Source organism: Notolabrus celidotus, chromosome 20 (assembly GCF_009762535.1).
Source record: "Notolabrus celidotus isolate fNotCel1 chromosome 20, fNotCel1.pri, whole genome shotgun sequence".
NCBI lineage: Eukaryota > Metazoa > Chordata > Actinopteri > Labriformes > Labridae > Notolabrus > Notolabrus celidotus.
Window position 1 is genome coordinate 6,447,793 of NC_048291.1, and position 60,948 is coordinate 6,508,740.

Sequence of the window (60,948 nt, forward strand, 5' to 3'; positions counted from 1 at the left end):
CAAATGCAGCTTGGTTTCTGCAGAATCATTAGTTTCATTGCATGTCATGATTGAATAACAACATTTACAAAAAAAGTATTACATTGGGACAGATATGTCAATATATTCAATTCATGCATACATCTTCCCTGAAGCAATGTTAGCCAGTTTAGTTTTAATGATTAAGCTGGAAAGTGTTTTGGTGCAGAGTGGGTGTGGCTGTGTGGTATTCTGCTGCAGGCCTGTTCCCATGATGAGCAACAAACTGACAGATCTGTACAACACCCATACTTTCTCTATATCATTGTTCATTACAGGTGAAAATTTAATTTTACTTGAATTCAGACAATGCCCAACATGTTTGTTTAAAAGGTGAGTTCACCTGAGTCTCTCAGAGGTAAAGATGAGAGGAGGTTCACCACTCTGTAAAAGGCTTAGTGAGCAAATACTTCAACAAATTGAGAATAATGTTCAACATAAAATTGCAAATAATTTGAAGGTTTCATCATCTATGGTAAATAATATCATTAAAAGATTCAGAGGATCTGGAGAAATCTCAAATCACAAAAGGGATAAGGCTGAAAACCAATACTTGATGGCTGTTATCTTGGTGGCACTACATCAAAAACAGACGTGCATCTTTAGTGGAGATCACTGCATGGACTCAAGAAATCTCTGTCTGTGCAAACAGTTTGTCACTGCATCCACAAATGCATGTTAAAACTGTACCTTACATGACATATAAAGATGATCCAGAAATGCCAGCGATTTCTCTGGGCCTGAACCTGTTTAAAGGCACTATGAGGAGTTTTTAACTGGCTGAGAAACAGACTGAAACTGATACTGATGCCTCTTTATGACCCTCAAAAGCAAACAAGACCATCCACAACAACCCTGAAACCTTCTCTGTTGTCATTTTTATTGCCTGAAACTGTTCTGAGGGGGTAGGTGTCAGAACAGATGATTGACATCTCGCTCTAGAAACACCCTTTTTTGGCTGTTTTCATGGCAAATAATCACATAATGTGATACATCTAAATGTTAAAAGAGAACAGGATGAGGTTATTGTCTGAAGACACTAATTTTGCAATTACAGCACAAGAGATAAGATGTAACACTTTGTCCACAAGGGGGCGCCATAATCGATACAAACCAGAAGTTCCTCACAGCAGCTTTCAGACGGACTGAGGCGAAGTGGAAAGCTGTCCCGTGACATGAATCAAATTTTGTCACTCTCTTTGGAAATCATGGACGCCATATTCTCTGCTCTATAGAGGTGAGGGACTACTCGGCACATAGTTCAAATGCCAAAATCCCTGATGGTATGGGGATGCATAAGTGCTCATGGCATGGGTAGATTAAGCATCTGGGAAGGAACCATTAATGCTGAATGATATATAGAGGTCTTGGAGTAACATATGCTGCCATCCAGACAATGCCTTTTTCAAGAAGACCTAGCAAATTTTAGGAAAACAAGTCAAACCACATTCTGCATGTTGTGCCACAGCATGGCTCTGTATTGCAGTACATGGACTGCAGGCAGGCAAACTGGCCTACCGGCAGTCTTGTACTTGTCACCAATTGAAAACGTTGGGGGTGTCGTGAAACAAAATGGCAAGAAACAATATATTTTTTTTCAGTTTCATCATTTGATATGTTGTCTTTGCACTATTTTCAAAAAGGTATAGAGCTTAAAGCTGCTGTTGGTAGTCACAGAGTTAACATCTGTTCAGGGAGAGGGACCTCGAATGTCAACACTATCCCTCCCAACCAGATTTCCTTTTAGCCCCCCAACACAGATCGGCGTGTGCAGTCATGATAGTGCCGGACTCATAACTAATCGGAGGACACAGTAGGGGCCGGAAAACGCAGAGATTTCGCAATAGTCTCCAATTACTCCACTTACTGATCAGTACCGGTGGGTATTATGACCTTTTCTCCAAACCCAGCAGAAAAAAAGTAACATTTTTTACACCATTCCTGCCAACAGCAGCTTTAAAGGAATTGCAAACTATTAAATTTTATCTATCAACATTTTATGCAACCACCCAACTGTTTTGGAGCTGGAATTATACAATAACATCATTCAACAACACCCAATTAACTTAATGGTTGGAGTGAAAATAAATGAACTAAACCCTAATTTTCCTGTGCTATTATTCTACACTGAGGCCCAACCATAACCCAGCTGTCATTTTAGAAATAACAGTTTAAGTTGTGGGCAGAGTGGGAGAGCTGAAACAACTGGGAGTTGGTAATTGTGCAGGTATATTTGAGAATGCTAATTTAAAAAAAAAAAAGGTTTGCTTAAACCTTGTAGCTTTGACATTTCAACGCTCTTTTACTAAAACTAACACATCAACCCTCCAGTTTTTAAAGCTAACACAACAACTCTCCTGCTACTATAGCTAACATTACAGCTCTCCTGTTACAATAGCTAATGTCATAACGTTCTTGTTACTATAGCGAGCATTATAACCCTTCTTCTATTATTGCTAACATTATAATCCCCCTGCTATTATAGCAAACAGAACAACCCTCCTGCAGCAACAGCTAACGTTACAACCTTCCTGTTAGCTAACATCACAGCCCTTCTGTTACTATAGCTAACATCACAGCCCTACTGCAGCAACAGGTAGTAGCATAACTCTAGTGCTGCGAAGGCTAACATCCTAACCTTTCTGCTGCTACAGGTAAATCTAAAGCATCAAGAACAATTTGGTCTGTGGTCTTTTAATAGAAATAAAATGTGCTGGTACGGTATTGTTCTTATTCCCTTCGTAGGTCCTGAAAATTTAGATAAATGTAGTGAAAGTTTAACATTTTCTTCTTAGATGTAGAGGGATAGAAAATATCTGTCTCAGGTTTGTACTGATGCAGTACTGGGTTTTGCAGAAAAGTTCAGCATGAAGTATGTGTTTAGTGTTGGAACCTTTAGAAGAGACTGGCGGATCAACAAACAGAAAAAGTTCAGAACCACAAATCATCATCAGCAATCGAGACAAAACAGGGACATGAGGTTGGCATGGGCTCTGCTCACTGACTGACATCTATTGTCTGATAACACATACACACTTCAATAACTTTACCCTCCCCTGCCGTAGGAAACCTGCCCGACCCTCTGAACCTGCTCCGACTCGCCCCCCCATAAAGCCCACACCCCAATCCTTTGCCTGCAGCTCCAAACTTACATAACAGATGTAACCTGAGAGGGAGGGGCTTACAAAGTCTGCTGTCAAACCAGTACATGCAGGTGAGTCTCTCTGACCCAACTTAATCTACAGTCAAAACGAAGGTTGTCAAAATGTTCTTCTCTTTTCAACCATGTCATTTGAAACCATGCATTCAACATTATTCTTAAGTTCAACAATATTGAAAAAGAACCTGCAAGCCAAAGAAAAGCAAATTCACATTAATTTTCAACTCAAAGTAAGAGAGAGAGAGAGAGAGAGAGAGAGAGAGAGAGAGAGAGAGAGAGAGGACCGTTTTCATTAACATGTAGGCAAATACCAATGTTTGGTTAAGTCACTTTGGCGTCTCTTAAAGATGCTCAAGTTAAATATATGTTTATGTAAAGTCACTGAAACAGAACAGCGATGACACTTGGTCCCATATATGTTTTCACCAGGTCCCAACCTGAGAACTGGTGACAGGGAGTTTCACACTACTGCACAGTGACTGACACTTTTAAAAGAAAGAAGAAAACTGAAAAGCAGAGAAACAAACAGAAAGCAGACTCTTTGCAGGTTCAGACACCATCATGCATTTATTCTGAATTATGAATGTAAATTGAGAAGGAAGATTCATCAAACTTTTAGGATTGTGACAACTCCAGTCACAACTATAGGTCAATTTATCAAATGTGGATGAACATGACATTACATGAAAAGGTGTGTTCAGGTTCAGGTTATCTTATATGTACCCGTAGGTAACTTTGATTTGCAGCCATGTAGTTACAAAACAGATGTAACATGACAGACACATAGAGGTGAAAGCAAACTACTCTTAAGTGCTAAACATACCAAAATATCCTAAAACTAATATAACAATAAAAAAGTTAAAATCAATAAGCACAACAAAATGATAAAAGTGCTCAAGGATCCCTTTTAAAGGCAGGTCAGAAAACAATGAACCAATAAAAGCGATAAAAATTACCTGAAAAAATAAGAAGATCTGGACTTTAGTCTTAAAATTAGAGTTTTGTGTCTGCATGTACAAAGAAAACGCTATGGCTTGCTCAGTTCAGTGATAGCAGCAAGAACAAAGCTTTTTTTGTACCACTTTGTTCTGCACAAAAGAACTAAGAACTGTCTTCTGGAGTGAAGAAGCTGAAAATCACTGTGAAAAGGGTGTGAGGCATTATTTAAAATAGAGTTTGCTATCCGCTGTAACTTTCTAGTGTACAGGGATGCTGAGTAATGCCTGTGGCTCACCAATCAACCGGCTAGACCATATAACATTCTGGTTTAAGGAATTTCTTTCCTTTAAAGATATATGACCAAACCATGTTACTAGATAAAAAGACAAAACGTATTCAATAAAGGAAGAGAAAACATGGTCATAATGCTTTGATCAATGTGAAAGGGGTGACCCTTTTTGACACAGTGCTGCACAGTTGGCCTCAAAGTTCAATTTCATGTTGATAACAGTCCCAAGGTATTTATTAGTTTGCACAAACTCGATAGTGTATCGTTTCTAAAACCTCTAAAAACAACATCCAATTTTCTAATTCCACCAAACTCATCAACAGACTGCAAATCATTCAGAACTTGGCCACCCGGATCATCACCCGCACCAAATCATCTGACCACATCACTACTGTTCTCATCCAACTTCACTGGCTCCCTGTCCAACACCGCATCCACTACAAAAACCTTCTCCTCACCTACAAAGCTCTTCACAACCTGGCCCCCACTTACCTCCGCGACCTCCTTCATGAATACACTCCCTCCCGCTCCCTCCGCTCAACCTCTGCTGGACTATTAACCATCCCACCGTCACGCCTCAGTACCATGGGTGCCCGAGCCTTCAGCTGCTCAGCACCCAGACTCTGGAACTCCCTCCCCCCACATATAAGACAGTCGGACTCCACAACATCATTCAAATCCCAACTCAAAACTCACCTTTTCAAACTGGCTTACTCCCTCTAACTGGACTCTCTGCACTTCCCTAGTTTTTAGTTTTTATTTATGACTCTTTCCATTTGTTTGTTTGTTTGTTTGTTTTTATGATGTTTTAATGATGACTGTTTTTATTATCTGTAAGGTGACCTTGGGTGATTTGAAAGGCGCCCAAAATAAAATGTATTATTATTATTATTATTAATAATTCTGGTACAGCTGACTTTCAAGGGATCAAAGTAGAGATGACTTAAGGTTGACAAAGCTAGCTGGGTTGAATAAAGCAAGCTAGAGAGGTAAGATTTTTTGTGTTTGAAAGTTAGATTTTAAAAATGAATAATCATTGAGCAACTGAGTGTCACCACACAGTTTACACTTCCGTGTTGCCCCTACGCAGCAGGGGCTTACGCGGACATGAGCACCACATACTTCTGCGTCGATGTGTCCATGATGCGCAGCAATACTCCGAAACGCTTGAGGGTAGTGTGATCTCTCTGATAGTCGGTCGCCTGTTTCCGGCCCCGCTACAATCTCTGTTTACTTTGCCACAGCGATTCAGAGCATGTTATGTTAATCTACAACAAATACATGAGCAGGGATCCCGGATAAATACTGGAAATACAATGTCACCAAGTGGACCAATCACAGGGCTTGCGGTCCGGGAGCTCTCACGGGAGCTACGTGGACCACCGGCATAGGCTACGCCGTTGATTCGACACAGAAGTATAAATCAGGCATAAGTCCTCAGCAGTCAGCAACATAATACAATGGCAAATGAGAACAGAGTTTATATGACCAGTAATCTTTTTTTTTTCATTAAAATTGTGCAAATTTTGTCAACACCGTCAACCATCAGGTAGCAGCAGGTGTGTGCCTGCAGGTGGATGAGAAGGTCAAACAGAGTGAGGATGTGGTATTTATACAGATTATGTTCAGATCAGTTTTACTCGTTCAAACCAGCTTGTAAAATCTAACAGTAGCGTCATGTTCTCATGTTACAGCCTGCGGATGATAAATCAGTCTTACTTGAGGGTAACCTTTTCATAACTGTTGTGTTCATCTCTGCAGACTGTTTCAGCCCAGATACAAAATAAAACCACTACAAAGTTGTACTTGTTGAAAGAATTGGAAGCTGCAGACATAAACCTGCAGATCCAATGACAGACTTTTCATCTACATTCCATTTTGCAGGTGTGTGTGTGCTAAACATACTGGTGCATGCTGGTATACACAAAGAGCTGGGTGTGTCTACATCTGTCAGAGCACTACTGCAGCTACTCTGAGCTCATAACAAAGCAGAGGCAGACATACTTTTTATTAATGAGTAAAAGAGAATATTTCTTATTCATACTCATTTAGCATCAGTACCTGAGGATGCCAAACTGACTCACGTTGGTACAGTATGTGTTTTATGTTTTTTTACAGTGTTGAGATTACAGAAATATATAACTGTATTTATTTAATAACTGCATATAATCCCCCCAAAAAAGAGAGGTACTTCATTTGTTCACCTGATAAATATATATTCTCTTATCTACACACTGCACCTTTAATGTATCCCATCATTGTATTGGTAACAAAGCGTTAGTATTTCAAATATGGAACTTACTCTTAGATAGTTTGTGGAAGGGCCCTGAGTATTTTGTTGGTGTTTGGTGTTTGAAATGACTGGCCCATACTAGTTTGCACCATAGACTGTATAATAAATGGACGTATCCGTGACGTTGCTCATCTGTTTCTGAAGCAAGGTTTTGAAGCTGATCGTAGGCGGGAGCCATATTGGAAATGCTGAAGTCAATCTCACTGCTGTTGAGCTAGTGTGAGGTAAAGAGGCAGGCTTTGAGACTCCTCATGGAAACATGAAACAACATGGAAATCTTAATATATTTCGAACCTGCCAGGTTAAGAAAAACCTCACCCCTCTTACAGCGTGTGTCGATAGAGAAATGAGCTATCCAGACTACAATCAATTTTTGTTCCAGGCTGTAAACATGTTTATTTCTGCTGTAAAGATCGTCTTTTTGAACTGATGTCTATGTGGTATCTGGTACTTCCAGAGTCAGCCTTAAGTGGACACTGAGGGAACTGCAGTTTTTGACACTTTCACATTGACTTCATTTTTCGTAGCTGGAGGTTGCAGCTTGGTTTGCATACAAAGCTATCAAGTCCACTGAGGTGTTGTTGGAACTCACACAGCGCTGAGCCACCTGGAACAGCAGGAGAGCTATATGAGGATGCTCTTCCTTTACTTTGGCTCAGCCTTCAGTACGATAGTCCTGGACATTTTATTCAGTAAGCTGCTTGATTTAAACCTCTCAAGGTTTTCCTTGCAAATCACCCACAGAGCGTTGAACTTGGCCCTCACACACTTACACTTGAAGAAACTGGTTTTAATGACACTTTGACATTGATACTTTAACGCTAAAGAGTATCTTGTGTCTGTATCACAAAGCTCCAACGTGTTGAAATTGACTTGAGGATTACATGCTGAGTCGGTGGCTTGGTTCTCTTAAAAAAAAAAACATGCCCATCATGATTACAGACGTCTTTACTTTGGATCTCTGAACAAAATAACTCCATGCTATGGTATTTTTAATTGTACAACAAATCAGAGTGCTTCTGTCACCACTAAATACCTCATCATAGTCACCCTATTCCAGGATAATCTCACAGTAAATCTTGACATTTCAGTGTTTGCTTGATCATCGTCCTCAGAACATGTCATGAAACATGAAATAAATCAAATATCACCTGACTGAGATGGAAACCTCCACCCTCCCCCTCCTACTCCACCTCCTCAGGGTGTGACAACACCTGGAATTCTGTGGAACTTTCCTTAGACAACTTCTTGGCTTTCTCTCCTCTCATAAATCCTCCTCTTCTGTCTGTTTTTCTCCCATTATCAGACCATCAATCATTCAGTCAGTTGTCATTGCTCATTCCTCGTCAAACTGCTCTGCACGGAAACCAAACCTGTGCATGCAATCCTGCAGAAACCTGACTTCACTCCAACACAAACCTCAGTGGTTAAAGTTAAGAACTAATCCCCACTATCTTTTAGTGTCAGTTTTTAATGCATGTGTGATCCTGCAGAGAACTTTCACTGTGAGATTAGCTTTGTTGAATCTATAAGATAAACTGTGCTCTGTTGCAGCCTGCCCACTCCTGTTTTCTTTTTTTTTTTACCTACATTCTTCCCATAAAAGGAAATGTTAAAGTGCTTCTTACCCGAGGCAGGTGTGTAGCCTCAAGTAAAGCTGAAGCTGATTCCCAGCACTTAGAAGACCTTTTAGAAATGACAGAAGATTATTGAAAGCAGAATAAGACTAAAACTTGTGTTCTTTCTGATACTTTAAAACAGTTTGCATATTTGAAAAACACTTTCTTCAGCTGTAAAAGCTGAAGGTGAGAGCCTGCAAGAGCCTAAGACATGATGTTAAAATCATTTCTTATGCTCAGAGGAAATGTAAACCTGCGTTTGTGTGTGTGTGTGTGTGTGTGTGTGTGTGTGTGTGTGTGTGTTCTCTCTGGGTAATGTATCCATATGTGTGAGTGTGTGCGTGAAATTAATTTTCAAATGATTTTTTCTGACAATTCAAACTTGCAAAAGGATTCTGATAGTGGGAGCTGAGTTACTGAGTCTCAGCTTCCCTGGTTTCCAAGACCGTGTATTGGGGAGATGTAAAGATGGCATTAATGTTGCAAATTTCGGCAGGACTGAAGCTAGTGATACGTGCAAATGGTGTGAATATATAACGCATCCAAGGCTTCACTCACTTCATCCACAAGAGTTGAAAAATCTGACAAATTGATTGTATCTCTGTACGGCTTCCCCGAATTTTGTGACCCTTCCTGTTTTTATTGGGAACAGTTATAAAGTGAGGAGGTTAGATTGTTAGCACTGCCTCTTTTAGCATAACCGACTAAAGGGGGCACCCCTTACCTCTGGCAAAAATGTGTGTCTTGGGCGTACACACGCTTTGAAGCACAAATTGAACAGAAAGAGGGTAATGGCATCTGTTAAGAATTCCTGGAACATCAAAAAGCCCCAGTAGGCCAAGGGGCTCAATGAAGGAGTGGCAGTGCTGCATACTGGAGCATACCAACCCACTGAATACTCTGGGTACACCCCCCAGGTAACACTATAAACACATCTGTTTAGTGATGGAGCAACAACAACAAGCTTGAGCAGGTTCCTGTTTGGCATTTAATGACATTGATACTTCCATTGCATTCTACAAAGCCCCATGGGTGCCAGGTCAAGAAAAAAAGGAGCCAGGTGCAAATCTGAATGCATAGTTTGCAAATCCATGCACAGTTCATAATCAGTGCGTACTGATTTGTAACCATTGGGGATGGATTTGTAATTTGTGCTCATGGATTACAAATCCGTGAGTATGGACGGGAACCTTCTTAACCTGTGTGCACAGATTCTAAATTCAACCTGTGCACAGTTCACAGATCTGTACGCAGCGTCCTGCTTATAATCTTAAATTGTTCTTGAAATAACTCAGCCCAACCGTTCAACCACATTCTTATGGTGGCAATTTTCCTCTGAAATTACAGCTGGTAGTTCATTGTTTGGGTTTTCAGGGACTATTGGGAGATTCAATATTATTATGAGGTTTGGTATCAGATCTGTATAAGGCCATAAGCTGGGGCATTCAGGCATTGTGCAGCTGTTACCATTGTGTAAATGTATGAGGTTATGAGAGTTAGAAATGTTAGAACTTCCCAGAAGTTCTGAAGTAGTGTTGGGTCACTGTGACCTGGAACATAACATGTGTTGGGGGTAGAAAAACATCTTTTTTGGCATGAAACAACTTCTTACAGAAAACTTGAGTGTGTGTGTGTGTGTGTGTGTGTGTGTGTGTGTGTGTGTGTGTGTGTGTGTGTGTGTGTGTGTGTGTGTGTGTTGTGCAGAACTGAGAAGGGAGCCACGGGGTACTCTTGAGGAATATTATCAATGTTGTCAATGGACCAGGACATTGCCTAAAATGGAAAGGATGTTGCCAAATATTGACCTGGTGTTCAGGGAGACCATCACATAGCCGAGATTGGCCACAGTAACATGATGTTTTTTTAATTCGGAATTAATTATTCAGAACTAAATAATTCGGAATTTAAGTTTTCTCCCTCACGTTTACATGGAAATAGTCATTCCGAATTGAGGTTTACATGGAAAACACGTTTGATCGTCTTTATTCAATTCCGCTTCAGGTCCGGGGGTTGGGAAGGGTTCTGATTGGACAGGGGCGGGCGTGACGTATTTACGTTTACTGGAAGAAAACAGACTCCAGTTCCTGCTTCTTTTATTTTTGGTTACAACATAGAAGACCACACAATAAGTACAACTTTCGCTTTGATTTTGATTATAGTTTTGAATAAGCAGCTCGACACAAACATACTGCTTCACTTTCGTCAGCTGAGGAGGAGAAGAGAGATAGAGGACTGGAGAAGGGAGGCGGAAGACCGGACTTTGGCGAATCAAAGCCGGTTAGTGCAACAGCTGCTCTACCTCAGCCTGGAATATGTGCCTGCCAGCGAGGAATATGTGCGTCGTCGCGACAGGACAAGGGACCGAGCATGTGCAGAACGACCGGAATTAATTTAAAGCGGAATGAACATATACATGATAGAGGAATTATTCAATTCGGATTTAAAATCAGAATAAACCAGATACTTACATTGGATTTAAAGGTGACATATCATGCAAAATTGACTTTTTAATGGTTCTCTACCTGAAATATGTTTCCCTGGCATGTCTACAAACCCCCCGAGAATGAAAAAAATCCATTCTGCCCCTGTTTTGATTTCTGCACCTTTCTGTAAATGTGTGTAAAACGAGCCGTTTCAGACTTCCGTGGTTTTGTTACGTAACAACAATACCCGGTCTGTCACGGAGTCAGAGCTCGGAGCTTGTTTAGCCCATAGACTGTATAAAATAATACTGAATCCCCCCTCCGTTTTTCATTACCTGCACAAATGTGTGCTAACAAGGAGCTTAGGAGGGAGGCATGCTGTTGTAGCCTGTCTTAATAAACACAAAGGTCAGTTTTACTCCCCACGTCTGCAGATTTGAAGATCTAGTGGATGATTTTTATTTATCATGGATAAGTGCTAGCGCTAGTTAGCATAGCTACATGTCGTAGCTGTAGCTGTGTACCAAGACACACGTCGACATACTGACAAATAAAACAACAAGAAACACAGAATCTGACCAATCCTTCATAAAAGGTCCCGCTGCCTCTCTGGCAGAGGTCGGTTTTACTCCCCACGTCTACAGATTTGAAGATCTAGTGGATGATTTTTATTTGTCATGGATAAGTGCTAGCACTAATTAGCATAGCCACATAGCTACATGTTCATAGCTGTAGCTGTAGCTGTGTACCAAGACACACGTCGACATACTGACAAATAAAACAACAAGAAACACTAAATCTGTGACCAATCCTTCATAAAAGGTCCTGCTGCCTTTCTGGCAGAGATCGGTTTTACTTCCCACGTCTGCAGATTTGAAGATCTAGTGGATGATTTTTATTTATCATGGATAAGTGCTAGCGCTAGTTAGCATAGCCACATAGCTACATGTTCGTAGCTGTGTACCAAGACACATGTCGACATACTGATAAATAAAACAACAAGAAACACTAAATCTGTGACCAATCCTTCAGAAAGGTCCTGCTACAGGCGCCTCTCCGTCAGGATCAGATTCTGGATCAGATTCAGAGGGTTGAAGTAACGTGATCTCTGAGCAGCCGTGTATATTCAGCCAACATGTAAACATTAGATCAACGTGCCGGAGAGCCGAGGCACATCCACTTCCTGAGGGGGCGTGGTCAGAAAGAAAACAGAGTGTTCTGAGGAGGGCTGAAGAAGAGGGTTTTTCAGTCAGACCAAAATCTGATTTCAAAGTGTTTTTTTGAGCATAAACTTTAAAGACATGTTTTGGGGACCTCTTAGACCAATATATATTGATGAAAAAAGTGTGATATGTCACCTTTAAGTTTAATTTGGAATGGTCATTTTCATTCGGAATTAGGTGTTTACAAGGTCATTTTTAATCTTTTTAAAGATGATTTAATTTTAATTCTGAATTAAAGAGGAATTAAAAGTCTCATGTAAACGTAGCCACTGTGTGTCCCCCATGTGAAGTATATAAAAGCTGAGTGGCTACGTTTACATGAGACTTTTAATTCCTCTTTAATTCAGAATTAAAATTAAATCATCTTTAAAAAGATTAAAAAATGACCTTGTAAACACCTAATTCCGAATGAAAATGACCATTCCAAATTAAACTTAAATCCGAAGTAAGTGGCTGGTTTATTCTGATTTTAAATCTGAATTGAATAATTCCTGGATCATGTATACGTTTATTCCGCTTTAAATTAATTCTGGTCGTTCTGCGCATGCTCGTTCCCTTGTCCTGTCGCAATGACCCACATATTCCACGCTGGCGGGCACATATTCCAGGATGGCCACCCGAAGCAAGCGTTAGATTCGAGCCGAGACTATTTGTTTCTTAGGAGCCTTAGAAGAAATGGAGCGCCGCCTGCAAGCTAGTTCAGGCAGACAACTTGAGCCGCGCTCATCATACTGACACGTCACCACCTCTCCATCAGCTGATCTCAACATCCTCATTCGGCGGTCTATTTAAACGGCAAGCCTCGCTGTCTCTGCCTCTGCTTGCAGTGCTCCTGCTGTTCTGCTCAGTGCTGTGTGAAGTTTGTCCCCACCTCCTCCCCGGCTTCCACCTGCGGGCTCCGAGGGGGTTAGTCCTATCTCATTGCTCCTAATGTCTGCATTTAAATAATCTACGAGGAGTAATGAAATTCGGAGCCCACACGCCAAACACAATACTGTATGCTGCAATAAACTTATTAAGTAAACGTGAGTTGTCTGACTGAAATGGATATCATGAAAAGAGATGATGGACGGAAGCATAAAAATGTGGACCTTTTTAAAGCTGTAGCATCCAAATTAATCGAGGGAGGTTTCCCTGACAGAGTCGCCACCCAGGTGCAAATCAAGTGGAAATTGTTGAAGCAGGGGTACGACAAAGTTGTTTTCTTCAGGTATACGTAAATACGTCACTTCCGCCCCTGTCCAATCAGAACCCTTCCCAACCCCCAGACCTTAAGCGGAATTGAATAAAGACGATTAAATGTGTTTTCCATGTAAACTTCAATTCGGAATTATTATTTCCATGTAAACGCGAAGGAGAATACTTTAATTCCGAATTTTTTAATTCTGAATAATTCATTTAGCATTAAAAAACATCATGTAACCGTGGCCAGTGTGATCTATCATTAAACGAGCCTTAGGCCATCAGGCCAGACTCTGTCGTTTTTGTTCGAGAATATGCCACAACAGGACTATGTACAACTAACATTAACCTCAATGAGAGGAGATGCATCGTACAAGATTAAGCGGATTAGCTTAGTGGGAAAAACAGATATTTATTAACGATATTTTACAATTTGATTGTTGTTTCATTTTAGGGTGTCAGACTAATCATCAATGTTCACTGAAAAACCAGAGGGACATCAGGCCGAGTCAAAGTAAAAGATCTTTTTTAGAATATATGCTTCCTTCTGCGAGCGTTAATGTTAGCATGCATCCAAACATATATTATATGCAGGGACGGAAGGCTAGTACTGCAATGTGATGTTGTAGAAGTAATACTTCCCATCCAGTCATGTCAGCTATGAAGTTACACCTTTGCTGTTGTATCAGAAACACTTTTATTTGGTTATTTTAGCTTTCAACAACATCTTTGCTAACGGCAACCGATCAGTGTGGAATGCTAATTTTTTGCTCAGATTTTTTGGGGTTCTGCTGTGATTGTATTGCATGTAACAGGTTTAAAGGATGCTGAAATATATACACCATGCAGAAGATTTATAAAAGTCTAAATAAATGTTTGTAAGGTTTGTCTCAGAGACAACAGTGCTTTAAATGCCTGTTGTTTAAATGGAGTTTGGTTGCAAGCAAGTAAAAGATGTCTGGAAAACAGGCTCGCACTAAACAGTTTCACACAAACTTCTTGCAAAAAAAAATATATATCTGGCATTGATTCTGAGTGTCAGTTAACGACACAAAAATAACTGTTGGTTTTGGTCTGACACACCTGTGAAGTTCCCTTGTTTGAAACCGTTAAATTTAGTTATCTAATTAAAAGTGATTCAGGCAGTGACTCAGTAAACTGCTGTTACCAGTGAAATTCAGTGCTCATAATCCTGACAGGTTTACCTCTTGGTTTGACACTCGGCAGAGGACAAACCTGAGGAGAGTCACAATAAAAGATATAATGACATCTTAAGCTCACAGTCAAACACTCAGCACACACACCTCTGCACACCAAAGACTGACAGCAGATCCGTTTTTATTCATCTGCTGCCAAGTTTCTGCTCTTACTCTGATGAAACCTTTTTGTTCCAGCTGGGTCCAGTTCTTCCACTTGCAGCCTCTTTGTGAGTTTTAACTCCAAAGATTAATGAAACACAAACATCACAAGTCTATTCTACTCCTCTTAAGTATGATGAACATTTTCTGCAGAGAAGCCTGCAAACATTTACTGGAATAACCAAACAGTTTAGTGACACTTATCTTATACCAAACTCAATTCAATTTGTATCTAATTTAGTTGATAACTGTAAAAACTGACAGGTTTTTACCCTCTGCTGATCACAATGTTCTAGTATGGTCAAACACTCTATCATTTAAGTCTTAATCTTGATCCTTTTGACACAGATGTTTAAGACCATGTTTTATCAGTTGTTTTTTTCAGTTTCAAGCCCTCCAAATCTGCACATTACTCCAAAAGTTTGGTCTTGATGGTTTTAGAACACATAGTAATAATATAACTGAGTGATGATCATTCATGATGCATGTGGCAGATTATTTTCAACCAAGTAAAATACTTTGTTCATGGAAAAACTGAACACATCTTCTACCTGTGGAAGTTGATTTACAGCAGCTTCACCAAACTCCATTCGAATTTTAACTACTTCACGACAAATCTGACTCTGCAGCAATTTTTTCCACCCTGTTTTATTGAATTTCACAGATAAACATGATGAAATCTTGGATTCTACATTGTTAAAAGTGTGTGAAACACCCTCTTAATACTTGATGTTCTGGGTCTCATTTTCTTTGTGGTAATTCAGAATAAGTTATGTTTTAGAGAACTCTGTACCAAAAGTTTCTTCTGTTTTAAGCACTAGAAATGCCCAATTTACTTTTCATTCATGCATTCATTTTCAATGCTTGTCCAAAATTGCGGGGGCAGCAGTCTAAGCAAATCGACCCAGACATCCCTCTCCCCAGCAACGTTTTCCAGCTCATTCTGGGGAATACTCAGTCATTCCTAGTCCAGATGGGGTATGTAGTCCCTCAACTGAGTGCTGGGTCTACCCCTCGGCCTCCTTCCAGGCAGACACGCCCAGAATGCCTCCAAAGGGAGGCGTCCAGGAGGCATTCTTATACACCTCTTAATGTTTAATCTGTGCACAAATCTGTTATAGAATCAACAAGTGGAAAATTTGTCTTTTGTTGCGAGTGGTAGGCATTTTTTTAAAGAAGGGATTATGCAGAAAAAGCAGTGATAGTGCCATGTAGTTCAGTTGATTTGATGTTGAAATAAAGATTATTTTCAGTAGAAAAACTAGCAGGACCCTGATAATGATTAGCGTCTCTTTGTTTGCCAAAGGTAGATCTTTTGAAGTTTAACTGGATCTGTTCTTTCATGTCGTCTGTCTGATCTGAAAACACTTTACAGATCAGATGAGATTTGGAGTCGTGTCAACTTTAAAGAGGCTTGAGCTGGGTTTGATCAACATCCAGGTTTTGATGCACCAGAACCTGTTGCAGACAGACTTAGACAGTGACAGGAGTGTCGCCACCACGGCAACCGCCCTGCGAGCTGATTGGCAGATTGCCTATGAGAAAGAAAATATGAAGATTAAAAGAACAACAAACACGACAATTAACAGATCACTGCACAGATAAACGAAAGGTTAAGCATTCATTAAAATCTGTGTGTGTGTGTAGGTGTGTGTGTGTAGGTGTGTGAAATACTTTCACTTGTTCTTCTTGTCTTCTGCTTCATGCTTCACTTATTAAAGGTGCTCCAACAGGCCTCAGGGAAATAACTAACAGACAGGTTTATACATGAACTAACACACACACACACACACACACACACACACACACACACACACACACACACACACACACACACACACACACACACACATGCACCCTCTCCAGAATGTGGTTGGAAAAGAGCGTGCAGGACCCAGTAATCTACACACTCTTTTATTGAATCAGGCTGCAGCATACATTTGAATCAAAAGGTCTAAATCAAGACAGAAAACATATATGAAGGATAAGAAATGGCGATCATTGATCAGTGGAAGTTTGAAACTCTTGTTTTTATTTTGTTCTCTTGTATATTCTAAATCTAGAAGTGATATTGTGCATGTTTTCTGAAAAGAGAGAAGTCTAATACTATTCTAATCCAGCTCATTTTTACACTTTTTTGTCTCTGTTTTCAAAAGAATCCTGTCCTCACCAGAGGTGTTTTTGAATATTTATCTGTCCCCAAGGCAGAAACTGTTGAAATTAAGCACTTCAGCATTCCAGGCCAGTAAGTAGTGATGATGTGTAATCAGTATGTCACATCAAACACCATAGAAGAACATGGTGCCCATGCATGTTGAGCATCTTCTTTAGGGAGCCTCAATTGTACACCACGTTCTTTGAACTTTGCACAGAGTTTTGAAATGAAAAAGATTGAGTGTTATACATATATTCGCCTTTTTCAAATAATAAGTGAATGCTATAGTAGCAGTTTCGCTTTCAGTTTGGCCGTTGTCTACTTCCGCTTTCTGAAACCGGAAATTCAGCGACGCCTGACCAAGCATACTGCAAAACAGATCGATCAGAACAGTCATACTACATATCACCATCAAACACACAATGCAGCACTTACTGCATACTACATTTGTAGGTATGTAGCAAGTGGTTACAACAGCAACAGCCTCTGTTGCCCCTGTCCTGTTTTGGTGATTATGTCTCCTTGTCTTCTCCGTGCATTTCTTTCTCCCAGTTTCATTGTGTTTCCTGTATATTTAGTAAGTCTTGTTTTATCTCCTGTTGTGTTCTGTAATCTTATCCTGCACATGGGTCCTCCTCCATTATTTTCCCTAATGTGACAAAAACATAATTACGTCAGTCCATATACATGTGTATGGGGCCTCAATTTATCCTTCAATATCATTTATGTATAAGTGACTACTATGACTAGTCTAAGCTTATGTGCATAAGTATTTATATCTTCAAATATAATTACTACTACTGCACTGAACAAACCTTTGTGATAGACAGAATTCCTTTGTTGAAAATGTGACAGGTTCAAAAAAACATTCAAGTATTAAAAGTATTCAATTCAGAGAAATTCTTTGCTCCATACCTGTCAGTGAGACCACGCCCACCTGTCACCTCGATCCTTCAGCCACACATTAAAAGAACTCCATGCTGCACTAAGTCAACATCAGAGGAGGGAAAAGGTCTGCACACAAACCTGCAGAGATGGGGCAAGGGCACACACACACACACACACATACACACACACAGAGAGAGAGAGAGAGAGAGAGAGAGAGAGAGAGAGAGAGAAATATGCATGCACACTCATTGTTACTTTAGGTCAATGGTCAAAACGAGAAACTCATGTGAGCAGCTTTATATAAAAATGAATGAAGGTAGGGGCTGCAAATTGAAAAGATTTGATTGAAAATGACAAATAGTTAATTGCAAATGTTTGAGAAAATAAAGTTTCTTGAATTTAAATATCATCAGTTCAGGTTATACATTTAAACCTTAGCTTAATTTAATCTCACTTTACATTCTTAGACTAATTTAGAGTTAAAATGTGCTCCACTGAACATACTAAATTATTTACATCGTGAGTGAGTGAGTGAGTTAATTACTTAATTAGGTAATTAGGTAATTTGTTCGTTAACCTTAATTATAGCCAGCTGTAGAGACAGAGGTTTTTTTTTTACTGGTGTGGCCAAACTAGTGCAGACTTTTGCTGGAGTAGCAGGAAGCAGACACACAGATGAGCAGCATTGTGGACCGTCCACACAGATTCTCTTGTGGACAATCAACCCTTTTGTTTCCATTTATTTTGATCTTTTAACCCTCGTGGACTTTGCTCTGCATGGGAAGTACTTTGTGGTGAAATAGGGAAGGCTTTTGGCCTGAATGATTTGATAAGTAGACACTGTAGTTTGTTGCCCCCCTTTTTTTAGAAGTAAAACTTTGAAGCATATTTATTTATTCCTGTAAAGGGAGCTTTAATTCAGAGCAATGAATGTCAGAAACTTTACTGTAGAGGTTAAGTAGTGCTGCTGCCTCATGAAGGAAATGGCAGAACGTACATTACAGCAAATTTCAGAAGATAATATTCAGAAAACGGTCAAATCTGAATGCATAAAGTTTTCATTGTGGAATCCTCTCCACAACTCCACTAACCATTTCTACTTTGACAACTGACATAGAAGTATCCAAAAGATGATTTAATAATGTGTCCCTATTTTTCTGCAACAAGTAACAACAGAGTGGATTCATAAATAACGGACCCTATTGTACACCCTGTGCCCTGCCAGATGTTATTGTCGTTTCCATTTGCCACAGCTGATATTTTCACGTCTGTAAAAATATTTTAATAATCTTTATAATAATAATCTTTATTTCAATAGCACTTTTCTAAACAAAGTTACAAAGTGATCACAGAAAAACACAAAAATAAACAAAGAAAATGAAAAATATAATAATAATAATACGTTATTTAATAAATATAAAATGATAATAAATAATAATAAAAACAAAAGGAACTCTTAAGTTCTAGAATGCAAAATAAGAAATCAAGAGCAGAATAACTATGTTTCCATGGAGGTCTTTTATAAAAAAATATGTTTTAAGAAGCTATTTAAAATTACAGACAGAAGTAGCGCGTCTTATTTCAGCTGGTAGGCCACAGTTTAGGAGCCCAGATTGAAAAAGCCTGAAAGCCCTTGGACTTCAAACGAGCTCTGGGAACAACCAACAAGCCCATGTCGGCTGATCAATTACAACGTTGTGTAAATAGGAGATGAGCTTGCACGCATGGAGTAATGTGCAGCCTTCGGTGTGGATGGATGTCACTGTTTTGTATCCTTTTTAAATTTGATTGAACTGTTTAAAACAGAAGTAATATTAAAAAACGTTGTTGCTTCCAAACTTACAGATTTCCAGCAGTTTCTCCTGTTTTCTGAGTTAGAAATCACCAGACTTAGGAAGCCTCCAAGATTCTACACATCTGCCTCTTTTATTGTTATGAACTGTCAGGTAGGTTAGTGGTGTAATGGATATGACTGTCACCTTACAACTCAAGGTCCAGGGTTTAAATACCAAACAGGGGGTTTCAATGATCAAGGCAAGGATCTATTTATCACACTGAAGCCATGCAGCTTGGGCTGTGTGTTTGATTAACATAATGAACTTGTAAAATGAAAAGAAATGAAAAGGCAAGGAGAGCGAGGCAAGCCTGGGGTGTGGTGGTTAGGGATGTGACCTTCCTGTGAAACGATTCAAATCCTTGTTTGAGACTTTACATGAGAGGCAGGGATTGAAATGCTTTCTTCACATTATACTTTAAGTTGTGCTTTTGAACTATCATAATGAAATGATGGAATGACTGTAGAGGTAGAGTCCTCAGTGGCATCAAGGGGCCAACAAGGCAGGACAACAAGTACTTTCTGTGAAAAACTGAAACAAAGTCCCTTTACTTCCACAAAAACAGGAACTTTATGTTACCAGAGAAATAGTATGCCATTTAAATGAATAACCATTTAGCACTCTCACAAAATCTCTGCACAGCATGTGGAGTGTTCCTTGCTGCCATTTCTGTTGTTGTAGACATCTTTTTTTTAAAACCTAGTGTTTTTGTTTAACTATTTTTCTAAGTAACCTACTAGTAAATATAAAACACTTCATTTTCAAAAAATCCTGTGCCTTTTTCAAGACTGGAGAGAGGTTCATTTGATCCTAAGAGCAGAATCGGATGAACAGCAGGATATTTGTGGAGTCTACTGCCTCCTGCTGACCATCTGTAGATGTTCAAGGGTGTTTATTTTTAAAGCCTGATCAGCAATTCTCCTAACAAACAGTACCAGTCAAAAGTTTGGACACACCTTCTCATGCAATGGTTTATATTTATTTTCATAATTTTCAACATTGTAGATTAATACTTAAGACATTAAAAGGGTAGAAAACCGGGAGAGAAGGGGGGAGGGGGCAGCAGGCTGGAATCGAACATGCGACACCTGCTATATGGGCGTGCGATTTAACAATTAGGCTAAATCTGCACCCCTGTCCTTGTTTTTAACTTATAAATAATAGAACTGTAGAAAAATCCTCAATATGAACAACGTGTGTGTGTGTGTATGTGTGTATGTGTGTGTGTGTGTGTGTGTGTGTGTGTGTGTGTGTGTGTGTGTGTGTGTGTGTGTGTGTGTGTGTGTGTGTCTTTTTAAAGGCTGATGAAAGTGAAGTGAGAGAGAGACAGGTGATACAGGGAGGGAGCGTGTCTGAATACTTTGTTTATATGTGTTTGTGTCAGAAAAGTATCACACTACATTCAGCGTAGGCAGAGACAGAGAGTCTGAGTCTGGGTTTTTTTCAAAGTCAATTTAAGGCTTTACTTCTTAATCTGGATTTTAATTTGGAGCTTTTATTTTTTGCCCTGGACTGCATTGTTACAATCATTGTTTCAACAACATTTATCAATCTTATTTATTTATTCATCTATTTATTTCTAGTATTTATCTGCTCTCTTTAATTGTAACTGATTTTTTATTTTGTTTTCTCCTTTCACTTAATTCAATATTTTTACTGTATTGATTTTATCTTATTTTTATGTATTTTATTTATGATTGTCTTTTATTATTTTAGCCCTTACTGTTGTTTTCCGTCTCTGTTCTTTTGTGAAGCACTTTGGGCTGTATATCATTTGTAAGTCTCTTTTTAAAACTTTTTTTGGTTACAGAATTTAATGTGTCCATGTTTGTAGTATTTATGACATTTAAAGTCTGTTTACAGACAGTGAAGCTCACAGGGAGATACTGACTTGTTACAGCACACATCACGAATCTATCCGTCATCAGGTCTTTATTCCGTCTGTCTGAGCTGCTGGTTTATCCTGACACTCTGCTGCCCCCGAGAGGTCAGAGTGAGAATTACAACACAGGGCAAAAATGAAATCCCCAGAGAAGAGACAGGATTATTGTAAAGTATACTTCCTCCTACTGACCACCTCTAAAGAATCTTATTTTTTTTAAGCATAATTAGCAATTATTTGTTAATATATTACTGTATGTTTCTTTTTTTTTATATAGATATGTTTATTGATTTTTCTTTTCCTTTCAAAAACAAACATGACAAACAAAATATAAAACAAAACAAAACAAAACACTTGGCTCACAAATCCAGCAAACAATTGACATTTGAGAGGAGACCCGGGCAAGACATCATCCTACAAATATATACATATATATAGTCCTACACAAACCCCCTTGCAAGAACAGAAGAAACGTTCACTCCAATATACAATGTTACAATGTTACAATGTCATTTAGCAGACGCTTTTATCCAAAGCGACGTACATACGAGAACAACACAAGCAAAGATCTAGACAAGAGGAAACAAGATCAGTAAGAGTAACAAAGTGCTTCAAGTCAATTTGGGTGCAGGTACTGCCAAGCAGTGTAAAGGCAATGCACAAAAATAAGTAAGGTAATATAAGACATAAAGGGCTCCCAAGTATTATGAAATACATCGTCTTTAGAATGCAACACACACGTTAGGTAGTCAAGAGAGACATATTCAAGGATTAACTTATGCCACTGTGTTTTATTAGGGACTTTGTCTGTTATCCAGTTCAAGAGTATGCACTTCCTTTCACAAAATGTTGAAATATTATAAATATTTTTTTTACATTTGTTAGTAATGTTTCGATTTCGTGTTCCAAGGAGCATACATAATGGGTCATTTTCTAGATTGGTGGCTAAGATATTATTAATTTCTTGACCTATGAGGTGCCAGAGTCTTTGTATTTTCCAGCAAGACCACAGGCAGTGAGTTAGAGTAGCCACTTCTGTTCTTCTGGGAACAAGCAGCATTGAATTTAAGACGAAGTGAAGGGGACACATGAGCCCTGTGTAGTATCTTAAACTGGATAGATTTAACTCTATTGCACACACTCAAAGTTCTCGCGCTTTGCCAGACATCATCCCGTTGGTTGTCTGTAATATCCACACTACTAAGTTCTCTCTCCCACGTCTGTCTCAAGTGAGTTGTACCTCCAGCACCACACTCTCTCAGTACATTGTAGAATGACTTTATCGAGTTGCTCTGCCGTGATAAGAAAAGCTGTTTCTCTACACATAAAAAACTCTGATTAGAAAGAAGTGTAGTGTCCCTTTTAATGAAGCCCCTAACCTGTAAATAACGGAAGAAATCCTTATTCTGTATTTTATATTTTTGAAACAATTGATTATAGGACATTAGCGTGGGCCCGTCAAAAAAATCAACAAGACTAGAAAGTCCTTTAGACGCCCATCTTCGAAAACCATCATCATTTACTCCCGGCAGAAAATCCAGGTTATCACATATTGGAGTGAAGATGGAAGTGATCTGTGATCTGTCCTCCAGTCTTCGTATAGAGTGCCATGCTTTAATTGTACAGATTGTAATTGGGTTGTTACAAGCCAGTTTCAAGGATTTAATTTTTTTCAAAAACAGTAGGTTCATTAACGGAACTTTAGACATAGAGCCTTCAGCATCCAACCAAAGGGATGCAGAATCTTTACTCATCCAGTCAGATATGGTGCATAGATGAGCACTCAACTGGTACTTCCAAATGTCTGGCAAATCCAGCTCACCCTTTGAGGATGAGAGACGTAGTGTTGCTATCTTGTATGTATGTTTCTGATAGGGCAAGAGTGACCACGAAGAACAGGAAGCTTTCTCCTGGGATAATGAAGCCCATATTTGGCCAATCTGGGAATACATTCCTTACCAAAATTTTTCTTCACCAATCTGTTCATAAAGGTCTTTATTGACCCCGCGGTTGGCTCATATTGACCTTGCGATATATAGTCTGTACCTCCATAGTACCTCCATAGTACCTCCATAGTACCTCCATAGTACCTCCATAGTACCTCCATAGTACCCCCTTCTGCTTTTTGTGGTGATTCCATCCTGCACCTCCCTTCCTCTTGTCCTGCTCCTCCCTGCCTTCTCCTCCTTTCCCTTCCACAATCCTTGCCTCATCCTTGTACAGTCCCTGCCTCAACCTTGTACAGTCCCTGCCTCAACCTTGTACTGTCCCTGCCTCAACCTTGTACAGTCCCTGCATCAACCTTGCACAGTCCCTGCCTCAACCTTGTATGTTCCCTACACTGGACTTGAATCCTGAACCTTCTGACTGTGGCAGCAGCCATACCTCCAACACCACCGAGCTAACTGGCAGTGATTTCCCTTTTGAGTCTACTCATACTACTAGTTGTTTATGATCACAGCTCAAACACATTGTGAGGACACTGTTTTAGTTTCATCTCACATTAGAAGCCCTGTGTGGGAACCCACAACCATCAGACTAAAAGGTAGCAGCCCTTTCCATCACACCACACGACATCTTTTTTAAAAGTTAGATCATCCAAGTAGCTCTATTGTGCGATGGAGAAAGCTCCTGCCTTTCACTCTGATGGTTGTCTGTTCAAATCCCAGCATGGGCTTCCAATGAGAGGTGAAAATTAAACATTTTCCTCACAATGTGGTTGAGCTATGCTTTTGAAAAACTACAAAAAAAATGGTTGAATGAAAAGACCTAAAAAGGCCATCAATGCCTGGCATCTCTGTGGTGTTGTGGATATGACCGCTGCCTTTCCATGCAAGGATCCTGGGCTCATATCCCTGACATGGACTGCCCAATGGACATGGAATTAGGACACTTTACTCTTACTGTTATAAAATAATTGAGCTTTGAAGTACGATATACAAATGGTAGAATGAAAATGAGCTGCAAAAGTGAGCTTATCTGAACAGCCCTGTAGTGTGATGGACAGTGGTCCTGCCTTTCACTCTGATGGTTGTGGGTTCAAATCCCAGTATGGGCTTCCAATGTGAGGTGAAAATGAAACCGATTCCTCACTATGTGGTTGAGCTGTGCTTTTGTACAACTACAACAAAGGGGGTGAAACGAAAAGACAGAAAAAAGCAGTTGCTGTCAGGTAGCTTGGTGAGGTGATGGATAAGAACTCTGCTTTGCAGCAGATTGTTTGGGGTTTGAATCCCAGTGACAGTTTCCAGGTAATACCCAAAGACTTTGTCATGTTTTTACCTTTATGGTCAGTAAGTTGTCCATGTACGGACAAAACGTGTGTTTCTTCAATTATAATAAAAGCAAATCACCTCAGTGATATGAAAAAAAAAAAAAGACTAAGGCTGTTTTTATACTGCTTTTATACTAGCAGTACGTTCTGATTTGGCCAAAATTCAGTATGTAGCATGTGAAAGAGAGCAAAAACTTATGCCAAAACTACCCAGATGTCTTACTGATTTGGGAACATTTCTCAGTATGCATTGGACCAGTCTGCCTTGTGTACTGTTTCCCACAATGCACAGCGCTAACGTTATGCTTCTTTTTATTCTTCTTTGACAGTAGCACTCAGTTTTTAGTCTCTGTGAATATTATTAAATTCCATATAAACTACCTCTTCACTTTTTGAATTGTAAATGAATGCTGAAGAAGCAGTTTTGCGATCAGCTTGGTCATTGTTTACTTCTGGTTTCAAAAAACAGAAATCCAGTGACGTCTGGACCAGCATACTGTATAAAGATCGAACAGAACAGCCATACTACATACTAAATCCAAACGCAGTGTGTAGAAGGTAGTACCTATTGCCTACTACATTCGTAGGTTGTATGTAGCAGGCTGTTTTAAGAACAGCCAAAGGCTACTATACAAGCAGTCTGTACAAATACAAACTTCATTATGTAGTATGTGAAGAGCAAAATCTGCAGTATGCCAAAACTACCCAGGTGTTGAACCACTTTGGGAAAATTTCTCAAAAAGCAATAGAGCAGTCTCCCTTGCGTACTGTTCCAACAATGCACCGCGCTAATGTTTCCTTTTTCCAGCTATGACAGGTGGCGTTTTTAGATGCATTAGCCACCTACTGTGTTTCCATATAAACCACTTCCTATCTTTTAAAATCACAAATTGAATCTAAAGCACTTTTACTCTCAGCTTTGCCGTTGTTTGCACCCGCTTCCAAAACTGAAAAAACAAGCGATGCCTTGCCCAGCATACTACAAAACAGAACAGAACACTCAAACGTCATACTACCTTCAAAAGCAGTATGCAGCACATACTGCACACTACATTCTTAGGTAGTATGTAGCAGGCAGTTTTGAAAACAGCCACAGTTCATCAACTTGATTGGGTTATATAAACAATGAAATAAAAACACTCTGCAGGCTGTTGTTAGTTATCCCAACCATTTATTTTGGACAGATTTTTCAACCGAAGTGAGGTCTTACATAAAACATCTGAAAAACAAAAACAAGCTCAGGAACATAAAAATATTGGATTTGAGGCCTGTTAACCTCAGATGTTATTATTTTCCTTTAATATTTTCCGATGATTGGAATGGCCTCGCAGCTCATTCAAGAGTTCCCGTTGTGGAAACCCCCCTCCGGATGGGAGAAAGGGAGGGAGAAAAAATACAGGTGGGAGAGAAGGTGAGTGAGGGGAGGTGTGGGTGTGCGTATGTCCAAGTTTACATGGCGAACAGGATGAGGAACGCCACCATCAGACAGAAGAGACCCATAGCCTCAGACAGGGCGAAACCCAGGATGGCGTAGGAGAAGAGCTGCTGCTTCAGAGAGGGGTTCCTGTGGGAGGAGGAGGAGAGAGGTTAAAAATACAGAAACTTTAAATAAAGAACAAAAAAGATAAAACTCTGCAGAAACAGCTCGGCTCGGCTCTCCTATATGATACATGTGGTGTGTTCAATATTCTGCTAACTGTAAAAAATTCCAAGCTCACATACAGAATAAAGCAAGTGATGATTTTGGCTTAAGCATCAGACAACACCCAGGATCTCATGTGATATAAGGCATTAGGACTTGGAGTCCTGAAATCAAGACTACACCTGCTAAATCCATTTCTAATGTCAAAACACAGGCAGTAAACAAAGTCTCTTATTTAAAATATGTTGTTATTTATAAGAACTTTAGTGCATGTATTTTTCTGAAACCTTTTACTTTCCCGTACATTTTAACGCAACGATCTGAATTTTCTACTCCTTAAATATTCTAAAACAGGATTGTCACTCCATCTTTAAGACATTGTTAAGGTCCGCTCTAAAATTATTGCAGTACAGCAGGAAGATCTTAGCTTCCTTTGGAGGAAGCCAAAGGAATATTAGGTAGGGATGGGCAATAGTTTTCAAATATTTGAATAGTGAAAATCACTTAGTAAAAATTGAAGAGTTACTAAGAAGATTTTCTCATTTTAAAAAGTACAATATTTCATTGTTTTTACCAATGCCTGGTTGTAATACAGTAGTCCCGCCAGACGGTGGCTATAGAGCTTCTTAAAGCTGTTTATTAACCACATTAAACAGAAGAATGCTAACCACATTAAATAGCAAAAGAAGAAGAAGAAAACATTAGGGGCCGTTGCAGTGATTCTCCATTTCTGAATCTCACTACTACACATGTATTTCCAGAGACTGAGTATAGCTGTAAAATGGTAATGGTAAATGGACTTGTACTTATATAGCGCTTTTCTAGTCTTTCTGACCACTCAAAGCACTTTTACATGCTACTTGTCATGTTCACCCATTCATACCCATTCACTCACTGATGGTAGAGGCTGCTATGTAGTGACCATCAGTGTTGGCTAATCTCATTCACACACCTCTGAACAACAGAGGGAGCAATTCGGGGTTCAGGGTCTTGCTCAAGGACACTTCGGCACGGGACTGCCGGAGCTGGGATCGAACCGCCAACCTTCCAATTGACACTTTTTAACTGTATTTTAGATATTAAGTCATGGATGGCAGAGAACTTTTTACAGCTCAACCAGGACAAAACTCAGGTTTTAGTCATTGGTACTGGACCTCAGAGAGAGAAACTGAACACCAAACTCCAAGCACTGGCTCTAAAACCATGTGAGCAGGTAAAGAACCTGGGTGTGATCTTTGACTCACACCTCAATTTTGAGCCATACATTAGAGAAATAACAAAAAAGGCTTTTTAATCACCTAAAAAACATTTCCAAAGTGCATCAGTTTCTCTCTCAAGCCAATGCAGAGACACTAGTTCATGCTTTTATAACCTGTGGAATTGATTATTGTAATGCTCTTCTTTCTGGTCTCCCCAAAAAGAACATTTCTCAGCTTCAGCTGCTCCATAACTCAGCAGCTAGAATGCTGACAAAGACCAGAAAGAGGGCCCACATCACACCAATTTTAAAGTCTCTGCATTGGCTTCCAGTATCTTTTAGAATAGATTTTAAGCTCTTAATGGTCTTGGCCCTTCTTATTTATCAGATTTGCTTTTATCATATGAGCCAGTGAGAGCTCTCAGGTCTTCAGGTAGCGGACTTTTAATAGTACCAAACGTAAAAACTAAGACCTACGGTGATGCAGCTTTTTATTCATCACGGCCCACGCCTGTGGAACACCCTGCCTGAGGATCTGAGGGCTGCACAGAGCATACATATTTTTAAAGGCAAACTCAAGACCTACCTTTTTAGTCTTGCTTTTAACTAAGTTTTATTTTTCTTCTTAACAGTTTTATCCATCTATTTATTTATTTATTTATTTATCTATTTATTTATTTATTTATTATCTATTTCAAATTTAGTCACTTTTATTCTACTTTATTGATTTTAAGTCTCACATCTTATTTTCTTTTAAGGGTTTAATATTTTAGTCTTTTATTATCTTAGAAATGTATTTTACTTTGGTGATTTTAATTTCCTGTTTTGAGTTTTAACATCTTATTTTACCTCCAGTGTTTCCTCATTAAGATAACATGAGAGCGTTTCCTCAGTTCGTTCAGCAACTTAGTTAGATTTTTTTATTTATTTATTTTATTGTTTTTATTACTATTGTTGCATATTGTGTTGTTAACCTTAGGATTGTGGGGTGGGTTTGGGGTCGGGGCTGGGATCTTTTTCTTAATTTATTCTATTTTAAGTTGTTTTTCTTGTGCAGCACTTTGTGTTACAATGTCATTGTATGAAAAGCGCTTTATAAATAAAGTCTGGTTGATTGATTGATTGAATAGGCGACCGACTGTAATGTAAACATACACGCCGTGCCGCTTCACAGAAACACTGACAAAGATCGACTGCCACACAAACGGGATGTTAATGGGACAGGTGTGTGTTTAGGATTATTATTCGAATAATCGTTGAATAGATGCCGATTATTATCGAAAAGTATTTCGGCTTGAAAGGCCCACCCCCAATATTAGGCCAACCTGGACACATTTTAGCCAAGGGTCTCTCTTTAATGCCCTCAGGGTGGCGCCTTCTAGTATTTAGTGACACGCTCCCTGTTACATATCCGTTCTCACCGACATGTTCCCTCTTTTAACTTGTTAGAGGCAGATGTGTGTCTAACATGAGTCTGGTCCAGCTTGAGGTTTCTGCCTGTTAAAGGAAGTTTGTCTTTGTCACTGTAACTTGCTAAATACCACAAAGTGCTCTGCTCAAGGTGGATTAAGATGAAATCAGACTGAGTCTTACCCTGTCTTGATGTTGGGTCTCTGTTTATAATATATGGTCTACACCTGCTCTGTTTGTAAAAGCGTCTTGAGATGATGTTTGTTGCGATTGGGCCCTATACAAATAAAGATTGAGTGCTGAGGCTGTAAACTAAATTGCCCTCCTGGGATCACTAAAATTCTCTGAATCTGAATTTTAGTGGGTATTTATTTCTCATTGTACAAAGCCTTCCATGTCAAATGTAAAGGCTGATTTCAAGCTAAGCGGATGGACACCAACGCACAGAAGAGAAGATTTTTTTCGGCAAATTCAGTGTGAACCACATGAGGGTGACGCATCATGAAGAAAAATAAAAAACATAAGGATTAAGATTAAGAGCATGAGAGGGAAAGTCAAGTGTGGAGAGGAGGCTTCATGTGAATGTGATGCCTGAGTGACAGGGAGAACTTGGAGGCACATGAATGAAAGTGACACAACCAACATGGCCAACGTCAAGCAGCTGATTCAGTTATCAGGCCCCTCTCCTTTCAGTCAGGGTCCGGGAGGCAGACACCCTCTCTATTTTTAAGAGTAGGCTTCAAACTTTCCTTTTAGATAAAGCTTATAGTTGGAGCTAGATCAGGCTTGGACCAGCTCTTAAATATGCTGCCACAGGCTTGGATTGTCGGGGGAACTTGCACACTGACACACCTATCTCACCCACTTCCTCCCAACCCCCTCATCACTTATTTTAACTATACCTGTCCCATTGAAAGTTACTAACCATAGACCTTCTGGAGTAGATTGCTAACTTGAGTCTGGTTCTGCTAGAGGTGTCTGCCTGTTAAGACATTTTTCCTCACCGCTGTAACTTGCTAAATACTGCGAGGTGCAATGCTCATGGTGGATTAAGGCAGGTGTTGGGTCTCTGTTCATAATTGATAATGGTCTAGACCTCCCGTGTTTGTAAAAGCGTCTTGAGATAACATATGTTGTGATTTGGCGCTATAGAAATAAAGATTGATTGATTCAGAGCAAAGAGACATTCCCTATCCAACTTATCTACACATTGGAGCGAGTGAATGTTCATTTTTACTCTACTGTTCTTTGATTTGAAGTTTGAATGATTTTAGCCCAACTCCAAATATGAAGTGAGCTTCAGTTAGCTTAAAAAAAGTCCTTCAGAGAGATTGCCATTTACTGTGAGGACATTTCAGAGCCTGGATGCTGAACATTTACTTTAGGAAAGTAGTGACAGCAGTTACAAGCAGTAAACAAATGTCTGTACGTGAAGCTGAGTAAACAAAGTAAACTTGTATCATCTGAGCGCAGGAGTGCTGTGGTAAGAGGGTTGTCCCATGAAAACACACCAAACACTTAAAGGTATAGGTTTGTTGAGCCAGTTATGTTGTTGTCTGAAGCAAGTTCTCATGACTGTCAGGGACTTCCTCTCGTATTAATTTCTGTGTTTGTTTTTTAAAACACCATCAAGGAGAACTGTGGCCAATTAATCCTCAGATTATTGGAGACTGTTTAAGAACAGAATGACAGCAATCAGGGTCTAAAGAGGGGTCACGGTGCCGCCAACAAAGAGGAGAAGATCACCTGGCGTAGCCGATGATGAGGCTGCCGAACACTGTTCCGATTCCAGCTCCTGATCCGGCCACACCCACTGTGGCAGCACCAGCACCGATGAACTTAGCGGCAGTGTCGATGTCCCGGGAGACAGCGCTGGTCTGGAAGGAACGGGCTAGGACTGCAGACTGGCTGACGGGCAACAGGGCCTGCAAGACGAGGGAGAGGGAAGGATTAATACACCTGATTGCTGCATCAAAAGAGAGCTGGTTTACAAGAGCGAGAAGGTAAATAGATACCGGTTATACATTTAATGTCATGTTGACTGTATGAACTAGAGACTCTAACCAGATGATTTCTGCAAAGACAGACATACTGATGTCATACTTTGTAGCAGGCTGGATACATTTAACCAAAGACTCACTGTGCAGAGGTTTCCTTTAGGAGTTTAAGCATGAAAAGGCCATGAACTTTGAATACTGTGTCATTTCTCTGACCTCTCTCCTCCTTTTTACCCCTTACCATGTCCAATCTACTTTGCAGATCAAACTCTTTCTGGTGTCACGTCCAAAAAAAAAATTAAGCTGTGACACGTTGAATCCTCAGAGTAGAAAACCAAGCTCTGTACACACTAGTGTGATGAAAAGATGGAATATTTAGTACTCATTTGAGCACATGGTGAGGGGCAGGACCCAAAATAACAACATGAAAACTCTTGTTTAGCATGTTTGAAAGCCAACAAAGGCATATTTTGTTGCACATTGGGCCATGGTAGATGAGAGAATCATCCTTCCTTAATTTGCAATATGAGCCCACCAGTGATAAACAGCCACACACCTCATTTGCCGGGTTTCTTGGCAAGAGAGCAAATGCTATTTAAAGACAGTTGGGTGTTGGATTGTACAGGGAAAAGGACTGACCTGCTGCTCCACTGTGACTTCAGGTCTGTTGAAGAGGGAGACGGAGACTGGCCGGGCGAGGACTCTGGACCCCCCACGCAGCTGCACACGGATAAAAAGTTGAACAATGTTAGCCAAAGTGTCTCATTTTAATACAATTTCAGTGACCTAAACATAAAGAAACATTCATCCTAATGATCCTCTTTCGTACTGAAGATACTAAAAAAAAAAAGGAACTTATATTGTTTGGAGGAAGAGCAGTTGAAATGCACAGTCTGAGGGCATCATTTTATTTTCAATTTAAATTATTTTTTAGTTTTTTTTAACTTCAAACTAAAAAAAAAAAGTCAAGAATTTTCTAATTGGAGATCTTTTATTATAGGGAGGGAGTGAGATGAGTCTGGGGGTAGAGGGTTCTGTTGCCTAAAAATTCTATTCAAATTAAATTATTAAAACAATTTAAAAATAGTTACATAGGTCCAAAAAATAAAATACATCTACTCCAATTTACAAAACTGCATCAAAGTAATTTTCTTATCAGAGAAAATAATGTTATAAATAATAAACTTGATAGATATATGTTAAGAAACTTTTGTATTCATCACAAAAAACTTGGATATTGAAATAAGTAAAAATATAAAAAAATAAGTCAAACAGCTGAGAAAAAAACAAAAACACCAAGCACTCAAATAAAAGCCTTTAAAAATTATTGAACTCTATACTGCGATCAATGAAAAATAAAACTCAAGCACTTTAAGATGTACAACAGGGTATTCCAGCTACAAGCAATTCTGCACAGCAGTGGTTCCAAACGTTGAAGCTGTAATCCTGCATGACTCCAGCCCCATTGAGAGCTTACAAACAGTGTCAGATGCAAATGTGGGACTTTGCCCTCCACAGCACCTCTATGACTGAGATGCCCCACATGCTGCAGGTCAGCTGACACGCGACTCTGAAACAAGAGGCATGGTTCAAATGCTGCTGTCATTCAGAACTTCTGTGCCCTTGAAGACACAACAAGGGGTGCCTAAACGCCCTCAGAGAATGTAGGGATCCCTTGTTACGTCAATGACATTTAAAGTCTGCTCGTGTTGCTCTTGTTTTTTTGTTACTATTACGACAGAAAATGGCCCTGTTGAATCAATAAAAAAGGTTCTTCTTTCAATTCTTCAATGTTGCACAGTCAGAACAGCATCTTGAACAGTTACACCTGTGCATGTATTAAGATGTATAATTGTGGAGCATTAAATTTGACTTACCACAGCTGGAGAAGTGACAAACTTGGCGCAGGCATACATGGCTGGAGCTGCAAAGAGAGGACATAAGTACAACTTTAATCAGTGTAACTTGTGGTTTAAAAAAGCATTATGCAGTGATCAGGTTAGAGGCTTTGTGGCAAACAATTTCAAATATTATACTAGTTTTCAGAAGTGTAGAGAGCTCTGAAGGGTGCTACAATAGTCAGCTCTTTACTGCGAGATCCTGCATAACAGCAGAATGTGAGCATGAATACACCCAACAAGGACAGAGTGGTCCTCTAACTTCTCAGAAAGATTGTGCAGACATGATTCTGACCGATCAGAGAAGCTGCAGCTGCTGCAACACTTTGACCTACACTGACTGACCAGCAGCTTCTGACAGCTTTGCTGCACATTGAAGTTACCTCAGGTCCATTGTTCAGTGTCAAAGTGCACCCACACTTGTGCAAGACAGCTTCCAGTGCATTGAGTCCTCACTGTAAAACATGTCAGTTTGAGGAGAAATGAGTCCTAGGCGTGGATGAAATGTCTGCCAATCAGAAAGGTGAAGTCTAGGGAGAGAGATATCCTGTTGGTCCTGCAGGTTCAGCCACTAATCCAATTGCAGACACTACAGCAAGGATCAAGTCCAGATAAACCGCTAACACACACACACACTCACACTCACTGTAGGATGAATAGCTTTAACGCTTCCACTTTGGGACACCATTGGCAAGAACCTTGAGGATATTTTGCTCAAAGGCAAAAGTGTGAACAGACTTTTTGGACTGGGGTGGCCCAACTAAGGCACTGAAAATGACAAATTATATTTATTAGTGCGCATGTGTGCATCAATAAATATAATGTTTTACCCTGTGTCCCCACTAAATATCACACGTTATATTTCTGGCAACATTTTGGTGCTTATAGTTGCCAGAAATGTATTTTTGTCCAGAACTTTTTGACCAGGGTGGCCCAGCTGAGGCTCTCACATAGGCAGGGGTGGCCAGTGCATTTACAAATAAATAACATTACCCTTTCTGTCTTCAAAACCTACTTTCATTAAAAGTATTAAACCGTTATATTCCTTTTGACTTTAAAAATAACATGACAAAGTGGCATTAATCTTCTAAGCTTAATTCTTTAAGGACTTACAAAAGATGTTTTTTTCAAAGTCACATTTGAGGGCACTCAAAGAAATCTACTGTCAGCCTTTTAACTCATCCCAAATTACAGATTTCAACAGGAACCCCAGCTCTGACAAGGCAAACAGCCAATCATAGTTTTGGATTTTGGGGTGGCCAATTGGATGTCAAGGGGTGCCAGTGCCACCCTTGGCCTCCCCTCTGGACACACCACTGTGATTGTGCCTTCTCCTATGCACCTGCTGCATTACATGTGGAGGGAATAATCAAAATATTTCACTACAATTTAAGGTGTAACATCCAAATGCAACATAAACTACAGGCGGCTTTTGCAACACAGAACAAACTTGTGATGATTTCAACACAAGACCTGCCCCTGACAAAGCTAAGGACTTTGGGGTGGCCAATCAGATACCAAAGGGGGGCCTTGCACACCCCTCTGGACACATTCCTGCCTGGAAGACCCTCCAAAGTAAAAGTGTTCTGTAATAAAAGCACAATATAAATCTAACAGAGCCAGCAGGTAGGTTATCTTCCATAGTTGTGTCTCTTGATTCATGTGAGACTTAGGTCTGTCTGTCCTCAGAGAAGCTAAGTTGCTAAGCTAACCAGGCTGCAGACTCTGAAGGTCACAAATAAGCAGCAGACGGTCACTCTGGGCCTGGACAGCAAGCACGGGGGCACTGCCTGCAGAGATACACCTGTAGTGGTTAAAAAGCATTGCTCGATGTGACATCACGGGTGTCTGACAGGTGTGTCCTTGTAGTGGGGGACTGATCCCGAGCTCGGCAGGCCTCAAGACTGTCAGACATTTTACATCCAGGTGTCTGTTAGTGCAGCTCGACCGCGCTGTGCCCGCTGAGTGCTCTGCTATCACGAACAGTGCAACCACCGCCAGCTGGTGTCCACGACTTACATCCCTGCTGCCTGATTACATGTTACACAGGTTAACCACGAGAACACACATCGTAGGTCTCAGAGGTCCTTACAAGGATTCAAGTCATTGAATGGCCGACCTAGCTCTCTAGCTAGCAAATGTTAGCAATGACAGCTAGCTTAAGTAGCTCGTACTGCTTACTCACACCGTTATCTTATAATATCAGATTCACACACACTGAGAACACATGCTAACGTTCATATATGTGCAATGTGAGTGAGTAGAAGTCGAATATTACCGGTTTGTTAGGCTTTCGGAGGGTCCGGGATTAGCTGCTCTCGCACACAGCGGCAGTCAATGAATGTAGGAGGGGGGAGTTAGTCACCTTGTCATTTATAAGCTCAGCGCCTACGTCCTAAGCTCTCATTGGTCAGACTGAACCAGGAATTAACCCGTCATCACGTTACTTCCGCCCCTCTAGCCAATCAGAAAACGTTTTATAGAAGTCTCAATTTATGATTGGCCCCGACATTTAGAAAGGCGGGACTAAAGGAACTTTCATTAATTTGATTGGTCAGAGTTGCCGGGAATTGCAAGTTTATGAGGAACGACCTTTCAGAGCATATCCAGTGTCCTATGTTGTAACTGGTCAGTGTAAAGGAAGTCCCACCTCTATATCTTTTAGTTCAGTGAAACTACTGTTTTATACAGTGGCCCTGAAAGACAAAACAACACTTTTTTTGTCAAATATTTTTAATGAATTTTTCCATTTATGAGGTGGCACCGAAAAAGGAAAAGGACATTTTAGATGCACAACAATAAACAACCTCCCAACTTAAACAACTCACTCAATCACACACAGTCCCACCACAAGAGACAAAATGGACAAGACAATACAATCAATACAAACAATTGTCAAAAAGTATTAACAAGTGGAGAACAATGAACAACTCAGTATTTCATTGGATTTCAGCTTCAATATGTAAGGTTTCTATATGAAGTAAAAAAAAGGTTGCCAAATTTAATGGAAGGTCTGTAGGGAACCTTTCAGGGAGAATCTGATTTTCTCAAGTCTCATGCACTGTAAAATTTCTTGAATCCATCTATTATGTTTAGGTGGGGATGAATGAGACCATTTAAGGAGAATGAGCCTCCTTGCGAGCAGAATGGTGAAGGCAATAACATGTGAGGATTTGGACCAGCCGATTCCAAAAAGAGAAATAAGAGGGTCAGGGTTCACTGTACCAGAAAGGACTTTCTCTGATGTATCAAAGATGGCATGCCAAAATTCAATAAACAAAAAAGATTAACAAAAGATTAAATACTTTTACAAAATTGGAGAAAAAAAATTACATTTTGGAAAACAAATTTACATTTAAGAAAACAAATTTACAAAATCAAAAAAAACTTTTACAAGCGGTGAGATAATTTTACAAACGGCGGAACACCTTTACCATTTCTGAAACAAATTTACATTTATTCTTAACGGAAAGGGAATTTACCATAATACAAATTTGTTTTGTCCTTCAGGGCCACCGTAGTTTTAGAACCTTGCTTTCTAATACAAATGTGAAAATCACTATAACTTTTGAGAGCAATACAACTTGAAACTGAGCAAAAAAATGACACAAATAACAATACAGGAAGCCACATGACAAGCCTTCAAATGAGCTATGAAATAACAAAATTGAATTTAATTAATTTTAAAAAAGAAAAAAAAGATTTAAGACAAAAAACAGAAACAAAAACAAATGTAGGATTGCACTGCTGAACAAAAAAAAATGTTTTCACTAAACTATAATATGATCTATTTGTGTTCACATTACTTGGGACATATAAAACATCATAAAGTGACGTAACACTTGACAAAAAGGTGATATTAGGATGAAAATTTCCATAATAGTAATTTACTTCGGCCGAATGAAAAGACCAAATCAAGCAGTAATGCAGTGTGGTGAATAAGAGTGCATGTGTTTCTGTGAAATGGTCCTGGGTTCTGGGCAGAGTGGATGAAAGGAGAAGGCAGTGATACAGGAGGGATCAGACAGAGGAGACATAATAGATGTCCTTTTATATCCTAAAACCCTTTGTTTAGAAGTTACTGCACAGGTTCCTGCATTGTAAAGTTCTCTGATCTTACGTAAGCATAGGACTTTTGTGAATCTTCTTATTAATCTGTTTAGGTAGGCTCATATTAATCTAATAAAGTAATCTGATTGCATACTATATTTCTACAAATGCAAGATTGTTTTATGAGTTCAATATATATATGACTGTGGTTTGATCTCATACAAGCTGTTACTAGTAATCGCAGTAGTGCTAATTTCTCTGCCACTCTCCCTATAAACTTGGAATATCTCAGGGGGCAAGATGATTGATTTCTTCCATCCAGACCTCATAGCAGTGATTGGTCAGTGTTTTTATAGGTTCACTCTCGTTACAGATGGCTCATTTTTTTGTTCCTTTTTCACTGCACATCAATTATTGATTGCCATCAGGATGTAAAGACAATTTTAACCAATAACGAAAAGTGTATATGGACAAAAATATCAACCCTGCCTTCAAATGACCATCAAGAAAAACAGTTCTGTTTCAGTATAAATGAACAAATTGTCAACAATACATGGTGCCTTTAGATTAAATAATGAAACAAGTATTCAGTTGTTCTAGTCTGTAATAGGACCCAATTACAAGACCAGCCAGCAGGGTAAAAGGAGAAAAGAGATTAATGTACAAAAATAATGCCTTGCACGGGAAGACTGAAGGCAGACAGTGAGAGGGCAGGTATAGAGCAAGAAGGCTGGTGGAATTAGTGAGTGGCGCTGAAGGTTGGCGGCACTGAGGAGGCAGAAAGCAAAGGCTGTGAGGCTTACAGCGTTGGAGGGGAAGGCTGAGCGGTGTGGCTTAAAGCAAAGGTGGAGAGGTCGGGGATCTGGTCAAGGCACTGGGAGCAAAATAAACAAAAGCAAATGAGTCAGAGAAAAAGTCACAAGAGCTGCACAGGAAAAAAAACAAACACTGGAGTAGCCAGCTATAGCACATAAAGAGAGGAAACAATCTAGCAGCATGGAGAGAGAAAAACAAGGGTTCTTGAGCAGCCACTGATGAGGGAGAAATGAGGAGCAGGTGCGTGAACCAGGAGCGCCCGCACTGGGAAGCAACATAAAACAGCACAGGGTGGAAACAAACACCAAAAAATATGTATTTAAAATGTTCCCAAATCACCAAAACAGTAAAAACAACAACCTTTGCCTCACACTTCACATTGTATATCTGAACTTGTGAAATGGTATCTTACCTTTTAATTAAAGCACCAGTGAGTAGTTTTTTGGTTTGTTTCGCAGTACATCTTATTCCTACACTGATGTTGTCCTGTACATAAGTCATGTTCTTGAACAAAAAGTCTCCTCCTGCTTAATTTGATACTCAAATGTGTCACTCATTGAAACTATTTGCGCTGCAATGTTAACAAAGGCTGTTACGACAGCCTGCAGATATCACCTGCCAGAGATTTCAGACGTCAGAAATAGCTATGCAGAAATTGTCAGTTTTTATCATAGACTGTGTAAAATATGGACGTAGGATCCGTGACGTCACCCATCTGTTTCTGAAGCGCTGTTTTGAGGCCAATCGTCGTCGGCCACTGTGACATAAAGAGGTGGAGTTTGAGCCTCCTAGCCAACAGCTGCAGTGTTCCTGCAGGCGGCTGTGCCTCTCATCGGAAGACTCCTAATCTCAATATCTTTGAAATTGCCGCATTAGAAAAAAATTCACCCCCCCTCACAGTGTGTGCCGATTGAGAAATGAGCTATCCAGACTACACTCGTCTTTTGAACCAGGCAGTAAACATGTTTATTTCTGCAGTGAAGATCGTCTTTTTCCCATTCATGTGTATGTGACTTCCGGTACTTCCAGAACTAGCCTCAAGCGGATCCTCAATGAACTGCAGCTTTTAACACTTCCACATTGGACTCATATTTTTAGACCGGAGGTTGCTGCTTGGTTTTAATGTGAATGTTCTTGTTAGTTATAAAGAGACATTAATTCCAGTCTTTTTAGTGACCAGCTCCTCACGTCTTTTTAGCTCAACCGTAGATATTCAAAATGTTTAACAGAACTCAAAATCCTCAAAAGATTTGATTTTATATTATAAGCTGCTGACTTCCGTATACCCTACGTATTTTTTGTTGCTTCCCCCTTCCACCCATGACCAGTTTCTGCAACATTTGACCTCTTCACCTTCTACTGTACTCCAAACCAGTTTCTGCATTTTACTCCACCAGTGCACCCATTTGAGCTTCCTCGAGATGGGAACGTCAGCTAAATTTTAAAATATAAATAATTCAATGCCATTTACTGCCACCACTGAACAAGAGAGGCAAGCTGTCAGCTGATTTACAGTCTCAACGCTGACAGCTGATTGGTTGATCTCAGACGAAGGCCTTGCTCATAAATATTCATTATAACTTGTAAAAGAATAATAGATTCCTCTATAGAGACCGAGAAAGAGAGGAGAGAGAGAGAGAGAAAGAGAGAGAGAGAGAGAGAGAGAGAGAGAGAGAGAGAGAGAGAGAGAGAGAGAGAGAGAGAGAGAGAGAGAGAGGTGAGTGAAAGAGCTTATGCATTTACTCTTCATAGCAGCAGAGGGCGCCAGAAGATAACACCTAGGAGACTGAATGGTTACGTACTTAAAAATGTGTTTGCATTTGGATTCACTTTGTTTTCAGTCTTTCATTCTTTCTTCTTTCTTTCTTATAAATTATTTATATAGATACAACAATCCAAAAAGGTGTTTCATGAAAAAAATAAGCAAAGGGACGCAAAATACAAAAATAAGAAGCTGTATACATTACATCTGAAAATATAACCAGCCCAATGCTGTATGCCGTGGTGATTTTGAGAACAGAGCTGCCTCCATCATTGTACTGGCATTTTCTTATTTTTTTCCATTTATAAACAGGCTGATGCCAAAGTAATGCCAAAGGATACATATATTCATTATTGCATTAGGGTGCAACACAAAACAAAATAAATAACATGAGTAGGTCCTTACACAGTACACATAATGTAAAAATCGATCCCTCTTTTCTTCAATTCTGTAGCCTTTTCTCTTTTTGAGGACTTGTTTTAGCTTCTGTAACGATTTATATTGATTAATTTCACTAGTTCCATTATTCCACAGGTTAACCTCTTTAGTGGAGACACAATGTAGCTCTGCATTTGTTCTTACTGCTGTGTTTTTTGGACATATATAGTCCTCTAAGGTTGTGTTTAATTTCTACGTGTAAGAAAAACCTTTGGATACTGTTCGGAAGTTGTTGATCTTCAGAGAGACAGACCTTTAAGTGTCAATTACAGCTTTGACTACCTAAATACTCACCTGAAAAAATAATATCTCTATGAATAAAAAGGGGCCGTGACATTTGATCGCACCAAGCATCCCTCAACACTGCATCATCTCCTTCTTATCAGTTATCTGCAGCCGCTGGGCATCCGACTTGACAGTCAGCAATTGTCATGCCAACTCACTTCATGTTTGTTAATACACTGTAAACCTTTGTGTTCTCAGTATTAGTGGGTGATGTTTAAATTACTGAGGGTAACCACATATCGTCTCTTTTCTGTCAGCTCAGCTACAAGAGTCAGTTCTTTTGGCCCAAAATTTCTCTTCATGTCGTACCACTTCTGAAATCTATCACTGAAATTTCAAGAGTTTTGGATCTATGTTTCTTTGCACAATTCTCACCTAAATTATTACAAGAAGAACCAAACACTTTTTAATTCCCATTGTACGAAAATATTACATTAGCTTGGGTGTAAATGTGTAATTGTATTGGACCAAAACACTTTTTAATTCCCATTGTACGAAAATATTACATTAGCTTGGGTGTAAATGTGTAATTGTATTGGAAAATATCATTAAATATATGTTTTGATAGATTTTTATATGCTGCAAGAAAAACCATGCAAGTTTCTTCAACTTTAATGCACTGATATATAAACTTATCATTGATTCGGGATGGGAATTGCATGGTAACTGATACAACATGATGCATTGTTTGTGATAGTATCCTGATACAGTGATTGGGTGATAATCAATAAATTGGCAGATATTTATATGATGTTACATTTTATGATATCGGAAGAATACGAAGTAAATAAAAATAATAATTGATAGGTTTTGTATAGCGCTTTTCTTGGTACTCAAAGTCCAAAGTCAAAGTAATATGCCTCCATAAGGTAAAGTTCAAGATCAAAGTCTTTAAAGTCACAGAAACCAGAAATAGTGATGCAGTGAGTCAAATTGGAAGGAATGTGTGTTTAGAGTGATGCTTTATTTCTACATCAAAATATTGGTTTGTGGCGCCCGCAATACTATAGTTGAGTTGATTAAGTGCACTATTCAACACCATTCCATCTGGAGTTTCAAGTATGCGACAACCTCCGGTCTCAGAATACGAAGCCCATGCGGAAGTGCTAAAAACTGCAGTTCATCGAGTGTCCACTTGAGGCTGGCTGCAGAAACACTGGAAACCACATACACACCCATTCAAAAAAGACAATCTTTACAGCATTAATAAACATGTTTACAGCCTGGTTCAACAAACAGCTTAGGTCTGAATAGCTAACGTTTCTATCGGAACACACTGTATGGGGCTGAATCTTTTTTTAACTCGTTATTTTTTAAGATATTAAACATACATTCCTTATTTCGAAAAAAAAATAAAAAAATTCCTTACTTATTTTTGTGCATTGCCTTTACACTGCTTGGCAGTACCTGCACCCAAATTGACTTGAAGCACTTTGTTACTCTTACTGATCTTGTTTCCTCTTGTCTAGATCTTTGCTTGTGTTGTTCTTGTTCTCGTATGTACGTCGCTTTGGATAAAAGCGTCTGCTAAATGACATTGTAACATTGTAACATTGTAACATACGAGTTTTGCTCAAATAAGAACACAGCTGACTTGACTGACAGGCGGGCACCTTAGCTAGTAAAGTCTAAAGGCCTGCCTCTTTACCTCACAATAGCTCGACAGATGTTAGTTTGAGTTCAGCATTTCCAATGGGACACCCACCCACGATTGTCTTCAGAACAGTACTTCAGGAACAGATGGGTGACGTCATGGATGCTATGTCCATTTTGTATACAGTTTATGGCTTCAAGCCTTAAAACTAAGAAGCACTTGTAGAACATCAATGTAAATTCTGTGGTGAGAGTTCAAAACTTTTCATTACAGATGCCTCAGAAGAATCTATGATTTTCCTCGGTCCAACCTCCAACTCTACAAGCTCCCAGAGCATAATCAAGGAACTCCCTGACAAACATTTGAGATGGCAAAGTGACTTGTTACAAATTAGGGAAGGACCGGATCACAAGAGTGATCTTCAGTTCAATACCACCAGGCAAAAGAAAACCAGTACAACTGGGACTCAGGAGCTTTGAAGATGAACATTTCATGAGGAGAAGCTCAACATGCTGCCAAGGATGAGTGCAATAGAAGAAGCTCACTGATACCTGTTAGTATCTAGTTACTAATAGAAGAGGAGTGTATCAGTAACTAAACAGGACACCAGTGTCGTAGTAGAGACATTTTGTCACACTGGTATTTGTGATTTTAAAGCTGGGTATGTCAAATATTACTTTCCTAGTTGTCTCAAAAAGATAACAAATATTACACAAACATTTTAAAAGACGTATAGTGTTATAACCATTTATAGGATCATCCTTTTCTGATGCTTTTGAGAGATTTACCTGTTGAAAAACTGAATTCTGAAAGCAGCTTGTCTCTTACATCAGAGCCTACACACCATCAGGATTTTAGCAGGAAGTTTTTTTAAAAAACACAATGATAGTACTTTTAAAAGTCTGTAAAAATACCTTGACTTACTGGACCTTTTGCCTCTCTTTTTCTGAACCGTGCACACTCGTGTCAGCTTGTTAAGTATCAGTTCTTAACATCAGTAGCGATGTTTATGACAAGAACTTATTGTAGCTGTATGGCGGCATCAACATTGGTTGACGTAACATTTCTTATTGAAGGATTGTTTTTAACTTTTAGATTAAAAAATAAAATGTAGGGGTGCTGTTGGCCTAGTGGCTTAGGTGCACACCCAATATACAGAGGCTGCAGCCCTTGTCGGAGCTGTCGCAGGTTAGAGTACCAACTTCTATCATTTGCTGCATGTCTTCCCCCACTCTCTACTCCCCACTCTCCCTGTCTATCTCCAGCTTTCCATCCAATAAAGGCAAAAATGCCCCAAAACATAGCTTAAAAAAAAAAGAACATTTAGAGACGAATCCAAAATTTCCCTTTTAAGGCATCTATACTTGCATAAAACAAGTTCTAATCTGGTGTCTGCTGAATTTAAACACAGGCACACCTCAATCTGAGGTTCTGATTTTGTGATCACTTGAACAAAGCTGAGCTGCTTGGATTTGTGCTCTAAGAGTGGTGTAACATCAGCTAGCAGGGATATGGAATATCCTAATATAACTCTTTTTAAACTAAAAATGTAAATTAATGTTCTGTTGTTTGAAAAATATACAAACCTGTTTGTGTGCATTATTCAGTCTGTAAAATAAGACTTCTGTTTAGCTCATTTTCTGCAACAACAACAAAAAAAAGATCTAAATGAGAACATTTTGTTTTGAAGTTGAATAGTAAAACTGGGGAAAACCATATTTTTGGGTAGTGGTCTTTTATTTTTTCAAGAACTGTATGAATGTTTTGCTGTTTTTCATCTTTTGAAATATTTTGAAATCTGTTTATTTTGTGTATTGTGAAGGACAAATTAAAGAATAAAGATAAAAACATAGAAGCAAGCAAAGCAATTAGTTATCACAGCATAATCACTGTAAAGACTGATATGACAAAATCATTTTCGAAAATGATTAAAATGCTGGAGCGAGGTTGTTTAAGAGCGGCATTGGCCGACCAGCTCGAGGTAATGGATAGCTAAAAACTGGTGCTAACGAACGCTACCTTCTGTGTATGTGTGTATGGGACGCAAAAGGAAGGCTGTGATAAAAACATCGTTATTTAACGACCTAAACACTGCTACCCTTCAACCACAGGACTCTCTGGAGAGAAGATGTAACATGTACTACACCAGCGAACTGTCAGTACACACTGTGCAGAAACATGAATGGAATTCTGATGGAGGTGTGTCACTGCAGAAAAACAAATCCTGAAAACAAAGAAACTTCTGCACATTTTCTGTTTCTCTGAGGCAGACGCATCAGACTCTCCCTTTGGCATCCAGACATATCCGCGCATCACACACACACGAGAACACACACACTGCGAGAGACTGCCATCTTCATTAGTGCTGAGTGCCAATGTGGCCTCAGGATTTATAGTCAGGCAGAGGGGAAGCAGACATGTACACACACAGCTTCATGTGCATTTAAAAACACACGCACACACACACACACACACACACACACACACACACACACACACACACACACACACACACACACACACACACATCTCCTCAGCATTCCACTCCACAATAGCCGAGTAATAATGACCAACCTCGGTGGGATCAATAGACAGATGAGCCTGGTAAACACACACACACACCCACACACACACACACACACCCACACACACACACACACACACACACACACACACACACACACACACACACTCAATACACACACACACTTTTGCATCTTCACTATGCAGGTCTGGTCTTGGCTCAGGAAGATGGATAGCTGCATTCACACTGCAATTAATGATGATAGAGGTGTGTGTGTGTGTGTGTGTGTGTGTGTTAGTGTTTGTATGTGTTTGAAAGCATAATGGAAACACGGCTGGATATTATTCCTCCCTCCCTCACATCCATCCATCAATTTATCTAAACTGCTTCTCTTCTTTATGATGACAGAGATCTGGAGCGTATCCCAGCATGCAATGGGTAAGAGGTGTGTTTTTTTTTCATAGACTGAATGAATAAGGATGCCAGCACCCCGTGATGTCACCCATTGGTTTGCCTGCTTTCCTCTCTGGAGCCTGTAGTTCGTCATTTTGATCCCAAACCATGTTGGTTTTTGCCGCCATAAGTGACCACTTTTGACAGTAAAGTTTTCATGAACACACAACTTGTTTGTGCGATAAAGTTGGACACTGAAACATGGGACCATTTGAGGCTCGACTCACTGTTGGAGCTAGCCTCCAGTGGACACTTCAGGAACTGTAGTTTTTGGCACTGCTTTCTCAGATTAAATTGTCTTTTTGGGTGGGCATTGGTGCTTAATAGAAATGCATGAGCACTGCCAGTGATGTGTGTGTGTACATGAGTGTGTGTTTTTGTGTTTATTACAGTGCTTCTGTATGTATGTGTGTGTGCGGTGGCTGTGAGGGAGTTTTACAAGCAATCTCTCGACTGCTTTGTGTGGTGCACACCTTCTTTTACTACCCTACCACAGTGTAGGGAAGAACAGAACACACACACACACACACACACACACACACACACACACTCATATAGACAGAACCAATAAGCTCCATGTGAATGAAATAGGCTGCCTGGTTTGGTATTGAGTTCTCTCTGGCCAAGTTTATGAGGAAGCCGCCTCAGAGGGTTGGTGTGTGTGTGTGTGTGTGTGTGTGTGTGTGTGTGTGTGTGTGTGTGTGTGTGTGTGTGTGTGTTTCGGGAGATGGGGGGGTCATGCATTAGTTTAATTGTAGATGGGGTCTAAAGAAAAATTTAAGTCTAAAAGCATTCATGCATAGCTCAGACTCTTTGTCACACCTACAGAGAAACAGACTTAACCAGTCACCTGCATCAGATGTAACTAATGAAATCACAGGTGCATGCACTAATGCTGTTTTGTATGTGAGTAGGGATTTTTGAGAACAGATGCAAGTCAAATGTATTCATCAGGTAGTCCACAGTATTTTGCATTCAGTTGAGAAGATTTTGAGACATTTATTTTTAAATTTTCTGCCACAAGTTTTAAAAAAACTTTAAATGAAAGGAGCAAACATGGCTGCCAAACTGCTGTAGCACCCTGTAGTATTACACTACACTACTGGATTTCCCTTTCCCCTTATTTTTTAGTGCATCTAATCTTTTCATTTTGCAGTTGACTCATCACTGCAACAGCTTTGTCAGTTTAAATAAATATGTGTGAGTTAACTAACAGATTAGTGTGTGTGTGTGTGTGTGTGTGTGTGTGTGTGTGTGTGTGTGTGTGTGTGTGTGTGTGTGTGTGTGTGGATTTACAGTCCTTCATGTGGGTTTGTGGTTTTCATTCTTCTCCATCATCAGCCTCACTGATCCCCCCAATAAAGATTATGTTCTGCTTCATGATGTGACCTTCACTGCCACAGTAATTAGCATCAAAACACTGCTGCATTCCAGACCAACAGGAACATATTATTACACTAATGTGGCTCAGCGGTAGAGACGGTTGTCTACCAATCGGAAGGTTAAGGGGTTCGAGCGCAGGTCCTGCTGTCCACATACCGAAGTGTCCTTGGGGAGGACACTTTACCCTGAACTGATGTGGGAATGGGATTAATTAATATGGATGTGTGCTTTGCATAGCAGCCTCTGCCATCAGTGTGTAAGATGGCATGTAATGTTAAAAAAGGGCTTTGAGTGGTCAGAAGACAACAGAAAGCGCAACATAAAAATACAGTCTTTTTTACTGATTTGTCATATGTCATATGGCTTTGGATGCAAATATTTTCCTATCTATTTTTTATTTTTGGGGACATTTTTATTTTGTGTGCCTTTGGTTAGGTAGGACAGCTTGAGAGAGAAACAGGAAATGTGGGGAGTACAGAGTAGGAGAGGACATGCAGCAAATGGTAGAGGCCGGGAGTTGAACCTGCGCCTAGGACAACAGCCTCTGCTCATTGGGCGATTTGGTGTTGGTTATTGAAAAAACAATGAATGAAATTGAAGTTGGAAGCACTGGGAGAAGTTAAATGCTAAAGGAGCATATAATAATAATAATAATAATAATAATAATAATGCATTTTATTTATAGGCGCCTTTCTTGGCACTCAAGGTCACCTTACAACATTAAAAACAAACAGAGTTTAAATAACAAACAGAGTTTAAATAACAAACAGTAAATAAAACACAATTTAAAAAGTTTTAAGTGAATGGACAGAGGAGTTGTGGTCAGATGGAGTAAGCCAGTTTAAACAGATGGGTTTTGAGTTTGGATTTAAAATGTGGGAGTGAGTCAGTATTACGGAGGTCAGGTGGGAGAGAGTTCCAGAGCTGGGGAGCAGAGCGGCTGAAGGCTCTGCTCCCCATATAAATGAGCTCAGAGCACAGAGCACATTTTCACACTGCAAATTTAAAGTCAGACTCTGGGGGATGGATGTTTCAAACATCACCTGTACCTGCTACAAAATTTCTGGTTCACCTTCTCATTGCATGTACTGTTAATATGATGCAGTACAGACTAGTTAACCACAGGTGGCAGTACATGATGATAGTGCTCTGCAGAGTAAAATGAGTGTCTGTGAAAGGATGGGTTTGTCACCAGGAGGAGGAAGAGCTTACTTTACAGTCAGTCCCCTTACTGCTTGAAACTGAGTGAACATCCATCACACAAATGCTGGAAAAGACACTTTACATGCTTTACTGTTGTTCAGCACTTGTGTTTAAAATCTCCACAACTGTGTTAGACTTCACTGACATTCCTGTTTCATAATATTATAACCAGAACCAGGAGTTTGTGAATGTCAACAGCAAAACCAAACCAAACAGTGAGTCACTTTTTCCCTCTCTCTTACCTTTTCTCTCTCGTGAACTCAACCACAGTTTTCCACTCATCCCTGCTGGTCATAGTTAAACAGTCAGATTTGGTGTGTAATTGAGTGTTGACCATGCATTACAGGCTCCATAAAGCATGTCAAACACAAGCCAGCAACTCTAACTCAACCCCTTTTTTTAACCACCGAAAGGAAAATGATGGATGGCTTGGTTTTCTGAAGAAGTATACATGCTAATAAGTGCTAACAATAAATGGCATAGTTCTTACTCCGTTGATAGCATAAAGCGCACAGCAAGACAGATTATGTGTCTGATATTTACAGGAACAAATCTCCAAAAGCCTCCAACACCACAAACACGGCCCAGAGGTTAAATGAGGGGACTGAATTAGCTGTGGTGACACCTAGCAGACAGCTAACAGCTCCCGCCTGTCACTCAGAGGCCACGATCCAATTAAGCATAACTTTAAGCCACTTAACACTCCTGTTATGTTCTGGGTCAGATTGACCCATTTCAAAGTTCAAAAAGCCCATAAAAAAATTTGTCAAAAGTATTTTTTCGGTATGAAACTTCTGCTTGGCTTAATTAGCGTAATCAACTTATTTAAAAAATTGTTAATTTCACATATTTGCAACCCCCCTGCAAGTTTATATTACATACATAGTGTTTGGGGGTCAATTTGACCTGGCAGTCAAATATTGATTTAAATAGTTAGTAATGGAGTTAATAATGACATTTAAAAGATGTTAATTGGGATTTTTGGGGGGGGTTGTGACACTTTTGGATAATTAAATATGCCCCGGGTCAAGTTGACCCAGCAACATTATTGCTGTTCCTGTTAACCAAAAGTTAAGTAAAGTTGAACATTTTAACATGGGGCTCTATGAGGAGTGACTCACGTTTGGGGCCTGCCTCTAGTGAACACATGAGGTACTGCTGTGTTTGGCACTTCACATTGGGTTCTTTTCTAATCCAGTTTCTGTTTGGGGTTAATATCTACCAAAAGTTCTCTGAGATGCTGAATTGAAGGGACCTCAGAGTGCAGCTTCTCTGCGTTGTGTGAAACTGATGTGATTGTTTGACTGCAGATGTAAATCTATATCCTGTTATTCCCTTAATGTCAGTCACAGGTACGCAGAAGACGTCATGACTAAATTCTTGTTTAGACCCTGAGTAGAACAGACGCACTGTTGCCATAATAGAGAAATGAGCTTGAGCATGTTTTGTCTTTATTTCTGCTGTGATGACATTATTACATGCAGCTCTGTGGGGATTAACCATAGACTGTATAAATAATGGACATAGTATCCGTGACGTCACCCATCTGTTCCTGAGCGCTGTTTTGAAGCCAATTGTCGTCCAACTCATCCAAAAGAGTGTGACGCGGGGTTTGAGCCTCCTAGCCAACAGCTATGGGTTCCCGCCTGTCAACCAAGTCAGTGACCTCCTTATTTGGGCAAAAACTCGTAATCATAATATCTTCTGAACCGTCACGTTAAAAAAAAATTCACCCCCCGTACAATGTGTGCCGATACAGAAATTAGACGTAGACTGAAGTGTTTTTTTTTAACCAGGCTATAAACATTTCTGCTGCAAAGATCGTCTTTTTTGAATTGGTGTGTATCAAGCGGCAACCTCCGGTCTAAAAATATGAGTCAATGCGGAAGTGTTAAAAGCTGCAGTTCATCGAGGATCCGCTTGAGGCTGGCTCCGGAAGTACCGGAAGTCACATACACATGAATGGGAAAAAGTCGATCTTTGCAGCATTAATAAACATGTTTACAGCCTGGTACAAAAGATGAGTGTAGTCTGAATAGCTAATTTCTCGATGTCCTCTCACTGTGAAGGGGGTGAATTTTTTTCTAATTTGGCAATTTCAAAGATATTGAGATTACTAGTCCTCCAATCAGAGGCACAGCTGCCTGCAGGAACACTGCAGCTGTTGGCTAGGAGGCTCAAAGCCCGCCTCTTTACGTCACACTGACTCGACAGAAGCAATATGGCTGCCGCCGCCGATTGGCTTCAAAACAGCGTTCAGAAACAGATGGGTGACGTCACGGATACTACGTCCATATTTTTTACAGTCTATGGTGTGTATGTGGTTTCTGGTGTTTCTGCAGCCAGCCTTAAGCGAATTCTTGATGAATTACAGTTTATAACACTTCTGCATGGGTTTCATAGTTTGAGATCGGAGGTTGCTGCTTGGGGTTAACTCACTTTTGGAACAAGCCTCAAGTGGACACCGGAGGAACTGCAGTTTTGGGCACTCAGTTGCTGCCTTAGTTTTGAATATACTAATATTTTTTTGCATGCTAAACTATTGATATTTCCCTTAGTCTGACAGTTACTGCAAAGTTCTGTAAGCATGCAAACACACTAATTCAAGACAATAAGTAGAATTTAAATAATCAGCATGTTAGCATTGTCACTACATGTACGTTGGGATGCTTATGCTGCTGTAAACTCCTGTATTTTATATTGCAAAGTTTATTTTCTTTCAGTAGGAGGATTAATGAAGTGATGTAATAAGACACTTTGAGATTGTTTCTTTTGTTTCACACCTGCAACTGAAATAATATCCACAAAAACAAAGCAGCAGCTATAATAACGAGTTCCTTCCACTATGCTCTAAAAGCAACATATAAATGTGTTTCTGTTGTCCTCCTCTATGAAGAATGGATTGACGGCCTTTTCAATATTTTATAGTCCTAACGACTAAGCCAGCAAAATCAGAGCGAGAACACTGATACACTTTTCAAAGATGGACCTTAAAGTTTTATGGCAGCCAAAGTTGGAGTATGAACAAATAATATATGAATAATAAAAAGTGTGTGTTCATTGTGAGGACTTTAACAAGTCAACAGTTAGGCTTCATTGACAAATCAATAAGAGCTTTACAGAATCAAAGCACGGCTGTAACTGAAGCACATGATCTCCTCAGAGAGGGGTAAATGATATTTCCTTTAGTAGAATTAAATCCAGACTCAGCTGGTGCTCTGATGCTGCTGTGAATTCAGACAATGAGGCAAAAATAAGTGTCACAGTGTGAATAGAGGTGGCGAAATACACACATTGCTCAATAACATACAAATACATTATAAAAAATGAACCAGGTAAAAGTAGTTTTGTTACAGCTTCTCTACTGCAGTAAGTGTACAGACTTTTCATTTGACTCACAGTGTGACAAAAAGCAGTGTCTGTGTGAAGCTAAGTGAAGCTCCCCTCACGTCTCAGAGCAGCAGGTGTGCCTTTAAACCTCAGACACTCTGCACTGATTTCAAACTCACCTGGACAGGTGTTTACCGTGCCAGCCACCACTCTGCAGGCTGAAACCCGGAGCAGCTCTGTGCAGGCTGAGTGTAATAATGTAGGACAACAAACAGAAGGGTTAATTACAGGTGAGTGTGTCTGAATGCAGCTTCACGGCGGGACACGCGGAGGATACCGCTCAGATAATAATGTGGTTTAATCATGTGAGGGTATAAGTACAGGGGGGAGGCAGACTGGGCTGTCTGAACGGGCTCAGGTGGGATGTAGAGAGGTAAGAATTGAATGAGGGGCTTTAATGTGACATAATTTGCTGTCTGGTGGCTCTACTGGAGGTCCTCAGCTCCAGCAAGTCACGAGACAAGACAGGTTTGAGGTTTATACGAAACTTGCCATGTCTGCCTCGTGAACTTTAGTAGAAGTGATACATGTTAGTGAATTTAGAGCATAATTTCCATGGTACCATGCCTTTTCAGTCTCTTTTTGGAAGTTGTTGCAGGCAGTCTTCATGAAAAACAGATCTCTTATTAAGAGAGAGATTCATTATAGCTTCCAAAATATCAAATTATATCATAAACATGCACTTTAATGTTGCAGAGAGGGTCAAATTACTTGGCTCAGTGTTTTATTTTCGAACAACAATGCATTAGCATAAAAGAGAAAATATAAAACACCTGTTAAACTGACTAAACACAGCTCAGCTCTCTATCAGACAACAAGAGGAGCCATGAGGGTCTATCATTTCATCTTTGTGCTACAAACAATCAGTCATGTCATATTTCACCTTGTGCTTGCTCGGGCATGACTGCTATTTAGTGTTGCATAAATTAGCAGAGCAAATAATTTCTCTTTTCAGTTTAATGAGGCTGTTGTTAAGTCAGACCAGTTTTAACAAGTGACCAGTAACCAAAAAAAAGATTTGCAAGTCACTGATCCAAACCGGTCACACGAAAAAGTGCTGACCAACAAACACGGACAGATGTAGGAAGGTTGGAGCTCTGTTCCACCCATCGGCCATGTTTTTATAGGCCGGAGTGACGCGTTATACAAACATGTCAGTCCAGATGGCGTGATGGGACCAATGGAAATTAAATAAATGGATCAGATGGAGAAAAAAAAAAAAGGCAAGCAAGCAACCTCTAAAGCTGAGGGATGAATTCAACACTGGAGTGACAAAAACTGCAGTTCACCAGTGTCCACTAGAGGCTGTCTCCAAAAGTGAGGGTGTCCCCCAAAGACACAGGTTACAATGTCCAACTCTAGAACAGAAATAAACATTAAACTACAAACAGTGTGAGCTTTAATAACTCAACTGTTTAAATTGTTTTTGTTTTTAAGTTAAGTTGTATTTTGGATTTTACACCTTTTATTCAGAGAGGAGAGGAAAGTGGATAGAGCAGGAAACTAGGAAGAGAGTGGGGGAATGGCGGGAATGGCGGGTGACTACAGGCCGGAATTGAGCACAGACCACCCGCTACATGGGCGTGCGATTCAACCATTAGGCTACATTCACTTCCGTGTTTAAATTATCTGAATGTGAAAAGTTATGGATAATAGGGGCGTGGCCTCTGAGTGACAGGCGGGAGCTCAGTCACTGAACTTCACCTCTGGGCCGTGTTTGTGGTGTTGGAGAATTTTGGAGATGTTTTTATGTAAATGTAAGACAAATAATCTGTCTCGCTGTGCTCTTTATTGAGCCAACAGGCCGTTCAAGAAGTCCAATATCCAGTTTTTACACTCTTTCAAATTCTAACATTATTTTAAGAGAGCATTAATTAGCAGGTATCTGTGTCTGTGCTATACCTGGCTTGTTAGCTTGTTCAGTGTTTGTTTTAAGTTGATTTATTTACAGCAGCCCTTGCGTGGGAGTCAGGGTGGTTGTTGGCTTCTTCGCGATGCAGTATGCACTCATGTCCCAAGGATTTTATGGGAATCAGCAGCCAACGGCCTGATCGACTTTTCTGTCCAAAACCTTTTACAGCCTCTGCATCATTTACAAGACGAGCGCTGCTACGATCCGTGAGCACTGTTCGACAAAACAACAACATGTGTATTTAAACACTCATACATACATGATTTCAATAATACACCCACCAGATTTAAAGAAGATGAATATCTGTATTTAGTTAGGCCTTACACCCAATTCTTCTGTCTCTTTCCTCTTTGATTGTCTGTTTTCTATTCTACACACACACAAACACACACAGCAGTGTAATTTTTTAATCAGTTTATTGCTTGAGTGGAGGATTTGTGTTTTGGTTGTAAAACTCCATCAGACCACAGAGAACAGTTAATCAGTGTATCGCACTAATATGAATGGATGTTTTATTCCATTGCGTGAACATGACAGATTTATTATAAAAGTCACATTTAAAGAAACGTTTCTCTCTCTGTCTGTGGCTGGACTCAGATTGAATAGCATTTTAACATTTACTGTAAATTACAATAAGTCATCATGCATTTAAGAAAATTGGAAACAGAAAGAAAACGTTTTTTTTCTGCTGAGAGCAACACTGAATAAACGTTAAAACGTGCATTAGATAAACAATGATTTTTAATCTGTGAGTACTGAATCAACAGGGAGGTTCATGAATCATCAGGAGAGAATAAAAGCTGGTTTTAGTTTTTGGTTTATCTTAATAACTGTAACACAAACTGCTGATGTGGGGAGTCAGAAATAATATCGGGAGAATTTATAGCATCTTTGCTTAACACCGGGTTGCACTTTATCACTAAAATATTCATTTAAGTCACATAAACATAACAATAAAGAACATTTTGTCCTATACTCTGTCAACTGATGCTTCTATGATATTTCTAATACAACAGCAAGTATTGAAATTGCTCAGGGAAAAACACATCTGTGATAAAAAATTTTATGTTAAATATTTTACTTTGCGCCTCCTATAGCAACAGGAAGCTAAACCCTCTAAAACACTAAAATTTAGTGCAGAGCTAGACTGAAAATAATCAGACCACTGTGGTCTAGTGCATGAATTGAACCTTTTAATTTTACCCTAAACATTACAAAATCAATACCATCCTTAACTTAAATTAACCACATGTTTTGGTTCCTTTGGTTGCAGACACTGAGTTTGCAATGAGAAGTTAAAGGCACTGTGTGGAGTTTTCATGTGTTGATTCTGGTGCCCCCTTTGGAGGAATTCATTAGCGAGTCTGGGATGAGGATTGCATTTCCCATGAGCACAATTGTCCACTGTAAAGACTTAGCTCTTGCTGAAGAGTTCATTTTCTACAGATCTTTTTGATACTACCTTTCTTGATCAAGACAACTTTGTAGCTACGTCCTGTTTATAGCTATTTTGGTCTTTTAGCTAGCAAAGCCCTTGTTGTAGTTTCTGTTTAAAACAACACTTCAAGAGAAAGAGTAAATCTTTTTGCTAATCCTGCTCCAGTATCAGCCACGAGTACAAAACATTATGTCAAAAGAAAATGATGTAAAGAAAGAAAAAAAGACTCCTCCTGTTTACTTACTTCCTTCTCGCTACCAAACTTCACCAGCAGAGCACTAAACACAGACACTTTAGGGTGAAGACTGAATATCAACTTAGCTTTTTCGCAGAAAATCTGACCCAAACACAGGCTCTAAAATTCAGTACAAAGAATTAACTAGTCCTGTCGCTGGTCATTTCATTTTACCATGTAAGTCATGAGGAAGCATCAGTAGAAGAGACTGATTCAACATTATTCAAAAACTCCTTACAGTGCCTTTAAGTGAATACACTGATATTTGAACAGAAGTGTCAAATGACAGATGAGTCTTTTTCTTTCATGTGAGTGAAATCCAGAGTCTGCAGAGAAAGTTAAACCACCTGGGGTCTGACCACCTAGAACAGAGCAGGCCTGGATATGCAGAAGTGGTGACATAGCACAAACCTCAAAAAAGAGCACATGTCCCAGAGTTTCTAAACACAACACAAGTAGACACAAATGTTCTTGCACACCCTAAGGTCTTAGTCCAGAGGATTTTATTTGAATTCATTCTGTATGTTTTTTGAGCACTCAATGCTAAAACATGCATCTTACATGATCAGGCTATGACTCCATTCTACTAGAAGTATGTCTGGTTTAACAGGAGTTTCATGTGCCCTCACCTCTCTACTAAAACATGTCAGAGAGAATCTAACTTCAACTTAAAAATGGAGCAAATAAATAAAAGTAGTAGTCATTGGTGTTACAGCAGAGAAAACCATCAACCATAAAATGTAAAGTGTTCACCTTGTGCAATTTAAAGACCCTTTACAATGTTTGTTTGTGCTTTTTTCTCATCATTGTCATCGTTTTTTATCTTAATCGAATTAAACAAACACAAAACTACAAACCAACTTGTGCACTACTGTTGTAGCTGTGTACTGTTTGTTGATTTGCATCCCCCCACTCAGGCACAGGGTGAAAGAATCTCAGAAAACAAGCAGGAAGCGTTACCGATCGGAGCATGAACAAAGTGTTTGGTTTGCATTAAAGTGCAGAAAAAACTACAACAGCTCATCACTCGAGCAAACAGAGTGACAGATGTCAGTATGAAATGGAAGCAACATTAATAAGACAGAGAATCAGACAAAGACATTAATATTTAAGGCAACGTGAATGTTCAACTTTCTTGCAGACAGTTTTGAAATCATCATCATTTTCTATACAGCTGTGATTTTAGGGTTTTAAAGAATGGAAACATTAAAGTTAAATAAAGACTTTTTTTTAAAATAAGAATCTATAATTCAAGTTTCCAGTCGAAAAAAAAGTAACAGTTCTTATGATGATAGAAAACTTCAATTTCAACAAACTTATGACGTATGTAGAATGAAGAACTTAATTTTTCAGCCAGATCTTACTGTGAAGCTCGTCCTTTAGGATTTTTAAGAAGTGTTCAGACGAGACCGTAAAAAGGAGAAGACAATAAACAGAAGACAAAATGTTTCAGGCTGCAGGAAGTGAAGAAACTCGACATCTATGAGATATTTCAACTGATGCTCTAGATGCTTAAGTTTTATCACACCTCTATAAAAAATCCCCTTTAAGGTCTGAGCCCTCAACATCTGTACATTAGGCAGACTGAATGTTTAAGCTCAGATACTGCAGACTGTTCCAACAATCTGCCAGAAGTAGTCCTGAACATTAAAGACAAAGACATGCTTGGTTCAGTCTGGTGTGCTGGGAATTACTTTGAAAACTTTCTCTGCATGCTACTGAACAGTGATGGGTTCAAGTCCTTCTGAATTTGCTAAAATAATTGCAGTTTTTCTGATTTTTTGTCTGGTATTTAGAGTTCTGAGTCACAAAGAATGGAGGTGTTGTTTTTGCTTCTGCTAAACCCTACACGAAAGAGACACAGAGAAACCTCCATCTAACTCTCAAAGCAACCGCAGAGAGTTTAATGTCTCCCAAAACTGTGCTAGAGAGCAAAATAAGCCTCATTAAATTGCTAGTCTGAGGTGGGATACTTCGGCCTCAGTGACGTCTTGTCACCGCTGGCCTAGTGGTCGAAGCGCCACATATAAAGAGGCTATATAGTCCTCCTTGAAGCGGTTGCTGGTTCAACTCCCGGCCCTGTCTGTTTGCTGCATGTCTTCCCCTTTGCTCTCCACATTTCCTGTCTCTCTTCAGCTGTCCTATCAATAAAGGCGAAAATCCCCAAAAATATGACTTAAAAAAAAAAAAGGTTGTGGGATAAGTTGTCCCGTCGTTGTGCCGACATCAGGGTAGTAACAGGGTTGTTGCAGGGGCGTGAAATAAAAGAGGAGGCAGGGCGGAACAGCGCTCTGTGTGTGTCTGTACATGTCTCACTGTATGTGCACACAGCAAGACTCTTGCATGGGGAATTCACACACTGGACACCAATATTACACTGTTGCAGATTCAGTGTAAAAGCACAAAGGTGCAGTGACGGGAGAAGGTTGTTACAGCTCTGTTGTGCACTCAGAATATAGAAGAGGCCAGTGTCTTTGTGCTCCAGTGCTGCTTGCACATTTTAATATCAGACATAATAAAGACGGCCTCTTGAAGCTGCTGCAGCTCCTCTCGACAACCAGATTTATAAAACGAGAAAAGTCCAAATCATGCCAGGTGTTTTTGGTGGTAGATTATCATCACAAAAATCCTGTGTCAACGGGACCTTGAGAATGAGCACGTAGTGGACAGTCTGTTCTTTGTGTTTTCACCTCTCAGTGTTCTGTCATTCTGTTCAGCTCCATCATGTCGGTCAAAGTGATGAAGTCACAGTGAACTGCTGATTCTTCTCAGCAGCTTGGTAGACTAAGAGTGTCACAGATTTAGATCAGAGTGACGTAGTTCCTTTTTGATTTTACACCATCTCTTCCCTCCGCTCCAGACCGGCAGGCTGGGTTCTGGTCTTAGGAGTGAGGTCTTGGCTCAGTCCCAGCGCCTCCCCTCTGGCTTTGAGCAGCTGTTCTGATCCCCAGTGCAGGCAGAGCGGACAGGGACATGAAGCAGGGTGGTGCACGATGCTGCTGGAGGGGTAGGGGGCTGCCGTGGGTGGAGGCAACCCCGCTGCTCTGTGGTGGTACTGTGAAAGGCGGAGCGCATCCAGGGTCCTCATGGGGGCGCTGTAGCGACTGTGAGCTGTGGATGCGGGTGATGAGAGAGTCAGGGGGTAGTGATGGTGGAGGGGGAGGTGAGGGAGGTGGGGTGGGAGAAAGGGGTACGGCAGTGTGGAGGAAGGTGAGGCACGGCCCATCAACAGCGCCCCTAGAGGGTCGACGAGGTGGTGAGGCCAGGGCAGGGAGTGTCTCTGACGTTTGTCCTTCATCCTCCGGTTCTGGAACCAAACCTGCAGAAAGAGAGAGAGAGAGAGAGAGAGGGAGGAAGGAAGGAAGCAAGGGAACCGGAAAAGGAAAGGAAGGTATGGTCATAGAGTGAAGACTCGAACACTGGATTTGGTGCATACAAAAAGTATCATGGATGATTCACAAATGAACAAAACTTTAGACTTTCACATCCAACCAGCAGTCCATATCAGTTCTTTTCACCCTCATAGAGATCTACTTTAAAAACTTGAAAAAGATTTATTCTCAAACTTATTTTGAGTGTAAGGTTATTTTAAAGATGCTGATATATTAAGTCTTTTGCCAGAAGGATTTCTAAATGTATTGTCAGTTATTGTGTTGATAACTTAAGTGTGGACGTAGCTGCAGTCACGTCACCCTTAAGTTTGCTTTTTGTCTTTTTGAAGCTCTAAGTTCTGCTGTTTTTCTGTCGCCATGTTGCTTTTCAGGAGCCAGAAGTGACCATATTTGGATTAGAAAGTGGAACTGGAGAGGAGTGAGGGATTAATGCTAAATTATTTTAGCTAAACATCTGGCTGTTGAGTTATAAATCATGTTTTCTACAGAATTAGATTATTTTGAGGTGGTAGCCAGTGTTTGTACAAGTGTCATGATTCATTTTAATCACCGCTTCAGGTCAGAAATATCAGAAGGAACCAGAAGAATCACATCCCTGGATGATGTTTATTTGAGAGACTTGAGAAGTTCGGATTGCATCACTACAGTCTCAACAAAGATAAGCCTACACAAGTCCTTATGTTGTATTTAGGTTGTCCCTTCCTGTCTTTCATGGCCCCCAAACACTCAGCTGTTTCAGTCCGTATCCACACCAGAGCAGCAAACAGAGGGAGATATTTGACTCAGTGTGCAAATATGAATACAACTGAACTACCAACAAGCTACTGAAAAAATGTTGTTAATCTACCAGCTGGATTACATGTGGATTAGTCCCCAGTGCTACCTTTTTGTTTTCCTGTCCAGGCCAAAACTCTACCAGTTCATAGAATCTCCCGGAAGGCTGAGCTTCTAAAACGTCAGGTGGCAGCGTTTACGAGGCCTCGCCTCACATTCCTGCTCCGCCATAAAAGAGCCTGCTGTAGTTGGCAGAAAGGTGGGCGCATTTACTGCATATTAAAGCTGCTGCACTGCGCCAGCGGGCCTCTGCGGCAAATGTTAGATGCTGCTAAAGCTGTCACTACTCAATCCACCACACTGACTGAGTTCAGAGGAGTGAGATGGAATGTCAGAGGTGTTGACATTTAGGTGAGTGTCAGTCTCTGATTTCTCACTTCCTGTTTGACCTGCTTGGTTTTAGGTGGGGTTTTTTTTGCATTTGTCAGACTTGAGACTGGACCAAAAAGAAGGGAAATACCCGGAGCACAGTGTGTGGCAAACACCAACACTGAAGCAAAATGATTAGATGTTTAATTGCCTCCCAATTTAACAGGTGAAACTTTACACCTGTATCTAAAGCTACACTGGTTTGTTGGTGTGTGCAAGTAAATAGCTGGAACCATTAAGACAGATGAGGCAACACTGCTGAGGTCCAACACTGTACTATTTTTTTATTCTTTAACAAAGAAGTTACGGTTTTTATTTTAAAAAATAAATCTATATTGTCCCCAGAACAGATTTGCTTTGTGAAGGTGGATTTTTAGAGTAACTCTTAGTTTCCAAACATCCCAGCTAGCAATGTTCTGTTCTAAAAAACATTCTGTTAATGTTACAGAGAATGTTGCTGTAATGTTTTCAGCAGGAAGTTTGCTTTGCGTTCAAAGAATGGTCTTTAGTAACATTCTCTAAAAACATTAATAAAATATTTGGTAAACATTCATAAAATTTGAAGTGACAACAGTGCCCTAATGTTCTTGAAACATTCTCAGCGGGAAGTGTTCTTCATGTTTACAATTTGTTCTCAGATAACGTATTCTTAAAAACATTCAAGAATCTGTGACCCAAAGAATGTTATCAAAACATACTGTGAATGTTAAAGATAAAACATTCTATCTTTGTTCTAATTAAATATCACCGGAGTATTCTTAAATAAAACATTTTGTGATTTGAGGCGTCAGAAACATCCTGAAAACATTTTTTACATGTTGCTTTGATGATTTTGCTTCGTTGTTATTAAGTAACATTATGGGAACATTTTATAGAAAACATTCAATAATCTGTTACCTATTGAATAGTATCAAAACACCATGTTAAAGACAAAATGTTCTTCTTCCATATTTAAATCGATGAACATCCTTAAGATGTATTTTGAATATTTCACTCAGAGCCTTGTCTTGAAACATAATTAGAACTTATAGGGAATGTTGGCCAATATGGTGAGAACATTCCCTGCTATAACTGGAATAGTGATAACATACACCTTCCTCTATGGGAACAAGTTCTGATCCCATAACAGATTGATTGATGACCCTGACCCTCAGAACAAAGCTTCACGGCCCTTTTCACACCAGGAGCCGCAGGTTTGACCACACTACCTTGATTGTTGTCTCTGGTAGATTGAGCGCGGTGGCCAGCTCGCAGCGCCGAGGTCTGGACACGTAGCTCTCCTTGCCGTACTCCTGCTCCAGCCGGGACAGCTGCTCGCGCGTGAACGCGGTCCGGTGCCGCCGGCTGTGGTCGAGTAGAGCGGTGCGCGTGCACTGCTCTGTCTGCCGCTCTCTGTCCGGAGCGTGCACGATGGCTGCGGCTGCCACCGGTGTCTGTCTGCCCTCCGCAACTGAAATGAGGAAAACAGAGGGCACGAACTTACACAGGGCACTGGGGAAAGTTTGCATTAAGGCCTGAAACAAGTTCTGTCAGTCACAATATGATCAATGCCCTGAAATGTTTAAATGACAAACAGGGGGTTATTCTACCGCAAGTGTTGTATCAACTAATCAATCAAACAGTATAATTTCCCAGCCTCAGACAGGCTTTTGGAGCAGACCTAAATAAAGACTCAAAATATGGAATAAGATTTAATATTGATTCAAAAAAATCCAGACTGTTAGAAAACAAACTTCGTAAAAGATCAATAATTAGGAGGGCACAGTGCTTATAGATGCATATAAATGCAAAGTTTAAGTTAAACCCTATACATTCTTTCAGATTTGTCCTTTAATAATGAAGACAGCTAACAACAAACGTAATGCCATTTCCGGATTTTTAATGCATGTTGCTTGTTATTTCATTACGAGCTGGTGTCTCCGTTAATGTCACATTACTGATATTTGTTTTCAGAGACTCTGGTGAAAAGCTCTGATTAAGTTTTGCATACTTATTGCATAAACTCCTCCCCTCAAAAAAGTGTTTAATATTTTTTAACAATTCACCCGTTAATGATCCAAAACTCCAAAATGCCTCACAATATTCTTTTTTTTTTTTGCCAGGAAATAACAGAAAAGCATTATTTGTTCAGAGCTCATACATCTTTTATGGTTTCTGCATTTAATTAATTAACAGGGTTGGTCGTTT

The 60,948-nt window shown here is 39.8% G+C and overlaps 2 protein-coding genes across 2 annotated transcripts; both read right to left on the reverse strand.

The window, feature by feature from the left end:
* Positions 1-25,687: 25,687 nt before the first annotated feature.
* atp5mc1 (ATP synthase membrane subunit c locus 1) lies at positions 25,688-35,077 on the reverse strand. Its single transcript, XM_034712034.1, has 5 exons — positions 34,962-35,077; positions 32,663-32,709; positions 31,425-31,505; positions 30,535-30,713; positions 25,688-26,102 (listed from the first exon to the last, which is right to left on the reverse strand). The coding sequence occupies exons 2-5, from the start codon at positions 32,699-32,701 to the stop codon at positions 25,988-25,990; spliced, it is 414 nt and encodes a 137-aa protein (XP_034567925.1). The 5' UTR covers positions 32,702-32,709; positions 34,962-35,077; the 3' UTR covers positions 25,688-25,987.
* Positions 35,078-54,652: 19,575 nt separating this feature from the next.
* eve1 (even-skipped-like1) lies at positions 54,653-60,308 on the reverse strand. Its single transcript, XM_034711780.1, has 2 exons — positions 59,970-60,308; positions 54,653-57,485 (listed from the first exon to the last, which is right to left on the reverse strand). The coding sequence occupies exons 1-2, from the start codon at positions 60,267-60,269 to the stop codon at positions 57,000-57,002; spliced, it is 786 nt and encodes a 261-aa protein (XP_034567671.1). The 5' UTR covers positions 60,270-60,308; the 3' UTR covers positions 54,653-56,999.
* Positions 60,309-60,948: the final 640 nt, after the last annotated feature.

Excerpts from the sequence above, each read along its gene's own strand:
- atp5mc1 (XM_034712034.1), bottom strand. The coding sequence starts at position 32,701 with ATGTATGCCTGCGCCAAGTTTGTCACTTCTCCAGCTGTG. Across the intron at positions 31,506-32,662 it reads TTGTCACTTCTCCAGCTGTG|CTGCGTGGGGGGTCCAGAGT; the intron begins GTAAGTCAAATT and ends ATCCGTGTGCAG. Across the intron at positions 30,714-31,424 it reads AAGTCACAGTGGAGCAGCAG|GCCCTGTTGCCCGTCAGCCA; the intron begins GTCAGTCCTTTT and ends CTCGTCTTGCAG.
- eve1 (XM_034711780.1), bottom strand. The coding sequence starts at position 60,269 with ATGCAAACTTTCCCCAGTGCCCTGTGTAAGTTCGTGCCCTCTGTTTTC. Across the intron at positions 57,486-59,969 it reads TACCAGAGACAACAATCAAG|GTTTGGTTCCAGAACCGGAG; the intron begins GTAGTGTGGTCA and ends CTCTTTCTGCAG.